Source organism: Sturnira hondurensis, unplaced genomic scaffold, assembly GCF_014824575.4.
Source record: "Sturnira hondurensis isolate 20B ecotype Veracruz unplaced genomic scaffold, ASM1482457v3 Scaffold0019428, whole genome shotgun sequence".
NCBI classification, from domain to species: Eukaryota; Metazoa; Chordata; class Mammalia; order Chiroptera; family Phyllostomidae; genus Sturnira; species Sturnira hondurensis.
Window position 1 is genome coordinate 738179 of NW_028092059.1, and position 72089 is coordinate 810267.

Here is a 72089-nt window from a genome sequence, read left to right on the forward strand (position 1 = left end):
AATAAATACATCTATGCATGCAATGTGAAGGCCACAGTGTATGCCAGCAGTAGTGATAGCACCAAAGAAAATTTACACCTAATTTTATAAAAGCTATTTGTATGTTTAATTTATGTAAACACTACATATTGGTATATTTCTTCCTGCACTGTAGTTTACTGGGAAACTGAAACTTAGGTGCCAAGATACTAGCCAAGAGGATCTGGAAAAAAGTAATCCTTTGGCTAAATTAGAGATAGTTGCAATGTCATTGCAATGAGGTATGATGTGCGCATGATTTTTGCAGAAGTAACACCAGCACAAGGTATTTGCAAATGTGCCAAATTCTCTAAAACTTCTACACAAAGGAAACATTTCAAGTTAGAAATACAAAGCTATGCTTTAAACTAAAAACTGCCTTACAAACAATTACTACCCACTTGCTCAGAATGATACATTACATTTGCTCACACTTTTTATACTTTTTCAGTGACTTATTACAAGATTATTGATCAACATTTTTCTTTCCATTGATACTACTAGAGTTTCATCCTGGCTTTATATGTCAGTCTGGTATAAAATAACTTGAATGTGATCTGGACCCAAAACAGGTGGTAAGAGAATGCAGTAGCTAAGATGTTAGACTGACAAATAAAGGGGGGAGATATAGAGAATCATTGATGACCAGTTTATGCCACTGTTAATACAGCTGTGCAAAATAAAACCCAAATGTGATCAAAACTGCAATTGAAAACCTGAAGACAAATGAAGGGCCAAGAGACAGACAGCTCATTGAGAAAGCTTGGCACCCATGAGTTTAGCCAGAGTACTGTGTAAGGAAAATAGAATGCAGATGGGGAGGAAAGCAGTTGAGAGACATGGTAATAAAAGCAACTGCAAACATCAAATCCATCAGGTGAAATACAAGGAATTCTGGTGGGTATGAGACTGTGTCTGCTGGATTCAGAACTGGTCTTCTCTGAAGCAAGGTTTCTACTATCCACAGCATAAACATGACTTTCCACATGTAGCCACACAGTTCACATTTCAGTGGCATTTGTATTGTCACTGTCTCAGGTAAATTGCAGTTTGCTCCAATAATTTTTACTCTCATCCAGTCATCCAAGTCCAAAGGTCCTTTCATAGTGACTAGGGCACTATCAACTTCCCAAGCAACGGGGCACTTTTGACAAATCATGCATTTACAAATTCTATTGCTATTTCTCACAATTCATAATTTGGGGTGGGGTGAGGGATGGAGTCCCCCCATTCCTAGGACATCTTTGTTTTTGTCTAGCCTTAGACTGGCAAAGTCATATACACTGTATCTACTGTTTTAATGTATAGTCATCCCACTGACTTTCCAGTAGGTTTTCTCCCTTTTGAAATCTTAAAATTTTAAGAGTTGTTTGTGTACACCTAGTACAATTTCCCTATTCTCTAAGAAATTTTGGTTAATCAGACTCAATCTAACTGTCCAGTGTGAGAGAGGTCTCGCTAGAAAGTTTTTATAATATTGATTCACAAATAGTTCTATTTGTCTATACTTCTATTTGTTGGAGGAGTGCACATAGCACCTCTTCTTCATGATAATCTTACATATATGCAAATTTAATAATTATTTCTTTAATTGACCTTCTCTTCTACAGGTTAGATAATCCTGGTTCCTTCTCTCATTTAACTACTATAATGTTCACTATTCTAGCCATTCTCTTCCATATATGCTCCATTCCGCCAAGGCTCCTCTCCAAATGTGGTAGCTAGACACAATATTCTGGCATAGTCCAAGGAATATGAAGAACCAGGGGATTATAATATCCCCAAATAGATTTTTAACCTATGTAGGCTGATATCTTGCTAGCTTTCTAATAGCTAAAGAACAAAACAAAACTACATTGTATTCTCAGCTCATATTAAGTATGTCATCAACTAAAACTTCCAGCTTTTTTTTCTATTCTACGTGATCAATATCTATTATTTTTCACCTTCTGAAGATAACCATGTGGATGAAGGAGGATTATAACTTGATGTTCAAATGTGACCCAAAAGAATATTGCAAAATCAAGATACAGACCCATGCTGAACCTAAAATCTTAATTAATGATGGTCAACTTTTACAAAATAATGCTACATATTATTTATTTGGCTTACTTTCATCCCAGTGGGGCAAAGGCAATCCAGGGGTAGGGGGAGAGGTTGAGTAGCATGTGCACAGTACAGGTGATAGGGATGTAACCAAAAAGTGGCAGGATTTTCAGTTGGATAGAATAAAATCCATACAGATTAGAAGGGAATGTGTGGAAAGATAAACTTTGACAATGTTACGGGAGTGGGTAAAAGCCAGACAGTAGTACTTTGTCTGTATTCAGTCAGCGTTGAAAAGAGTTTAACAATATCTGAGCGAGTTAATGGCATAATATGATAAACAACTAATATTCACTTAGTGGAGAGCAATTATCAAGTAATTTTTGCAGATATCATCCCATTTAATCACAACCCTGCTCTAGAAAGAAAGGTTCAGTGGTGACAGGAAAGATTGAGTCAAAACAGTTACAGGAAGAATTCAGAGGCAGAAGAGTCCATGTGAGCTAATGTGGTTTTCAGTGAAGACATAATGAAGTCTTTAGACAGCATAGTGATGGTAGAATGAAGAAAAGGAAAGCCAAAATGCAACTAAGAATGAAGTAGCTGGATTTGGTAACTGATTAGATACGGGAAACAGTAAAGGAAAGAAATTGATCAAGACCAGGTAAGGTCCAGTTGATCACGTTGGTACAAGCTCTCCAGAAGAAACTGGAATTTGCAATTTGACTGCTCCCTGGCACTAGGAGAACCAACATATTTGCCGGTGCTAGGAGGAAGTTCATTGGATCAGCAGATACTGGTGTGGTTCAGAGGCATTAGCGCTGTTCAGAATTAAGTGTCCTGCTGAAGAAGCCAAGACAAAGTGAAACTGAGAGATCCAACAGGTAGAGACATCGGAGTCACATACCAGGGGTGTGCAACTCTACTCTCTGGTGGCCAGTGACAGTAACAAGGCAAGGTTTAAATACTACAAGACGTAGGATTCTGCGAAGATTCTAAAACATGAATTTTAACACAAGAAGGAAAAGTAAAGGACAGAAATTTAGCAATTATTACCAGAATTTTGAATAAAGTTAAGGCTAACAGAGCAGCAAGAATGGCCAGTTGCCTTAGCCTCAAAGTATTGGATTGTACAGGTCGCAGAATGTCTGCCTAAGTTTGGGGTAGTCTCTGAAATCTGAGTCAAGTTCAAACCTGAAGGGTCTTCCAGTGGCCACAGCTATGAAGACCTTTTGGGTTGCAGACTGATCTTGGCAATAATATTGCTTAGGAGTGTCTTTGAAAATAATAGGTTCAATCAGGATCTATAGTATCTTGGTGCGAAAGTCAAATTGCAAGCTATAAAGGAATGAGTGAAAAAAAAAGGTTGTTGTACATGGAAACAACTAACTGTAATGAAATTGTGCGCTAAAAGAGAAAAAGAAGAGAGAAAGAGAAGATAGAAGATAGAAAAGAAGAAAAAGGAGGAGAAGGAGGAAGTTGAGGAAAGTAGTAAGGTCCAGAAAAAGGTTTCAATTGATATCTCTAACTGATGGAAATAAAAACACCTGCAAACAGAGAGAAGGGGCATATAGAAAGAATAACCATTTAGGAAATTATGAGATCCCAATGTGGAAAAGGAGGGTATAGGGAGACACAGAGTGTGCCTCTGCCAAGGGCACATCTGAAGTTGCATCCTCACAGAAGAGGCCCAGGGCAGTGAGAGCAGTAGACTGAGTCCTAATCCTGTCTGCAATCCACCATGTAAGCCTGGTTCAGTGCCTCTTCTCTCTGAGCCTCTGTTTGCTCTGGAATACAGAAGATGGCCTTGATCCTTCTAGCTTATAACCAATCAGGAACAGGTAGAACCTAGAGACATGGAAGAGGGAGAAGAAGGACAAAGAGAAAGGAAGATGTGAGTAGCCTCCGTGTTCTCAGGGAATCAGCAAGCAGCATGACTCAATGACAGTAATAGTAAGGGTATCACGTGGGCTGCTAGGATAAAATGAACATCAACTGAGGGAATGCCAGAGCACAGAAAGGCCATGAGAGACAGCTCAGCACAGCAGCTAAAACCATTGCTGTCAGGCCAGTTCCAAATTCTGGCTCAGACACTTATAAGGTTCAGGACCTTAGCCAGACTGCTTAATCTCTCTAAACCTGTTTTCTCATCTGTAAATTGAAGATAATGGTTCTCTTATGATTGGCATAAGAAAGTAAGAGGCTAATGAAGGAGTTCGATGAGATAACATATGGATAGTACTAATTCTATTGCAGGGTCTATAGGTGTGCTCTAACAAGCTCAATGCAGTTGAAATAAATAAGAGGACCCAGCTGAGGATAAATAATAGCTGAGGGGAAAATAATAGAAATTCACAGTGGCCACCAGAGTTTCATAACTTGCCCTTGTACTCTTGTCTTGAAGTGAGAGCAGATAATGAAAAGAATCCATAGCATGGTGGAAGCAGAGGAGAAAACTGACGTGTTTCTACAGGGCAAGCAGGTAGGTGCCTAGCTGAAGGACTGACTGATCAACAAGTAAAGAAACAGAAGGGAAGGGCCATTTTACTGGAAGAGCAGGGCAAGTTCACAACTCAAGAGGCCAAAAGTCTAAGGAGTATGAGTCTCTGGTTCAAAAGGGATTGAGTGAGGCAAGAGGTTTGGAGTGTATAGTCAGGGAAAGGAAACACAAAGGGTAAAGAATTGAAGGGAACTGTAAAGAAAACTTTTTTAAAAAGTAAGATGCAAGGAAAATGTCTGGAATGATAAATTTTAAAAACTGTTTCCTGGCCAATTAATTTTAGTGTGTAATGTTTTATACTTTTCAACTGTTTTGCCACCTACCTGTATAATTCATTAGATCAAAATATTGAATAAAGAAAAAGAAAAAGTATAATAAAACACAGGAAGACACAGTAGCAAAGAAGTGGCTCAGAAGATGGCATGGCTCCTTAAGTCCTTCTTTTGAAGAGGAGGAACAGTCAAGTTCCCCGGAAACCTCAAGGCCAAGGGTCCTCACCCAGCACTGGGAATATTTGCCTGCCTTATAAATTTGAAGAGTTATCCACAGGTATTTTTAGATTTGAGGATAACCACATAAATACACCTAGTGAAAACCACCATCTAGATTCATAATAACTTACAGACCACTTACTCAAGTGCTAGGCACTGCTCAACACTATCTTATTTAATCCGCACTATAAAACCTAAGGAGGAAAGGACTGTGATTTTGTACTATTTTTTTGATGACGTGAAGCACAGAGACGTAATGTCACTTCCTGACATCGCTAAGCTGGGCAGAGCCAGAATTGACTCCTCAGCACATACATTTATTTGTCATATTACAGAGAAATTTCAAAATAGAGACAAATTCTCAGAAGATATGTTTTTCATTAGAAAGGAAATGCATGCATCATAATTATTTTTCTCATAATATTTCACTTTATGCAATTCTGCAGCCCATTTTTTCCATGAATAACTTCTGGTATTTGCCTGTAGTTTTAGAATCTTCTCTGGAAAAGTGTGTTTGGGAGTCCAAGGTGGAAAAATTAAAGATGGTAACTTAAAAGTGTTGAATAGAGTTGTATGTACCAAGTCTCAGTTTTCTGAGATGGTGAATGTTGAAAAACTTAGCAGTCAAGTCCTAAAATTGTAATTGTAGCTTGGTAACACTATTAAATATGTGTACTGTGGTCTTTTTGACAATTGTATTAATGCCTTTACAAAGGCTTCAGAAGTTCCATCACAGAAGCATGGATGCTGTTTTGATCTACTTATTACTCTTAAGTGTTCAGAGAACTGTCCCATTTTCTAATTAACACTTTTAAGGATAAAAAGCCATGTATTAAATCAATCTGAATGATGGTTGTTTGTGAATCCCACAAGATAAGGCAATTTGCATGTTCACTTTGTACTTACAAACTAAATCTGCACATCTCCAAAGCAGTCCCCTATAATGTAAACCTTTTGTGAGTATTTGTCACTTGAAAGAATGTTTGGCCTACCAGAGAAGCAGGGCCAATTATCTAAAGGGCTTCATTACCAAACATGATTAAGATACGGTGATACTGGGCTGTTATTACTTATTGTTTGCTATAGAATTTGAGGAAATGACATTTAAAATACCCAGGATTAGAAGTTATTACCTTTTTATGGGGAACTCACGCAACTCCTTTCTCCCAACAGTTCACTGCTTTCAAAGTAGCCAGTTGTCAGTCACTTGGGCTAAAATTCCTTTGATATGAATTAAATAGCTTGCTGATGAAATGCACCTTTCAGCGACCTGTTTGAGTTTCAGCGGAAGCTGTAGCCCACTTCGTGATGAGAATTCCAACATTATTGCTAAATCGCAGTGGTGATTTATTATTGGATTTTCAGTACTGATGAGTCAGCACTGTATGATGTTTACCAAATTAGACTTTCAAGAACAATGGCACTGCTCTTGTTAAATAGAAGCCTTTGTTGCCGATACAGGCTATTATTTCCACATGGTTGTGATGTGGTGTGTTCACACTTGGGGCAGTCATCAGATAGGGTTTCCTTGCTTTTGCAGGATCTGTCTTCATTGGGCTTTACGTGCTCAATCAACTTTGACACCATGTGTAAAAGCCCCAGTCTTCAAAATTCTAAAAAGGATCCTTTATCTTTTCTAAACAGTTCAACCTGTGCTTTTCTTTTGCCAAATAAGTCAAGAAACCAGAAATATCATGTTGGCTAGTGAAAATGGTATCAGATTTTTCTTTTTTCCTAAAGAAAATAGAAACCAATGCCTTATGTCAAGTGACCCCTCATGAATGGCTCTGTAAACAATAAAACCTGAAAAAATGTTATTGACGTAGTAGAGCTCAATTATATGATGCTGGCTTGTTCTGGGGGGGGGAAAGCAGAGGATTTTTTAAATTTTTAATATATTTTATTGATTATGCTATTACAATTGTCCTATTTCCCTTCATTTCCCTCTGCCCTGCACACCCCCCCACCCATATTCCCCCCTTTAGTTCATGTCCATGGGTCATACATATACGTTCTTTCACTTCTACATTTTTATACCATTCTTAACCTCCCCCTGTCTATTTTCTACCTACCATTTATGGTACTTATTTTCAGTACCTTTCCCCCCTTTTCCCCCCACCCACTCTCCTGCTGATAACCCTTCATGTGATCCACGTTTCTGTGATTCTGTTCCTATTCTAGTTGTTTGCTTACTTCATTTTTGTTTTTGTTTTTGTTTTAGGTTCAGTAGTTGAGAGTTGTAAGTTCGTTGTCACTTTAGTGTTCATAGTTTTTATCTTCTTTTTCTTAGACAAGCCCCTTCAACATTTCATATAATAAGGACTTAGTGATGAACTCCTTTATCTTGACCTTTTCTGGGAAGCACTTTATCTGCTCTTCTGTTCTAAATGATAGCTTTGCTGGTTAGAGTAATCTCGGATGTAGGTCTTTGCCTTTCATGACTTCAAATATTTCTTGCCAGCCCCTTCTTGCGTGCAAGGTTTCTTTTGAGAAATCAGTTGATAGCCTTATGGGAAAGCCTTTGTAGGTAACTGTCTCCTTTTCTCTTGCTGCTTCCAGGATTCTCTCCTTATCTTTAATCCTGGCTAGTATAATTATGATGTACTTTGGTGTGTTCCTCCTTGTGGCCACCTTCTTTGGGAATCTCTGAGCTTCCTGGACTTCCTGGAAGTCTATTTCCTTTGCCAGACTGGGGAAGTTCTCCTTCATTATGTTTTCAAATAACTTTTCAATTTCTCACTCTTCCTCTTCTCGTTTTGGCACCCCTGTGATGTGAATGTTGGAATGTTTAAAGTGTCCTGGAGCTTCCTAAGCCTCTCCTCTTTTTTTTTTTTTGAATTCTTATCTCTTTATTCTGTTCTGATTTAATGTTTCGTTCTTCCTTCTGGTCCAAACCATTGATTTGAGTCCCAGTTGCCTTCCAGTCACTGTTGGTTTCCTGTACATTTTCCTTTATTTCACTTAGCATAGCCTTCATTTTTTCCTCTGATTTGTGACTATATTCAACCCATTTTTTCCTCTGATTTGCGACCATATTCAACCAATTCTGTGATTATCTTGATTACCGGTGTTTTGAACTGTGCATCTGATAGATTGGCTATCTCTTTGTCACTTAGTTGTATTTTTTTTCTGGAGCTTTGATCTGTTCTGTCATTTTGGTAATTTTTTTTTTGTCTTGGCACACCTATTATGTAGTAAGGGTCAGAGCCTCAAGTGTTCAACCAGGCAGGGCAACCCATGATGCTGTGTTGTGATGCCGTATGTGGGGGAGAAGGTCCAAGAGAGAACAGTGCTGCTTGCTCTGCCCCCTGCCTGTTTTCAGTCACTTCCCTGGCTACCTACAAACAAATCTGACCCTCTGGTGCTGATTTCAAGGTGGGTGTATATTTTCTAGATCTTGTGGGCCTCTCCAATGAACTCTCCTATGAGGCTGAGAGTTTCTCCTGCTGCCATCTCAAACCCCACAGGTGTTTTTAGTCAGGGCTTTGAGGCTTTATTTTCCCGAACCATAACCCTGGGTTGCGTGGTGTGTCTCATTCCCTAGTTGTTCCTCCTGGCTTATCTGCACGTGAATGTGGGACCGCCTGCTCTGCAATCTGCCAACTCACCGGGTCCACCAGCTGCCACCTCACCTGCCCAGGTCCTCCAGCTGCTGCTTGTAGGAAGTCCTCTCCACCCAGCTGCCAATCTCCACCTGGCTGCCAATCTCCACCTGGCTGCCTATCTCTGCCCCTCCTACTGGTCTGGATGGATGTTTCTTCTTTAACTCCTTGGTTGTTGGACTTCCCTACCGTTTGATTTTCTGTCAGTTCTGGTTGTTTTTTGTTTTTAAATTTGTTGTTGTTCATCTTTTGGTTGTGCGAGGAAGCACAGTGTGTCTACCTACACTTCCATTTTGGCTAGAAGTCTCAGATTTTTTAAAAATATATTCATTCAACAGGTATTTATTGACAATCCACAGCATGACAGGTGCTATTTTACTATTATAGGTACTGCAGGCATAAATGTAAACATGAAATATTTGTCTTCATGGAGCTTGCATTCTAGAAAACATGCATAAAACAAATAACTCAGATATATAAAATAACATCAGCTCATAATTTATATAGGTGCTACATATGTCCACTAAAATTAAAGTGCTTTAAACTCCAGAAAAGATGAGGGACCTAAAGCTTGCTTATTCCAAGACCAATTTTAAGCTTATTTGAACAAGAAGAAGCCTCTTTATAGTATATCTTTAATACAGAAACTGCTTCTTAAAAGCCAATGCCCAGTTTTCATATTGTAGGTTAACCTAATAAAATGAGGACCTTCTGGCCCTGTATATTCTGAATCTATGTTGAAATGGCCCGAGATTGCCTCATTGCTGACTGTTTGGGGCATATTGAGTTGTGATCCAGCCCATAAAAAGACAATCTATTTGAGGCTTTGTTTGTCACAATTATTAGATGATTAACAAAATCATAGATTTTTTCTTTATTGTGTCATGATTATAATGAAATGGAGTGAGCAGATAAAACATACCAGCAACTCAAATCATGAAGCAACAGACTCAGGGTTTGGCTTTTGTTCACACTGCAAAACACATTGCAAACGATGTTCATACATGAGACAGTTTCATGGACATTTAAGGATTTATACAGTCCCCAGGTCATTAGCTATACCTCCACCCTCTGCTCATTCACCCAAGAATACAGATGGGAATATCAGTGAGTGAGAATAAAATTATTATAGAAATAACCTTGAACCCCCTGCTCTAATTTCTCTTTAAGGTCATCAGTTGTAAATGATTGTGAATCACAGCTTACTTATGAAACACTTCCCAAAAAATCACAAGTGTGCGTGCCACGACAGTGCATCTCGAACCACCGAACCAGAGAGACTAAATTCTTTTCAAGTTAGATAATCACATGTGCTCTGAATTTTTAGAAATTCATTATGTAGTTAAATACCGATAAGCAAAGCCAACCAGCATCATAACTTAAGCACTTAATTTGCTTTATTACTATAGTTTTCTCCTACTTGGCTTCCTTTCTCTCTTCCATATGTAAGATTTGATGATAAAGGGGGGTGGGGTAGGTGGGTAGCCCTTCCTGAAGCAGGTACCTCCCTTCCCTACAGTGTGTGTCTTTCAAACCACCACTGACAAGGTGTTGATATGTGGAAGTAGTTACCTCAGGTCGACTGTTCCTGCAGCCAGGCTGGAAGCAGTCACTTCAATGGAAAGCTCTGCAGTCCCCGCCAGCTTCTCTGGTCCACAGATGTCTCAGGATGCAGCCCCTTCCCTTGGTTGCAACATTGGGATTTGCAAAATGATCAGCGCACCAGAGTTGTTACCGACCTTAAGGTGGATTTCAACCAAAGGTAGGAAACTTGTTCGCTTCAGAAAAATATTTCCTAATGTTTGGAACACTCAGAAAAAATTTTAAGAATCTTTTTCTGTGTGATTCAGGTGGGATCGTTTTGTTCTTCCTGTGAATGAATCTTTTGCTTATTTGGGGCTAAATGTGGTTTTACATACAGTAAGTTTAACCATAAATCCTTCTGAAAATACAAACTGAAAGCACACTTTTCTTCTCATTAAATTCCATTATACCAAAAGAAAGATCTAAGTATAACTGTAACAGGATCTAAGCAGAGCTGCAAACCAGAAGTGCAGGGCTGCCTTGTAAACAGTACAACATGAGAATGTTCAGGAAGGTCTGTCTCCATTCTGACTCAATAAGCGATTGCTGTGTGAAGTCAAATCCACACATTAGGTCAGATGCGCAAACCCCAAACAGCATGATTGTGCAGCCTTGTAGCAGTTTTTTAAATTATGTTAATCATTGTGAAACAGGAAGCTTGTTCAATAGGAAATAAAATCATTAAATATGATTTCTACAGAATAATGTGGCTGCTCTTTGATAGGCAGCATTGTTGGAGCTTTCTTTCCATGTGTTCATGAATAAATGAAAAATACATTTTAGAATTTAGGATGTCCATTGGCACTAAGAAAAACCTTGGCTTCAAGGCCAATTTTTAAAATTTGAGAAGGGGAAAGGAAGTCTGAGAGAAGAAAAAAGAAAGGAAAAAGAGGAGAGAGAATAAAGATGTAGAATGGGGAGAAGGCAAAAGCTGAACAAGGAGAGAAAGGAGGCAGGAGGGACAAAGAGTGAGGAGAAGAAGAGAATACAATATGGAAGAAGCTGTCAGCGTCGTTACTTCAACACACTGAATTTTCAGAGTGGATCAGCAAAAAGCTAGAAAGCTCAGGTGTTTCTATAATTGCAATACATTAGGAAAATTTGTGTTATTAAAAAACCCTAAAATTATCATTTCTACCTGCATACGGAAGCACCTGGACAGCATGCAGAACTGCAGTAAAAAAGATGTCAAAATAAGTACATGAAGATGGAAGACAAGATCCTGCTGTCTTGTGTTCCTCCGGTACTGAGTCATGGAATTCACACATACATTTATTGATCTATCTATCTATCTATCTATCTGTCTATCTATTTATTTATTTATTTCCAATCGCGTTTTTTAAAATTTGTTTGTTGTTCAAGTACAGTTTTCTGTCTTTTAGGGTCTATTTGCGGCATGTTTTGATCAAATAATTTTAAGAACATGTGACAATTTTATGTGCAAATTATTTTAAAACACGATAGAGATTTCACATTAATTTTTTCATGGAGAAATAGTTTAAAGCTTAAATACTCAAATTCAGTTAGGAGTCAGCAGTAGCTGAGATAATGATGCAGAACTAGAAAAAGGGCGACCATTTCCATGGGAAGAGCAGCTTAAGATCTTGAGGAAGACGTAAAGCTAAGGAAGATAGGTGGTACTCTCCTACCATGTAGATGTAAAACAGCAAACTGAACAGCCAGCCGTGTTTTAAATCAATGATATTACATGAGCGTTGGTTTCATGAAATTATTTACAAAAGGACATGCCGTATCTGAATGTCAGTAAGAGAAAGCCCACTCATTGCAAGCTTATCTTGTACTGAGCGTTTTTGCTTCCACTGTAAATGTTTTTGTCAATGGAGACAAGATTGGAGCAAGGTTTTCCATCTCCATAATACCAATTTCTACTGACCACACAGTTAGAAACTAAGACTTCTAAGATCATTGCCTAACACATATACATGTTTCTATTTCTATAAGAATAAATTATGTACTCTTTTGAATCTCCATTCATCAGCCTTAAAATGAAGAATATATAGAAAATATATGTATTATGAATTTTTTCCTCTACACTTTATAACAGAATAATCCTTGCCCACATTTAAAGATTTATTTAAAGAGAATTTAAATATAAACAGATTCATATACATGTGCATACATAATGGAAGAAAGGAAAAAGAAGGAAATGTTATTAAATTTATTTTCTAATTTTTTCTGCAAAGCAACACCTCTTACATGTATAATATTTGGGACATTCTTTCTTAAGTGGATAGTCATACTTTTATCAGCGTAGTACACTAAGAGCAAATGATGCTGTGTTTATAATATTCACAGTTTTTTTGGTGTTTCTTCCTGCTTAACCACAAAGTTACTGTAGTAGCAATGTGTTCAGCAGCTGATTCCAACTGCTCGAAGGGAAACACAAAGCTGGGACAAAGGTGGATACTCTTGTTTGAGGAGGACCTGACCCACTTCAAGGTGACAAGAAGGACAGAAGGGAAGTGATTCTTTGCTCCTTTCAACCTGGCTTGTTAATTACCCTTGCACCATGTACCCACTTCTAACGTTTAAAGGCCTGTGAAGATTTTCTGAGGGCTAAGTAATGTCATTACTCTTCCGTTGTGCACTATAGTTATGCATATATACCAGTTTTGCCAAAAATTCCCCATTGTTTCTTCATTAAAAACCTACAAACTGTGAGGGTTAGTTCTGCATCACCACTTCAATTTCCTCATAAAAAAAAGGTCTTATCTCTTTTTAGTTTGTAAACACTAGGCCAATATCTCTCATCTTGTTGTGTAACAAGAAGAAATAAAGGCAACTTAAACGGTAACCTGGCTTTGCCTGCTTATTCTGGCTCTCATCCTGATCTGGACAGCTCAGACCACAGGCATCACTTCCTGGCTCTCTAACATGGCAGAATAAGGCAACTGAATGTTAGAACTAGGTGTTAGTCACCCAGTTCTAGCTCCTCACAAAATCTGCAGAGAGTTAACCAAATAACCCCACTGGTTTATGAGATCACAAGTGCCCTTGCTAGGAAAATTCTGACTGTCCCACTCAGTCTTACTCTCTTTTAAACCTATACACAAAAGATGACTGGCTCATGGACATAGCATCACCCACATGTCAAAGGTCGCTGAGTTCCTAGTTGCTTCTTTGAAGGGTGTCATTAGTACGGTGACATCCTAAGTACTTTGTTATGGACAGTTACCAAAGTCTGGCTACAGTCCATGCCATGTTCTAATCCTGGGATCAAAGACTGACACAAATTATAACTCCATTAGCCTTTTCCATCGTAAGAATGTTAGACAGTTTTGATGAAAATTTTGAGATTCACTGAACTGATGAATGTCAAATAAGTGGGGGAAGTAACAGAGGGATTTACGCATCGATCAGTCATCAATGGAGCTGTGGATCAGATGGCAGCGTGATCATTTGTAGCACAGCTCTCATCTTCCTCTGCTCAAACGCACCAAAGGAAGTGCCCATTTGCTGACTAGAACTTCACAGTTGAGGTCCACTGATGATGCAGTGCAAAGAAGCCTGTCTATTCCTCTGCTCACGAGGAAGCCATGCCAGCCTTCACCTTTAAATAGCTCCATATTTAATTATGCACTATTTGGAAAAAAAGTTCAGTCACAGTTCACTAATACCTTGTCCCCACCTAAGAGAGAAAGAAAAAAATGTAAAAAGATTTAGCAGTCAGTAACTCTAAAACAACAACAACAACAACAACAAAAATCTCAGTACCAGGTTGCAGTGTAAAATGGAGGAGTCATTTATGGGGAAATTATAATACATTAAACTAATAGTAACAAATACGCTACATTTTTAACGGTGATTTCTTTCCATTTCATCATAAAAACCTTAGGAAGTTATGGATTAACTTAAACAAACAAGAAAAAATAAAATTGAACCCAAGGAAGGTACAGTAGCTACTTTCTTCAAAACAAAACAATCTTTTCGTTCCTGCCATTTGTCTGAATTCTTCCTCCGGGCAAGCTGGACAGCTGCACTAGTAGGTTTTTTAGTCATGGGTTGTAAGCCCCACCTGGCTAGATTTGTTTAGCAGACAGCTGGCAGAATTAAATAAAAAGAATGGGACACAAAATGCTTCCCCAAAAGAGCTGAGAGAATACTTTTTGGATGTTTCAGCCTTTTGGAGGTTTATGGTTTTCTACTTTTTTTTTCTCTCCTATATTCACATACTAATATATGTGAATATATCTTGTAAATATTTTCTATCAATTATAACACCATGGCTGAGGTAAAGCTGCAGCATAAATGCAAACATCAAGGAAGTATGTCTTGGATGACTTTTTTTTTAGTTAGAAATACCAATTTGCAGTTTATAAGTCCCCAAGAATGACATCAGTTTTAAATTAGCATTTTTTTTTATTTCTACATTTTCTTTGCTATTTTTAAAGCCAATAAAATAGATTTTGTTCATCTGGAATGTTCTTTCCAGCTTAAAGATAAGAAGGAGTCTAAATTGTGGGAATGGCATCCTTCTGCATCTGTTTCTCTCACAAACCTATCAAATATCTAATTTTTGGCATGACTGCTGGCTCCGACAGGGGGATGACATAAACCAGCTTTGTGGTTACATGTTTCACTTTTAATCTCATAGAAATAAAAATCAGCACTGAAATGTCCCTTTACATGTGACAATTTGGGACTCTTTTCCAAAAGCCCAGGCAGAGGGGCGTTAACCTGGTTAAGTTTAACATATATAGCATATGCAGGAGTCTCCTGCATATTTTTTATGCATTGATTTTTTTTAAGACAGAGGGGAAGGAAGAGAAGCATCAAGCTGTTGCTCCACCCAGTCACGCATTCATTGGTTGGTTCTTATATGTGCCCTGACCAGGGATGGAACCTGCAACTGTGGCCCATTGGAGCAACAATCCACCCAGCAGAACTACCTGGCCTGGGCCAAGTTTTGTGCTTGTTTTTCTTTATTTTTACTGTTGACACTATTGCAGATGTCCCCCATTTCCCTCCGCTTTTTGCCCTCCACCTCCCAGCCCTGCTCCTCCTTCCCTCTGGCGATCGCCACACTGTTGTCAGACCTGCCTTCCGTGGAGCTTTGTTCCCATTAGAAGCACGGACTGCAAACAATTGGAACTATATGACTCAGTGGCAGCAAGTTACCAGAGAACAACAGAACATACTTGCCAGAACCGGGAGATGAAGTAGCTCAGTTAATAACTGCACATCTTGTATTTTCTATTTTTCTATAGATGAGGCAGGACCACTGGAATATTTCTATGGGCTCACTCCTTAGCATAGGGAGAATCCAAGCTTCTCACTAAACACAGTAAATATAGTACGCAAGGCTCAAAAAAACCCAGAGTGGTTTGGACATGATCCTGATTGGAGGGACTCCATGAAAATAGGTTCCAACTGCTTATAAATGAGCAAGGGGGAGGGGGCGTGCTTGTTTTAAAGACAGCATGGCAGAGAAACATTAATGCTGATAGCCCAGCTAGCACCTAGGAGACGACAATGATCTCCCGCAACAGCAAATGGAAAACTGTGTAGCAATTGGAATCTATTTATACAGCCCAAGGAAACGTTCTGTATATTAAGGACCAGGCCAGGAAACAAACTCTTTAATTCATTACCTAATACTTGCTTTCCAGAGCGAAAGCCTGACTTGGCCCCTCTCCACTCAGCCTATAAAATCTCTACATCTCTCCATGCAACGTAGACTTTATGGAGCCAGGCGTGATCTGTTCATTGCAGAGGACTGATTCTCCCTAAGCACTGATATCAACATCATACATTTCAAATACAAGGGAGGCCTGGGCAGCCTAATCCCCGGGGCCCAAGCAAACCGAGTGTAGTCTCTAGAGAGGCTGTTGGCATCAAGCAAAAAGACAGTGTTACTGTATATGCTTTCACATGGTTAGCAAAATGGGTCCTCATCAAAGACTAGGAAAACAGGCATGGTGAGAAGGGAGGAGTGAGGTCACTCTAGGTTTCTGTCTAACCCTTAAAGACAATCCAATCTTGGCTGTCATCGGACAGTGTTCTATTTAGTTTGATAGATACAATTACATCTATCTAGCCAGATAATTACAGTACATCTTCCATGAATCGGTGGCTTAGTGGAATTAGAAGCTATAAAATCCTTTTGTGTGCGCTGCACAGCTTTTTTTCCCTTCTCTAACACAGATTTCCTCTCGCCCTCTTCCCCTGCCCAAGGAAAAGGGAGAGAACTCCCTGTAAATTGTAGATTCTGATTCTGAATTATTTTGTAAATGTTTCATGTGAATCCATCAAGTCTGTCTTAGATCAACTTGCATCTCAGCCAACTTCTTTACTGACAAAAATGATTCTTGTTTACTTATTTCAGTAAGGAGAATCATGATGAATTTTAATAGGATAACCCCCTACTGTTAGAAAAGTCTCCCTCCTTTGGTTTATGGGAGCTTTGAAATTTGTAAATCAGAAATAAGCCTGGATTTTTTTTAAAAAAATTAGATAAAAATAAAAGATCTCTGCAAGTTTCAAGCTCAACCTTAATAGTTGCTCAATAGCCGTATTTGTTTCTGTTTTCATCACCCTGATGAACAGCACACTATTCTGATACTTTGTTAAAAGACCCTTTAATTGCAAATTGACCTTCAGTTTTTAACAGAATTGCCTACCACCAAGCAATATTTTATTTCTGGATGAAAATTAATACCATCCCTTACTATTTTAGCACACATAAGGACTTAATTGGGGATGGTGTAGACTACTTAGTAAAATGAATATTCCTGGGAGAAAAAAAGATTATCTGCTAAATGGTGATTCTACTCATTGAAATCTATGAGAGAGAGCGTTTATTATTTTGGGGAGAGGTAAACAAATTGCTATGGGAATACTGTAGTGCAGATCCCACAGATATTATTCAAGACATATCTCTTATTTAGCAACAGAAAACGTCTTGTATTACTTGTTGGGTCAAATGATACTACATATTCTTGGGAAGATAATTTATGTTTTTAAATTTCTAGAGTTAAATTTATAAGGAGAGATTCCTAATTTCTCCTACCACCTAAATTTCAAGTCACCTAATTTACTAATGTATTAAATGTCTGTTTTGTACACTTAAGGAACCAAAGAAACCTGCAGACTCTGTGTATTTACCCAGCGCTCACTTTCCTAGCGGTGAAATGTAGCCAGCTTCTTTGTGCAATAGAGTGAGACAGCACCTCTATGCTACAACGTGTAGAGGGAGGGGAGACGATGTCTAGCTGTCCAAGGGAACTGATTGAGGGAATTTTATGTCAGCAGAATGCGATTGGCCAAGTTGGAGTTGCTCCAGGACACTGTAAGTGAACACTAAAGGTGGGTATATCGAATAGCATTTCTCCTCAACTGCAGGACAAGCAATTCCATCCCTGACAAGAGTGGTGCTTGTTCCACATATTTGTCTTTACTGTGTGAATACTACTGGTCAAGTGCTGGCTGCCGTCATAGGAAATCGGGTGTGCAGGGAATCTGATAGGGATGGGGAACATTTGATCTACTCACAGGCACCCTATATTCTTCAGCTATCTAAAAATTGAAAGGGGATATTTTTAGAATCTGTTTCAGGATACAATGTATTCATTAATAGGGACTCAGGAAGACTCTGTTCTGCAGTCTCTCTTACATCTAAGTGGGGCCATATGATTGAGTTCTGGCCAATGGATTGTGGTTGAAAATATATTCTTGATTTCCAGCCAGGCCATAAAACTACCCTCTCTCTCCTAGCCTCTCTCTGTCTCTCTCTTTCTCTCTCTCTCTCGATCTCTCTCTCTCTCTCTCTCTCTCTCTCACACACACACACACACACACACACACACACACACACACTCACCTGGATTACTCAGAGATGGTGGATGAAAGGATTTCAAATCCTGGAGTTTCCAGTGCCTGCTTGAAGAAGGGACTGAGCCATGTACAAGGAGAAAAAAAAGCTTTCATTCTGTTAAGATTTGAGAGTCTTTTGTCAGTAATTAGCGACACCTTGACTAATGTAATGTCCATGATACAAATGAAATACCTCTGAATTCCAGGACTGAGAAAGTTGAAAAGTCATTGCATACAGTGAGGATGTGCTAAGATACACATCTCCATTCATTGCTTGTGAGAGTGCAAAATTTCTGCTAGTGGCCTGAATGGGGGAAATAGGCATAATATATTAAGCTGTGAGAATTTTACTTAATTCTTTTGCTTTGACCTAATAGATTCTAGTATCTATCCTTGAAGAAAAATCAAAATTAGTAACCAAGATGTGTGTTCCTCAGAACATTAGTTGTGATAATAAAAACATTACACAACAGTAATATCAACAACAAAGAGATAGTTCCCTATGTCTGGTTACACTATTATTAGGAAATATTACACAGTATATCCAGTGAATATCTTAGTCACCGATTTACCCACTAAGCTAAAGTTTATCAAGCACCTAGATACTGTGCTAGGGCTTGTTCTGGATGCTGGGAACTTAATAATGAACAATGAGAAAAAGTACCCTGCTCTTCTGATACAAGTATTTTTGGCAGGTAAGACACTGTACAATAAACAAATAAATCAAAAAATAAAATAATTGATACTGAAAATAGACTTAGAAAATGCTCCATTGAGAGTTTTTAAGTAAAAAAAAAACAACAAGCATGCAAAAATTCTGTATACACTCTGTACAAACTCACACACGCATGTGCCCACACAGAATCAGAGAGAAAACATCTGGAGAGGAAAATAGCAGAACTCTGACATATGCATATGCAATAGCTCTAATGATGAGGAATCCAAAGGCCATGAAACCTATAAATGAGTTACATTGCTGATATGTACATTTGAAATATTAAGTGCACAGCCCTGGTGTGGAGGGGTCAATTTACATAGAGTGCAAATGTAACTGGACAGCCAACCAGCAGCCACTTCTCAACACTATTTTATTGTTACAAATCAAGTAACACTTTGCCGAGTGATTTAAATTATTTCAAAGAAAACACCATTTCTTTTTAAAAATTTCTTGAAAAGAAAAGAAAGGGTGATGGGTTTGGATAGAAATGAGCGGCTGGCGCCGATAAGTGAAGTGGAAAGAATGTAGCAAGTCGAGGACAGCAATGGAGGGATGGGTCTTCCGGAAGTCGGCCAAGGAGTGGGTTCATCATCTGCCCACTCTGGAGGGAGCACAAAGGAACTCATGGGACTTTTTTCAGTTCATACTGCAGAGGATGCAAAAATCCCCGTCAAGTGAAAAATTGAAGAACCGTGAGTGCTCTGAAGGGGACCCTTAAATTTTTCATTATAATTTGTTCTATTTTCAAGGGTAACTTATACTTGGGATGGATTCATCTGTTAATCTTCCAAGTGCTGAGAACGTCCATCACAAAGGTCAAGTGTCNATGAGCGGCTGGTGCTGATAAGTGAAGTGGAAAGAATGTAGCAAGTCGAGGACAGCAATGGAGGGATGAGTCTTCCGGAAGTCGGCCAAGGAGTGGGTTCATCATCTGCCCACCCTGGGGGGAGCACAAAGGAACTCATGGGACTTTTTTCAGTTCATACTGCAGAGGATGCAAAAATCCCCGTCAAGTGAAAAATTGAAGAACCGTGAGTGCTCTGAAGGGGACCCTTAAATTTTTCATTATAATTTGTTCTATTTTCAAGGGTAACTTATACTTGGGATGGATTCATCTGTTAATCTTCCAAGTGCTGAGAACGTCCATCACAAAGGTCAAGTGTCTGCCTACCTTATGTCTTATTGTCAGCAGTGACCATTCCTGAGCTGAGGAATTAAGGATTATTTTTTTCAGTCTTCATATATTTATGCTTTTTAAAACATTTTCTAAAGAGAGTATGGTTTGTTTTAAAAATTAAATAAAAACAAAAATAAGCCCTGATCAGTTTGAATCCATTGGTTGGGCATCTTCCCATAAAGCAAAAGTTTGCTAGCTCAATGCCCCGTCAGGGCACATGCCTGGGTTGCGAGTTTGATCCCCAGTTGGGCGACATACAAGAGGCAACCAGTTGATGTTTCTTTCTCACATGGATGTTTCTCTCCCTCTCTTTCTTCCTCCCTTCCCCTCTCTCTAAAGATAAATCAATAAAATCTTTTTAAAAAATAAAAATTAACTAAATAAATAATAGATGTAGAAATAAAACCAAGTGTACTTCACTATGATTGTAAATGAGAGTGACTGAGACTCACACATTATAATGGGATAATGCTTCATTGCATCCGTACAGGTAGAATTACCACCAATGGTTCCAACTCATTTGTTACCATAATGATCCCAATAGCTATCACCTAGCAGGCGAACTTAGGAAATGCCTCTCGGATCCCTGCCATGCACCTCAAAGCCACACATCACAAAGACACCAGGAGCCTTAAAAGGTTGACTCCCTCCCCCAAATCTGTTCACATCTATCCATTTATTATTTCTTAGAGCCCCGCACTTTCAAGTGAAGTTTGCAGAGCAGAAAGTATTTTGGAAGCAGCAGATTTCCACAGAGATGGAAAAGACTTCTTGTTTTTGACTAATCTCAACAAGAAAAAAAATCTTCAGACATTATGCACATAGGCAGGAGGGTGTGCAGTCCTAGCCATACCCCACCGGAACTAATTGCTGGCAACACTGGAGAGTTCTGAATCAGAGGGTTGGAAGGAATCTAAGACATCTAGTCCACCACCCTGCCTCGAGGCAATTTTCCAGGCAGATGGGTATTTATCCCATTCGTAAAGCTCTCCAGTGATCCGAGGAAAAAAGACAAAGGTATTTATATCTATGATGTTCCTTACCAAATGCGGAGCATTTGCCACCTGCACCATCTGCAGCAGTTCACAGTGTAGTAAGATGAAAATTTAAACTCATTGATCTCAGGGAAGATAATGAAATAAAATATTACTTCCTTCACACCTTTTGATGGAGAGTTCACAAAGTGGCATCAGTAGTTTAAGGAGAAGAATGAAGCTGAAGCCTTTACTTGGTAATTTACAATCACTGCCATTTTTAGAATGTGGACAAAAAATTCAGTTGTTTGTTGTTGCCCTTAGCATGATTTTGTAGAAGCTAAGACCAAGGTCATAGTTTATTCTCTGGGCAGGTCCCTTAGTTGTATTTTGCTCTATGGTCTTTAACCATAGCTCTCAAATTTTCACCCACAGCCTTCATATTCATACACCAATTTCTTCAGATTTTGAAACTCGAGCTGTTTAAGATTCAGCGGGTTACCTTCCTCGATGCTCTGTATGTATTTACTGTGCTTAGCAATGGAATTACTACTGGCCCATTCGTGTCTTTGCTCTTGGACTGGCCTCAACATAACAAGTCCATATTTGGGTATTTCTCCTTGACATTACTGGTGGGGAGTGAGGCCCCCTCCCCCCAGTCAGGGTTCAGTGCTCCCAGAGGCCTCGATTGGCCCTAAAGTCTGTACAGGAGCATGGTCAGGCCAATGAATGGACAGTAGGTTTGTAAGAAATCCCACTTTGTGGAGGAGCCTACAGACAAACAATGGATAACCCCATCTCCAGCATTCAGTCTTTAGTTCCAGGTGTCACATAAATGGTTCTGCCATCCAACTTTCTCTGGGCTCACTGCCAGAGGCATTGGAGGAAGTGAGCATTCTTAAGGAAAAGTCTTTCTCGAAAGCCATTTCCTACCGCGATAAGTCTGGCAGTCAGAGCTTCCCTTAGAATGAAGACAACCCAAGTGTTATTGAAGGAACCATGATTTAAGATCTGAGTTATACAAGAGTGAATTTTATAGAGTTTATTCTCCCTAGTGCAGAATGTTGATGGAAATGGCCAAACTTAGTTGTGCACTTAGTATGCATAAAATGAGCAAAGTTATGACAAAACTTTTATGCATATCAGTAATCTTTCTTTCCAAAAAAACCAGATAGGGTATTAAGTAGTAAGGAATGAATTACACAAGTGTAACAGACAAAGAATCATTCAGGTATTCTAGAGTTCTAGCCATATCTTGCCACTTGCCACTGGTTTTAAGCAAGTCGAAATGTACTCACATGTGATATAAGACACAGCTCTGCAACACTTCTAAGCTAATTAAAGCCCACCAAGCCCTGGCCTCGTGGGAAATTGGGCGCTCTCTGTAGCAAGGCTACAATGAGCCAGGACAGGCAAGGCAGGGGCTGGGGCTTTGCATGCTCATTGAGCATAGTCAGCCCGAGGCCAGCATGAATATCCAAAATTTCGGATCAAAGCCTGACACGGAGCCGCACCAGGGGGAAGTCATCCTTAGCATCTAGCTGTACCTGGTTGAAATCAAAGAGATGAATAGATAAAATGTTAGAAATAGCCTGGCCCCAGTCCAGTGGTTGGCAGGACCTAAGGAAAGAGGAAGAAGGACCCAGGTGACTATGTGGGAGAACAAGCTGGCCTCTAGTTACCCAGAACAGAATGACAAAGGGGACCAGGACTCGGGAACCAATCCAGGTCATAGCTAGGTTGGAAAATGGGTCACACATGAAGGGCGAGAGGTAGAAAGTCTGAGGCCTTCCTGATTCCTGTAGCCTGTTGGAGAACACCATCTACTGAATCTGTGTACTGTAGTAGCTGGTATCACCAGCATGCCTCAACCATTTCTTAAAGGAACCCTCAGAGCTAGCTGTGGCCACAAAAAAAATGCTTCATGGACGAAGAGCTGTCTGGTTAAATAAACAGCTTGAAGATGTTGCATGCCAACACTCCTCCCCACCTCCCCCACCCCACCCTCACCCCAGCCCTGACCACCCTCTCAGAGAATCCCAATGTGCATGCAGAGATCTGAACTCTCCTAGAGTAGATAAATCATTCTCACACAAAGTTTCCAATGAAACCACCCCCAACAAATATGCCTATATACTTTATTCTTTCGGAGACATTTACAATCTTCTTTCTGACCTACTTTTCTGAGAAGCAGACTCTATTTCTTAGAAATGCACATGCTCTGTAACACAAACAAATGTAAAATATTGTCCTCATGGCCAATTTGCGCTGATGGAAATGAGTAAAACGGAGGTGTCAGAAGCCATTAACAAATCAGCAGTGCTCAAGTTCGGGTCAGTACAAATCCACCAAGACAAGCGTCTGTACAGCTGAAGGTCTCAATTTCTGGCATGACATAGACCACAGATTAGGGACCCACTTGCATTTATAAAAAATATACAAAGTTAGTAAAGGAATGGGAGAAAGTAGAAACAATTTCACATATTCTGTCTCTGTAGAATAAATGTTCCTTTGGGGACAATAAGTTCCTCCCACATTATGTCTAAATAGTAGCACAGTTTTGCCAGGATGGATTTATCACCATAATTATACAATTATAAACTCACCAAGAATTCACTCTCAAAAGTGTCTCTTTTTGCCGGTCACTTCCAAAGGGAGTATATCTCCTTACAGGGACTTGTGTCTTCTCTACTGTTTCTCCATCCTTAAATTAGTAACAACCATGGTTTTATTGCCTCTGTGGAAAAGGGAGACTTAGGTCCTGGGCAGCCAGGTGTATATACAGGGTTGGGTGAAAGTGGGTTTACAGTTATTTGTATGGAAAATAATATAACAATTAGTAAATAACACAAGAATAAACACTGTGCTTCATGTACACACAACCGTAAACATACTTTGCCCCGCTGTGTTTTTGTTGGGATGAAGGCAGAGGGAAGATGACCTCATAGAAAATTCTAGATTGACAAACAAATGAGCAAACACAAAAAAGTGTTGATTCAATAAGGAGCTTCTCAGAGCCCTTACTGTGCTAATGTGCACTGTGATTTCCTAAGAACAGGTCAAGAAGGAGTAAACACATTATAGAGCATTTTCTAAGCTGTATATTTTTCCATGAAACTGAATGCCCACGGAGTATTTGGGGGAGATGCTGCCCTGTCTTATCGAATTTTCTACAGTATACTTGGCCACTGCTACCCCTAAGGGTGACTGTAAAAAATAAATGAGACGATGTGAGTGCTATTTCCTAGCAGAGTCATAAATAAAAAAAGCTTTAAAAAGTGCTCCTTAATAACCTGCAGGTATTGGGGAGGCCCTACTACCTGTTTTGCGAATGGGAATGCTGAGCTTCCCCAGATTTGAGTGAATCCTCTTCAGCCAAACAGCCAAGCCTATGTTTCTGTCTCCAACTCCAGAGGCGTTGCCCTGTGTCACCGCTCCTGGGTCCTGGGCAGCTCTTACCCCCACCCCGACACCATTCCCCGCTACCAGGTCACATCCACCCAGAATTTCACTTTGCGTGAGGCACTCTGAGAAAACCAAGTGGGAGCCTCACATTTGTGAACCCAATTCTTTGGAGGGCTTATGATCAGAAAACATATGCTATCCAATTTTTTCCACACATGCCACTTCTTAGCTAGCCTATCACTGGGGGCCTGTGCAGTGTGGTCTGTTTGAGGGCAATAATCATATCACCATTGTAATGAGTGGCAAATCCTATGTAATTTACACATTAAAAGGAGCCTGAGATGCATGGAAAAACCCAGCCCCCGTTTGTCTAATGAAATTAAAGCTCTTAGCCAAATAGTGGTGCTGAAAAGAGATGTTTGGGAAGGGCTCTCCCGGGCTCTCTCGCCCCTGCCTCTGAAGAAGAGGGTGAGTGTTCTTTATTCATGATGCTGCCTCTACCTAAATCACTCCCACAATAGAACCTCGAAACCAGGGGGCCCTGTCTGGGAGCGTGATTTACACATAGCTGAGGCCAGGCGGGGGCTTACAAAGGCATTATGATTCGTTATTTTCAATAACAATTGAAAGGAAAAAGAAAGCGGCAAAGACGTTCTGTGGCTTGGCGGGCAAAGTGCTAACCTGCGCTGCCTCCTCCTCCAAACTGCATAAACAGAAGTTTTGAGCCATACTTCATACAACAATTATTTTAAGATATTTTTCTTATTACATGGACATTTATTTTCTTATTTTATGGACATTCTCATAAAACAAGTGTGAGTGACACAGCATTTGGAGCAACCGCACTGGGCTTAAGCTCTGGACTGAACCATTGGTCTCAGGATAAGGCAAGAAGCGGTGGCTAGCTCTTTCATTCAGTGGTGGTCCAAGTTCTCACAAATCCCCATGACTTTCAAACTCTCCCTCAAGTCAAGGCACTAGTCATGCTGAAGTGAGGTAAAACAGAACGAACCAAATATAACTGGATTTCAGTCTCAGAGTCAAAAACCTGCTATCATGAAGCTAGTTAGTATACAGGATGTTCTGGTTTGGTCAATGAACGGAAAAAATATGAAAATACAGTGAAATATTTAGGTCTCAGAATACATGTGGCAGTATTAAAATGATAATCTGTGCAGAAGAACAGCCAGAGTATATTGGAAAATGACTGATACCCTTTAACCCTGACTTAAACAACTTCCCCAAGGCAAATGCATTTGAAAAACAGAAGTGCTCACGCAATCATGTTCACACCAGCACCTCTGAACCAGAAACATGAAAGGGTGTGTTGAGAGCATCATTATCCATTTGCATTGCAGTTGATTTGTTACAATAAACAATTGTATGCACTTATATAAGCAGTGCTGATTTCATAATTTTTCAGTATTCTTTTCATAAATTAATGCCAATAACATTTTTCCAGGTTGAAACACTTTCATGGCCTTTCAAAGCCTCCTATCTACAGGCGTCATACCGACAGTACCTATCGAATGAAATAACCCTGCCCTCACCATTCAGGTGCAGGCCGAATGTCACTAATTGCAAGAGGTGTTTTCTAACTACCCATTCCAGAAAGCCAACCACTCCACGCTCAGTGACTCTTTAATATTCATTGCACTTTTGGTACTCTGAAGTTATCCTAAGTTTAATATTTATCATCTGTTTCCTACTGCTTTAACACAAGCTTAATGACATTAGAGACACAAATGATTGTCCTCACCATTGCATAACCAGTGCCTAGGATAGTGTCTGGCACATAGCGGAAGTTCAATAAATATCTGTTGAATGCATGAGTGAATGAATGAATGACTATATGATTGCATGAATTCACACATCCTAGGTTAACTCTATTAAAATACTGATTTAATAAAACAATAATTAAAGTCTGCATTTGTGTAGAGCTCACAAGTAAGTTGCGATGATTTCAACTGTAACTATAGAAGATGCCATGTTCAAAGGTATCTGGTGTTGCAGGGCAGGAGGTGGGGCAGTGGTTCAGTTTTACATTTTAAATCCAGATAAAAGAAACTCTTCCATCAAAGGAGCTTTAAAATTCTATTTTGCACATGATGAAATTTTGCTTTTCACAGAGAGGGAAAAGCCACCATGACCCAGCTCTCAGGGCAGGTGGGCAGAAAACCCAGCCAGAACTTAAATTTGCTGTGACCCTTGGCAGGAAGCAAAACTTCCCATTAAATATATAAAGTTTTGGAACATCTAGTTTTAATCAGTACACTAACAACAAAACATTTCAGTATAAATTGGACATCTTGGGGCAGACTATGGGACAGAGAACGCGGAGCTCATGGGTGAATCTCCAGACCCTAGAAGCATGTGAGAGTATCATCAGGGTCTCAGGAAGGGACATAAATGGGAGACAGATATCAGTGCGTCCACAGTGGTCATTTACATACAACTCCCATTACAGAGAATAAGTTTTAATCATCTTCAAGAAATCGTTTTGTTTTTATAAAATCTTTGTTAAACATTTCCTGGTATTCTGATAGGCAGATACCAGGGCCAAATGAATCTTTAAAAATGGTGTGGCCCTGGCTGCTGTGGCTCAGTGGCTTGGGTGTCAAACCAAAAGGTTCCTGGTTTGATTTCTGGTCAGGGCACATGCCTGGGTTGCAAGTTTGGTCACCAGTCAGGGCGCATAGGAGAGGCAACTGATAGATGTTTCTGTTGCACATCAATGTTTCCCTCTCTCTCTTTCTCCCTCCCTTCCCCTTTCTCTAAAAAATAAATAAATAAAATCTTTTCAAAAAGAGAGAGAAAGAGGTGTTGGAGTTATAATCTTGTGATCCAAAGTATAGAAAGCCAGGGATGCATAATTTTGACTTAAATAGTTTGTGTTGTATGTTACCTATCTTTTTTATTTTCTCAGTAATTTCATTAGGTAGGTAAGAAATATATTGTCCCATATTGTGGTGAAGAAGCAGAAGCACAGAGAAGTTAGATGCCTGTTTTAGTTAGGATACATTAGGCTTATGCTACAGTAATAAATAATACAGAAAGAAATAAGTACAGCTTGCTTCTCCACTACACAAATTGCCCATAGGACGGGTATCTGTCCATGGCAGCTGTTCTTGTTACCACAACTCAACAGTCAACACTAATTTCACTTCATGGCTCTACGACCTCAACACAAGACCAACTTACAGGTTGAGAAAAAGAGATCTGGAGAATTACACAGGAGTGTTTCACACATAATTTTTACGTGTGATTCATTGGTCCAAGCAAGTCACACAATCCTATTTGAATGCAAGGTTGTTGAGAAGTACAACTTTCCATGCTCCCAAGAAAGAGGAACTTGATACGGAATTTGTTTCTGTCCCAGTGCTGAAGGTCAAACAGTAAGTAAAATGAAAGAGCTAAGATTTGGCCCAAATCTGATACAAAGCCTAGTACTAATTTCCTGACTCTCTTGAAGCTGGAAAATAAGGATTATGCTTTTTGTTTGTGTTTCCAAGACCAAGCATATATGTGACATATAGGAAGTACTCAAAGTATTTCCTATAACAGAAGGAAGGAAGGGAGGAAATACAAAAGATATAAGTATCTTCTTTACTTCATGATTCATATAGTCTTTGGTGCATAGTAAAAGACAGATATGACATAGTCATCTATGAAAGAAAGAGGGAGGGAAAGAGAGAGATTAACAAAAGAAATAATGATCTCATGACTCTCATGAGGAGGAAAAAGAGGCAAAGAGGAATCCATTTGGAATGTAAATTTGTGTGTATAATACACCTTGAGTTCTTTGGCAGAGAGTTGATATGTAAAGGCCACAGCAAAATTATTTAATAATAAGACTACTGTATTTCTTCCTCTTCATACAATTTACAGTAGAATCAAAGGGCTATGCTTTTACACAGCCCTTACAGGAAAAGCAAGACATGGACAAGCAGACATAAACTAACTATCTGCCATTGATTGTCATGGATAGCACCAGCTTATTGAGCTAATACTTTATTAGTGTGCTATAGCTTAGATAATGATGGTCTTTTTATTGTTTTTGTGGTAACTCTTTATTTTAAGTATCTTATCATTATGAATTCATTTAGTATTGATCGCAATAGCACTGATCATAAAGAATTAATTTGGCATTACCATGAATGTCATATGCACTTATATGAGTTCAGCTATAATTCAAAATTAATTAATATGATAAAATATTATTGCTTTGCACTTTTGCAATATTTTTAATGTATCTTTGGTGTTTTTTCTTCCCCAGCAGGTAAAATCTAGCAGAAAATCTAGATTTCCTCTGGAGGACAAATTCAGTTTTATTTAATGGTAATTGGGAAATATGTCTTTAAAAATTATTTATGTCTTAAAACATTTGACATTTCAGCCCTACAAGTCAGTTACTAAAGACTAAAGCATAGTGTCCTAGGAAAATGATCACGACTGCTGGGTGTTTCTACTTGCTTGACATGAACTGAGAGTTTACCTTTTCTCAATAGCTTCTGCCTCTCACCAAGGATGATTTGTCCCTGTCAGAGGGAAAAGCCCCCAGCAAAGGAATTCCATTTACTTATAATTATATGGAATTACCAGAAGGTACAATTCAGGACACACTTCTAGCAAGTTGAGATTGTTGAACGTAGATATTAGTGGAAATCTGGTGAGGTTCAAGGTCTAAATCAAATGGTACGTATCTGAAATGCCTGTCTGTGGCCTCAGGTTAAAATCCACCCCACTGCCTTCTGTGGCTGCTGCTGTTGTTCCGAACACCGTTGTGTAGGCTTGCTGGCATGTGTAGGCCTATTAGGTTATCATGCTGCAGGCGGCTGACCTTACACATATCTGTACTAGGGTGTCATTCAAGGATGGCTACAAAAGGCACCAATGTCTTAAAATAATCTCCTCCCATTACCCCCTCTTTGTTGAGAAAATCTTTGAGGTTCCTCATCATCCCCATTAAAAAGGAAATGTCATTTAGATGCAATAGAACAATCCATTTGTCCACCAGGGATTCATCATGAGGCAACCCAACACATAGGATCACTCCGATTGAGTACAGTATCAGTGTCTTGATGGAGAGATGGTCTCAGAGGAACAATCTGGAGCATGGGGGGCTGCACAAGAGGTAGATTGTTGGGGAATGCGACTATAGAAGGCCCTAAAACCTCAGAGACCATAGAAGTTACTGAGGAGAGACAGAGGAGCACATACAATCGAAATGGAGCCTTGAAAACAAATTTTGGCCAAAGACAGTACAAGATTAGCCAAAAGAGCAGGCCAGGGACCAACGAAGGTGGCTTAGCCCAGGTGGAGTCAGCAAAGAGCAGCTGGGCCTTAGAAAACTCAGAGGGTCCTGGCAACAGCCTAAGCCTCCCTGTTCTCAGTGAAGATGCTATCAAAAACGGAATCAGAATACAAAGTAGAAGGTCAGCAGGAAAGTTGATCTTGTGGGGCTACAGGCTTATGTCCCTAATGACTTAGTTAGTATCTAAATAAGCAGGATGTGCCCTGGGCAGAGCCCAGAGCCAGGTGAGCAGACACAGGCAAGGAAGAACCACCTGAATTCACAGCAGAGCTGCCTATGGTGTCCCCAGAAGGAGGAAACCTGTTGCAAAGTGAGCTGAGGATGCCAGATAGAAAGCGATAGTCCCAGAGAGATTTCTGGAATACTACTATTAAAAAAATTAAAAAAAAAAACCTCTTAGGCGTCTGCTCCTAAATCTGCTTTACTAAAAGCACCTTTGGTGATAGTAAAAACTGGTTTTCTCTTGTAGCTTTCAAAGGCACCCTGTGTGGAAACCCGCACTCAGAGTCAAAATCAGTTTCAGAACGTCACTTCAAGCTGCCTACCTTCCTGTGCCCAAGTTCTTCTAACTTCCACCGTGCTTTCTCTTGGGGAAACCAGGACAATAAAAAGAAGCCACACCTTTGACTGGCCAAATCCTTACTTACACATCATGGGGAAATTTAATTAACACCCTTATCTTAGGTAGTAAATACCAGAAGTTTTTAGTTGATATAAACAAAGATTGTTCTATTCCTTCTGTCTGATACCAAAAAGTATATATAAAAGTCTATTCTTATCTTTCTAATTACTGATATTTTCTTTGTGTCAGTTAATAACATACTGCAAATGAAGTAACACAGCTGCTGAACGGAAAATTCTGAAGTCCAGGATTTGCCTGTCCCACCAGATTAGTTAAAGGTTTCAGGAAAAGGGAAGCAAAATCAAACTGAAGTGATTTGGGTCCTTAAATACCTTAAATTAGCATGTCCTTTGAATATCGGTGTCTCAGGGTGTCTTCAGCAGCAACAACACTCCGGTTGCTAATAAACACAAGTTCAGCGCGTCGAAGAGCCTATGCCAGCATATTCATTCACCCTTAAAAATTAGCAGAGGATGTAACCGAGGTAAGAGGGTATTCTTTATTTGTGCTCTGAGAAGCAATAATGGAGATTTACAGTTCTTCGATATGGCCTAGGATTCCCAGAATGCTGACTCACGGAACCACTCGGAGGTTTATTGATGTAGTGCCATATTGGAAATACAGGTCTATTAATAAATAGCTTCGCGAGAGTATAGGAGGCAAAAGGAGGTAGCAAATGACATGAGGGCATGAAAAGCAGGAAGACCGTGTGAAAAAGGCACGTGGCTTGAGAAATGTGACTAGGAGGTGAACTGCAGAGATCAACTTATAAACTTGAACATTCAGGGAAAGCATTCAAGTGGAATCTATGCTAACAGCGCCTTTTTCTGCTGCTTGCAGGTTTTAATAGCCACAAATGTCCCTTAGCATTTTCCTCCCTTAACAGGACAATATCAGAGTGCTGGCATCAGTTTCTTCAAATTATACTGGCAAAAGATAAACAAAGCTCAAGATATAGAAATATATTTTCCACTGGAAAAAAAAAAAGAAAAAACCCACACGCACACTGAAACCAAATCCTCATATTTCTTGGCTCACAGAAGCAGGCTGACTGGTTACCCAAAATGAGCTTACTGCAAAATCACTCTGTTCTCACCACAGGCGCAATTTACCAACTGGGTGCAGCAGACACCGGTTAGCTCCTGAACTTCTCTTCTCCAATTAAGCTGCACAACCTGTTACCATTTTGCCAATGGACTCTATTTACTTAGGATCTGCATAACTTGCCAAGTGCTCACTCTGTGGAATTCCCAGCAAAGAGAAAAGAACAATTGGGGGAAATTTTGTTAACCTCCTTTCTTTTAACTTTCTCTAGCAGAGGGGAAAGCATCAACATGGAGCAGATGTGCTGAGACCAAATGCTCTCTTCCTCATGATTACAGTTGGTTATACCTGTGGATAGGCAAACTAATTCTGCTGCAAATGTGCAAGAGAGGGTAGTACTAACGTACAATGTGTGCTCCTGGAGGATTTGTTCCCACGTAATAGGGTGCTTCGTTTCAAGACCTGGCACATTCGGGAGAAAACTGAAGCAGAACAGCCCTGTGCAGTTGGAATCGTGAGCTACCTCTGTACTGTTTCAAGAGGGTCCCAATTCTCCGCAACGCTGACACAAATATTGTGGGATTTCTTATTTGGACTTGGACAGTAATGATTCTTTCTGCTCAGTGTGCTCAGCAACGCCGCACCCTATTGTTTTCTGCCACTTGAAAATGCCCGAGGATGTCATTATAACTACGGTTATCAATATTAAACCTTTACACATAGTTGACTAAATGAGCTGTTATTATCTTTGTTTCTGAAAATTGTGTACCTTTTTACTTCATTTATCAGTAACTAGGTATAGTCGATTGCAGTCTGGTATTGATCTCAATATCTATACCCATCACAGACTACCCTTCGTCAAGGTCATTGTAAGGTCGGGTTATGATCAATATGAATTGACTGTCTGCAAATAAATTTATGTAGCTGACATAATTGCAAGTAATACCTTTCTCAAATTAAGGTGGACCATTTTATGAAGCACACGTGTTTGAGACATTAATGGTAACATCATCCAACGCTGCATAATGAACCAATCTCGCCACAATTTACAAGTCCTTTTTGTATAACAGAAAGCTGCATAAGCTCCCCAATAGCCATTTCTAAATAACACCTTCAGAGCTTCAAGCTAAGGAGTTCGTTTGGATTCCAATTATGTTTTCCACACAATGGTATTTTCACAGGTAGCCCCTACGTGCATTTTGATTTCCAATCTTTAAGTCTCCTATCCATCGCTGCTATTTCTAAGTTTGACAGAATATGTAGCCATCCTAATCAGAGGACCATGTTTGATAAAACCAACTTTCTTGAGAAGAAACAGTCTTATCAAAATACAGAGTGGATCCCAATGCCATCTTCCTACCAGGGCCCCTTACACTGCAGGGAGACAAACTTGTGATCAGCCTGCTAGCCACTGGATGTCACTGATGCTTACACAAAAGGAGCTTAAGGGGCATTTATCTGACTGTAAAAATCATGACTTCAGTAGAAAGCAGTTTAGCTAGAAACATTTCACTCAGGCAATTTCTAATTTCAGAAAAATAGGCTCATAAAGCTCACAAAGGCGATACCCAACTTCAAGCGTGATTAGTTTCAGTTGTTTGTTTCAGCTTTAACTGGGATATGAATAAACAGCAAGTTTGGGGGGCGTGTGCCACTTTTGGCAGCAGCTGCCATTCTGCTTTTAAAGGGACACTAGTCAATCAGGTTTGTGGCATCTGAAATACTTATCAGCAAGTCCAAAAAACAGTCACTTAAGAAATCTTTTTAATGCTGTGATCATTGTTTTCTTTTTGTTTATTTAACACAATGTCCTACCTTTAACTGTTTTCATGATAACACATTCTTATTAAAAATTAAAAGATAATTGAAGCACTTAAAATGTACTTTTAGTATAAATGATTTGGATTCAGATTTTAAACAAAAAGTGGAAGTTTGTAAAGCATAATTAATGATGACAAGTGGCAGAAAAACATCATCGAGTGTATTATAAAATGGCTTCTCTTTCTAGGACACATCAGGGAAACCAATCAGACCTATCAGTGGATGGTCTACAGTGTTAATATGAAACAATGCAAGAGACTGGAAAGTTCTAACAAAACGAGGATTTATCTTTTGTCTTGAATATAGACACAAAGCAAATGTAGTATGTGAGTGGCGTGGAGAAAAGGCACTATATAAGAGCAAAGAATTATGACAAATGACATCGAAACAGACGTGCCGCCATCCCAGAGCTTGAGCCATTTGAGAAGCTATTTTGAATTAATAACGCATGCCATCGTGATTACATTTGCTTAGCAGAAACATTTTAAGAAATAACAGCCTGCAGAGGAAACTGAAACAATAGCTCTCTGTCTTTATATAACATATAATTGCCATTTTTCTTCAGAGAGAAAAGATTCAAAATCCATAGTAACTAAAGTCTAGGTTCTTATTTTTAGGTGACTATATATTTGCATATTCAACAGAGTAAATTTAGTACTCCCCCCAAAAATATTATATTAGTGAAAGTATAAATTTATGGGGACTAGATCACTCACTGATACCATCATATTGTTAGAGCTAAAGTTGGGGCAGGGGGAGAAAAAGTAAATAAATTCAACCAACTTTTTGCACAAGCAACTCAGTGACGGCTACGGTAGTAATATGATCACCATCACACCTCACTGTCATCCCCCCTGAAAAAAATATATGTGCATTTGGGCAATTTTATCTATTGCTAAGATGAGTAAACAGCAGAACTCTCTATCCAAATAATGGAGGCCAAACAAACGTGTCACAGATTTCTCATAGTTCAGGTAGACAAGAACACCTGGAACCACATCTTTTGGCAATTTAGTGTTTGGCAAAAGGCAGAAAGATAACACTGTAGGAAGTTTCCTCACTCTCTTAAACTATGTTTCCACCTTAAATAAATTAAAGCAAGCAGCAGGAGTAGGTGAGGTGGTCAATGCAATTAAATTCGAAACCTGAATGTATTGAACTTTCTGCAATTATACATGGGTCATCTCTGGACAATATGTTGGCCATCTGGTAGCATCTGTGCCGTCCCTTCTAATAGAGTTCCTGCTGTGGCTCCAGGCCATGGCAGGCAGTGCTAAGCAGGTCACATGTTGTGTCTTTCAGCCATATTTAGGTCACAATTTGGGATGGGAGGAGGCAGCAATGATCTTTTTGCACAAAGGCGATAGAAATGAGTAATCCCTTGTAGGTATCTTGTGCTTTGTTAAATAGATAAGGGTAGATTTTACAGTTTTGTCCCATGCTTCAACCCAAGTTGCACACAAAAAAATAAGAAAATGTCATATGCTAATGGCTAAACATTTTTCTCACACACAAAAAATGGGTCTTTTTTAGCAATGATATAGCTGTTCTCTCTCTCTCTTTTTAACAAAAGGGAGGCAAAGAAAAGGAAATTCAGAATCTTTCATTAGTTTTTAGGTAATAGATGGAATGTAGAATGATCTAGAATTCTGGGTATATTCTAGAAAAGCCTTCTTGAGAGAGGGAGGATTATAGATGCTTGCCTTTTACACAGAAGGAATTGTAAATTATACACACATATTTCATCTTCCTCTGGATAGCTATTGAACACTTACATCCTATTATTTGACACACAAAATCTTAAAACTGACACAGACAATGTGTAAATGTGTCACTCGTGTAAGTAAAGTCACAGCAACATGGAGAAACAGAAGGCTTTTTCCCAAAGTACAATCATTCTAGACATGTGAATAAGAAATAACAAGTCCTATTAAATCTTACTTGTGATGTCAGTATAAAGTTCCCATCTAGCATATTTACTGATTGCTCCCCCAAACAACGACAACATGCACCTTTTTAAAGTGTGAACATTACACGTATTCCCCAAGTTCACTTGATATAGATTTTAAAATGCAATATGGACAAGAGTCAAGTCCGACATAAGCAATTCCAGTTTGACATCAATTAGTGAGTAGCTTTTACTCTTATAGACATATTTATAATGGAAAGGAGTGCATTTAGACTTTAAGGTCCTGCCAACTAATCAATTTGATGAACTAATTGATAATAAATGTTAATTGACAACTAACAGCAGTCAATTAATTGCATTTCAAATGCAGCTCCAGGAAGCTGAGTTGAACATTATTCTACCTCAAGCTACTCAAATAATAGCTCAGCAATGACTTTGCAACAGGCTACAAAGGTCAAAATGGGCTAGCCTTCTCTTTATGAGGGAATCGGAGATCCCAAGGCAGACGTGTATAAAACCAGCAGCAGCTTGTGCCCAAAGCTCCCCTCACTGACCTAATGCTTAGCCTCTGTCTGTGAGACAGTTTGCCAGCTTCAGAAATCTCTCCCGTGCCACTTTCCCTTTAGGTTACAGTATGGAAAACCAATACTGAACTCCAGAGAATCGTGGATTCTGCCAGTTATATGATCTGTCTCTTTGATAGAGCCACGTAACTGAAAACCAAACTTCGATTTGAGGGTGCTTCTTTTTACTTAGGTGCCTTCATGCAGGAAGGATAGGCCAGGGTTTCCAAGTTCCTACAATTACAGAGTCAAAGAAAAAGTAAGATGGACAACTGGTGAATCTGGTTGAATGAAGTCCTAGAAAGTGTCATCTGTTAGAATTTAAACGTTCTTCCTTTTAGTCCACTGAGAGATACCGAAGCCCACCCAACTTGATCTGAAAGCTATGTCTGTAATCTCAAAATCAAACTCGTCTGTGAATGTATTAAGGGTCTCGCTGGCCTTCCAGACTCTAGGGACTTTGCACTTTTTCTTTGATTTGCTTCAGTCGTTCTTTCCTAAATGGTCTCATGAATGAAGCCTTGACTTCATTCGGACCTCTGCCCACGTGTCGCCTCCCCAGAGAGGGCTACCCTGGCCATTCGCATATGCCTTTGTTCACTCTCTATTCTCATATACTGCTTTGTTTTCCTTCACATCTCATATCACTACCTGGCATTGCATATTCTCTTGTTTACTTATCACTAATCTTCTTCACTTAAATGTAAACTCCATGTGGAGGGACTGTTCACTGTATATCCCTCGTGGCTAATCAGTGCTTATTGAGTCCTCTGTAATGTGTACTGGATGAAAGAAACCATCCTGGAGATCATCCCTCCCCGTGAGTTGCTATGATCACATCACTCCTGGCTCAGAGCAAACGTCTAAGAGGGGCAGTGTGTTGAAATGGAAGGAAGCTGAACAGGAGAGAGGCGAACCCAGCACCACCCTTGGCTGCAGAAGCTGTGTCACTGTGGGAAAATAACTCCCCTTACTGGGACTCAGCTTCCTCATTATAAAATGAGGAGCTTTGACAAGATGAGTTTTAAAAATTCCTTCTCACTCTAAGGTTTCTCTGATTTTGTAATTTAATTTGTCCTATTTGGAAGAAAACAATTCTCCATTGTTCTTTTCTGGCTATGCTCTCCTTTGGAAGAAAAATAATAATACAATAGAATCATGTGTGTTTCATAAAAATTGTTACCTCAGAAGGCTTTATGGAGTTAGAAAATGTCACTATAAAGTTAAATAAATGGCAGCCAAGGGAGAAATGAGTAAGGAATACAGGGAGAGACTAGAGATTTTAAATGAAATTTCAAGTGAGACGTGAGATTTGAAGAGACAGCTGGAGCAGAGCAGTTCCTGTGACAGGGATGAGGGGAATTTGGGGTCAAAGTACTGATGGGGGAAATACAGAGGTAAAATGGGCCCAAAATTGGGAAACTTTAAGAAATTTTGGGCTCTAAGCAATACAATGTAATGGAGTGGTTTAATTTTAAGAAAAGGGAAACAACCATAATTCTGAAAGAGATGGCAAAAGAGCCCCCTAAGGGGGTGTGGGGTTGAACTATGGTGTTGACGTGAGTAGTGTGAATGAGAATCCCACACTTTCAGACAACTGTGAGCATTTAGGGGCATCAGAGAATAAATAAATGCCGCTGGAATCCAAGCTTCTGGCTATGATGACATGGATTTTTACATCCTTGTAGCTCCTTCTTGAATCACATCCAAATCAAACTCCCTAAACTCCTAATATGCTGACCAGAAAAACTCACGTTTTTTTTTTTCAAAATTTAATCAAAGGGCTGATACTTATTTGCTTTAGACAGCAGTTGGTTGGGTTCTTCCCAGTTCTTTTATCCGTTATTTTCTACCTGCTTTGCTTTGTGTTTTTGTTTCTGGGCAAAACATTATGAGAGAAGCTGGTACAGTGACCTCAAGTCACTCTTTCATCTTCCTTTTGAATGTTGAAATGATACGCAGATACCCTGGGGTAAGGTGGGAAATCCTATTCCACGCGGGATAGAGCCATAAACTCTCATGGAATGTCATTGTCATGGGCAAATTCGGATGTTATTTCAATAAACTCCTTTGAGCTACATAATCTATGAGTTTATGGAAAGACCCTGAGGTTTATTTGGTGGACTATAAATAATCTATATGCTCTTTCAAACAAGAAATTCAAATGGCAATGCAAAGGCATTAAGCTTTCCCCTCAAGTTACATTAGGAGTGGATCTGTTTGCTGCCAATGTAGCCTCCTGATACGATAGCAGGGGCTGGATCAGTTCCTAATGCAACTCTGTGAGAAAAACAACTGCATCTGGATTTCCCACAGCCTCTGAGTTAGTGGTGGGTGAACTAGGGTTCAGAAGCACACAAATCAGCTGAGGCTATTTCTGGCCACCTCGCCAAAAGAAGCAAGTGAATTTCACTTGTTTCCCCTTCTCCATAAAGAACTCCTCATTACCATCTCAAATTTCCTTTGCTACTGAACACCTTGGGTTTTCGTCCAGCCAGTACTACACCTCCACACCCGGTTCACAGTTTCCCTCAATACCTCCACCTCCTTCCCTCTCTCATCCTCTCTCTTCCTGTCCCCTTTCTACATTCTTTCCTCACACCTCCCTTTAGATTCTAGCAAATTCAACAGTGAATGACAGAACCTGTTAATTTCCTTTCCCACAAGAACGCAATAATTTTTTTATCCTCTTGCGGTATATTTTTGTTATTCTAATACACACTGCATGCCCCCCTCAATATGAGATCCCCTCATTCAAAACCCAGCCCAGATTCAGAGGAGATGCTAACTTGAAGTTCTCTCATGGTGTAAGTTTTCTGAAACAGCAATCTGTTTGTTTATCTTTGTCTTTCCGACTTAGCCTGGCCCATGGTGCTCAGCAGCACAGAGTGACGTAAATGAATGAAAGAACAGGATGGGTGTTTGGGGGTAGGTTGAGTGTAAGAACAATATAAATGCATTTATATATAATTTGGGGGTAACATCAGAATATAAATAATAAAAACTAAAAATTCAAAAAAATCAAGTTAATTATAAGCAAAAAGAAAATATTCAGAGCTAAAAGGCAAGTTGTCTTTAGGGAAGAGGGTGAGAGGGCAAAAACTGACCCAAGTCAGCCCTGTTAGACAATTGGATGCAGCAGCAGAGAAGGCAGAGCTGAAGCACATGCCCAGAACGTCAAGTAAAAGGACACAGAGACTCCCAGTGCGAGGGCAATACAAACACATTAACTTCGAAAATAACAGAATTGCATAACAAAACAAAGACTTAATCCTACTCCCTACCCCAGCCCCAGTAGCTTGTCCTTTTCTGATGAGGATTTCATGTAGTTACTACTAATGCATCCTAATTCACTAGTAGTAAGTTGGCCTGATTTTAAAGTAACTTTCCCCAATAGCATTAGGATAGAATTCCTGGGGAGGAATAGGACATTTGAAAGAGGAAAGCTGACTAAGAGACTACTTTTTTAAAAATCAAGGAGTTAAATGTTGCTAAGTAAAAACTCACCAGACGGAGAGACCCTGTGTCTGGTCTTGTTAGTCCCTCGCCCAGCCACAATAGGGCTCCACTGTGCTCCGGCTTTAGGTGCCTTTTATTCCTCATCCCAAAGGCAATTTATGAACTCTCCTGCCCTAGTTACCTGTTGGGAAAAAAACACAAATATCACTGTTTTTAAGGAACTAATTATAGGGTCAATTTTGAGTAATATTAATCGGGACCTTTCAAATGATAAGAAAAGAGGACACTCAAAACAAATAATAATAAAGTATTTGCATAGTCTAAACGTATTTTTATTACAATGGAAAATTTAGCTACCTTTGCAGTAGAGAAACCCCTTAAAATACCACTTTAACCAGCCCTGGCCAGTGTGGCTCAGATGGTTGGAGTGTCACTCCATAAAGTGAAAGGTCACTGGTTCAACTCCTGATCAAGGCACACCTAGGTTATAGATTTGGTCCCTGGTCAGGGCACATTTGAGAGGCAACAGATAGATGTTCTTCTCCCTTTCTCTCTCTTCCTCCCTTCCCCTCTCGCTAAAATCAATAAGTGTGTCCTTTGGTGAGGATTTTTAAAAAAATCCTATCTTAACCAAGTGATGAAGGTTAACACCACTAGTAATGAGTCATATCAATAGTCAGTACCCCCCAGTACAATGGTCAAAGACATAACACACTTCTGTAGTATTCTTATCAAGAACACATAACCTCAATTTTATTATTGCAAAGCATCAATCAAAATCAAATGGAGAAACATTCTACAAAATCACTGCCTATCAAAGTGTTATAAAAATGTCAACACCAAGAAACACAAGAACAGACAGAGAAATTGTCAAGACTGGAAAAAATTTTGACACAGCAATTAAATGCCGTGTAAGATCCTGGCTTGGATAACAGAACAGAAAAATGACATTAGTGGAAAAACTGGCAATACTCAAACATGGGCTATAAGTTTAGACAAAGGTGCTATACCAATGTTAATTTCCTGGTTTAGATCATTGTACCATGGTTACGTACGTTGTTAACATTGGGGAAAGGTGAATGAAAGGTTTATGTGAACTCTCTTCTAGTTTTTTAACTTTCTAAGAGTCTAAGACCATTTCAAAATAAAAAGGTTTTATAAAGAGTATAAAGTCTAATGCAGGCAATCTTGCATAAATGTTTTAAAGGCAGAAATCTCGTTTAAGAAATGTTCAAGAAAGCACCAGGAAAAAGTGGCAATAACAAAAAAAAGAAAAAAGAAAGCACACGCAGAAAAGAGTCCATAAGACTGAGAATTTTAGAGCCTACTGAATTTGTTAAGGAAAATTTAGGTTTCGGTTGTAGAATGGCACTAAGAAATACTTATTGCCAATCTCCATCTCTGCTGGGAGGAAAAGAAGTATAGACACAGGACGTTGGATCATTCCTTTCTTTTCAGAACTTTATTGAGAAACCCTCCTTCCATGGCAGCTTGAGAAATTACTTTCTGTCAGTAGTTCAGATTTGTATATTCTGTGCTCAGAGCAGAGACTGGCAAACTATGGTGCTCTGTGAATGTCTGTTGATGAAGGAAAGTATAAATATTTTCAGAATGACTTCTAAAATTTTCATTTTTTATTACACCTGTGAATTCCTTGGGACATATTCCCAGGCCAGTTCAATATGCAACACTCCCTAGCCCTAAGTAAATAATACTTTCTTTATTAATTACAGGTTAGGAGATATTTTCCAAAAGTAATATGCCAGAAAACTGAAAACCTTTTTGGTAATATTACAAATTATCCCCATAACCCCATCTATCTGTGAGAAAATCATCCAACAAATCTCCTTTGAAGGACATTCTATACTCTGACCAATACTCTTTAAAACTGTCAAAGTCATCAGAAACAAAGAAAGTCTGAGAAACTAAAGCCAATGGGAAAATCTAAAAAACTCTAACAGCCAAGAAGAACCTAAGAAGACAACCATTAGTAAATGTAATGTGGTACACTTGAAAGGATCCACAGAAAAAGGACATTAGGAAAAACCTGAAGAAATGTGAATAAACTGTGGACTTCAATTAACAACAATGTATTAAGATTATTTCATTAACTACAACAAATATTCCATAGTAGTGTTAGGAGAAATTGGGTCTGGGATAGATGGAAACTTTCTGGGCTATCTTCACAGTTCTTTAGTAAATCAAACCACTCCTTAAAAATGTTTAGTCTTAAAAAAAGCAATGTAAATAAAGCATCTTAAATAATTATTTTATGGAAAAATTTAAAATACATAACAAATTCCTTTTCCTTAAACAGCAGTTTCGAGTACAATTTGACCTTTAAGGCCAGAGCACATGATAAGCATTGGTCTTTATTCTCTGTGATAACACAATCGTTGTTCCTTCCTCTCTGACTCTGAAGCCTGTGTGCATTTCTCCTGCCTGTACCTCCGTTTAGCAAAATCTCCTGTGTTGATACATATAAAGCATTTGGAGCAGTGCCTGAGACATACAAAGTTTATAGTAGCATTCACATCATACAAAGATACTTTCACTCATCCTCTATAATCAGATCATAACCTTTGGATTTTTCTGGTAACAATAATGACTTTGTAATCCATCCGTATTTGCTCACCTATTTCCTGCTGTGACTAGGTATGGACAGTAAGTGGTAGGTCCTGGTTAGGAATTGGGTCTTGAACCATGGAAATGTGAAGTTAGATTATCCAGCAGTGAACTCCACCTCTTTCAGGTCTCATTGCCTCCATCAAACAAGCTTGGTTGCTCACACCAATCCCTCCCTGACACCACCACATACACATAACCATCCATCTCTCTAAACTCTTAGGGACTTGTTTTCATTGTCCTGGTCATTGTAGTGTGCGTGGTCTAAATGGTGGATACTACAGAAAATGGACACTAACTTGCAAAGTACCAAAGTGACCTGACAGGTTGTTTGAGAAGGTGACTGTAATAGTTACTGTCTTTCTAGTCTCTTTCCAGCTTTCAAATGCTTCAGGACTGAAGACTCTTAAGGTGTCAGCGTGGAGGAGGCCGTGGGTGCCAGGTTCAGGTCACTCTCGGGCAACATTGTATTGGGAGAATCTTTGCAGGGTACTTGCAGCAATCCCCTGTCTGACTAGATTCCTGCCAACCGATAATCAGGCAGGCATTCCCTTTTTGGCAAGTGGCCAGAGGAGGGTGCTCTGTTGTTACTCGAAGACCCTCTGGGAGGAGAGGGAGACAGACAAACAGGGAACCTCTGTACTTCCCATCTCCCTTCAAACCTGCAAGTGGAGCCCTTGTGGTGTTTCTCCTTTTTGTCTCCTCCTGTCACTCTCTAGTCTTTGAACAATGGAGGCAACAATGGTCTTGTCTAAATGATTTCACAGGCTATTATTCAGACACTCAACTTTTAACATTTCAATTTTGTCATTCTGTTTCCACACAAAAGGTGCACTTCTACAGTATAATGTTCTCAGAATTATGTCAATGAGCAGTAATGGCTTTTAACATTAAGTTGATCATTAACAACTACATTATCTGAGGCATAATCAGTACTTCAGCCTTTTGTGTGATTATGACACTATAGAATTTGCAACTAATAGGAGGATGCTCTCATAACAACATATAAAAATATTTACATAGTAATAAAAGGTTAGTGAAAATCAAACAGACTGAACCAGTATAATGAATAAAAATGTGAAGTTATTTTATTTACCAAAGGTGAGCTTCTGAAGAAAGAAAAATAGGTAAGTAATATTATAATAACAATTCTTTGTTCATAAGGGTTTTTATATTTTATCTCAATATCAATAAAAGGATCCTTTCAATGAAGCTTTATAAAGAAGAGCATATTCCAAAAAGTTCATATTTTTAAAAACGTCAGTAAAATAGAAAAATGTTTCCATGTTTCAAGTATTACTGTACTTCTCAAACTTCCATGCTATTTGTCACAGAATGTTGATGACTGTTCTTGGGTATTGTTTTAAATGTGTTTCACCCCGGCCCTCTCGCATGAGAAATCATTCAGGGCAGAGTTGTGTGTGTCCATCTACAGTAGAAGGGTCGCAGCCATGCATCATTCCCCCTGGCACTTGAGACACAGGGGAACTATTATGGTGGTGACACCAAGTTCTGCAGGCTGGGCGTGGCCCAATTCTAAATGGACCTTGTATTTTCTATGATTCTGAAGCTTGATCAGATATTTTTAATTGTAAACTGAAGACACTCTTCATCAAAGAATCAAGCTCATATTCCTATAACCCGTAATGGTCAAGCACATGTTGTTCCTCTCTTTTGACAAAGGAATCATCAGTTTTCCAGAAGTCTACCATTTAAGAAATTCCTAAATCCAAAAATAACTTAGTATACAAAGAAGTTCATCGCAATATTATTTATAAAAGTGAATAGCAAACCAACCTAAATAGCCAAACAGAGAGAGACGGTTAGAAAACCAATGGCTACATTTTCACCCATAATAAAACATACCTTAGTCATGTCTTGTGATGTTTGCAAAAACACACACATTTAATAAAAATGCTTACAAATTAGAGAAAATACAAAATTATATTGTGTATGAGTGTGTGTGTGTGTGTGTGTGTGTGCAAAGCATGGTGAATAGAAAATAAGGGAAGAGGTAGGCTAGAAGACCAAAATATACCAAATAAGTAATGTGGTTTTCTTGGGTGTTGTTTTTTCTTCTTCCCTCTTCTCTGTACTTTTCTGTATTTCCAAATTTTCTTCAAAGAGAATACATTGTTTTTACAATTTAAAAAGGTGCATATTTAACTCTGTTGTTTAGTTGTACTTATTAGAAGATACTGAACCAAATGTACACCTCACAAGAACAACATGCAACATCCACGGTTTTCATTGTTCCCAGCACCGAAAGGCAGTCCTTTGACTCGAAAATACTGAAGCTGTGTGGAGTACAAGTGCCATCTGTGTAATTTTATCGGGGCCGCAAATCTTCCTTTCTCTGATTGGCCCCTCCTCACTGATAAACTAATATCATTTCCAGGTGTACCTCCATGGACCCAGACAGCTTCACTCCAGCTCTCTTTGTCTGGCGTTACCTCATTTCAGTTGGCACTTACCTGTTCTGAGCCCGTCTCCCAACATCAGTGTAAGAGTTTTCATAGAAAACGAAAACAGCCTATTTTGAGGGAGGTGGAAGCCTTCATATCCTCATTCAGGAAACCAGGGAAACATCCAAGAAAATGTATGTAGTCTAAGTATAAGGAGAGAACTGGATATGACAAATTGAAGTTCAAGAAGGTATTTGGGCAAGAGGGGATTGATTGTTCAGCACACACTCAGTGCTCCAGTCAGAGAATTCTACTCGCTAACCTTAGTATGTGTCTCAATCATCTGCCTCCCTCCCCGAATACTTCATCTGTTATTTCGTCCTCCTGGAATACTGTCTCTTACCCTGTGTATTCTTATTCAAGCTATTCCTCTACCTTTCTTTCAAATTTAGCCCATTTAAAAATAATACATATGATTCTCTCCCCTCTCCTCTCTGGACCCTTTTAGCCTGTTCCATGTTTGAGTGTCATTGCTCATATTTTGCTTGCTTGTTTGTTTTGTTGTTTAGATTCCTGTTAAAGGTGAGATCATATGATATTTGTCTTTCACTGCCTGGCTTATTTCGCTCAACATAATGCTCTCCAGTTCCATCCATGATGTTGCAAAAGGTAGGAGCTCCTTCTTAATCATAGGGGAAAGGGGGAGGGACTCACATGATTAAGTATAAAGGACACATGGACAATAATTAGGATAGGGGGTGGAAATGGGAGGGAGGTGGGGAGCATTGGGGAGCCAGGGCAGGGAATATAAAACAGAAAACTGTACTTGAATAAGAATTAAATAAAAATAAAAAATAAATAAAAATAATACACATGACCTCAATGTGTGTGTATCTTACTTATAATAATACTGCTTTTGATCACAAAGCACTCCTTTAAAATGTTTCAACTAAAAAATATAACATTTATTATTGTTTGTTATTCCACAATTATATATTGAAAAAATCCTGATAGATAGAATCTGCATTATGCCAACATTGTATTAATAAAATGTGGTTAAGTTCCATTCTCTTGGACATCTTCCTTAAAACTGTGAAGATACAGGAAAATGTTTTGAACTCTAAAAGACAGAAATAATGATTTTAGATTTATGACTACTTCTGAATTTCTAAGCACTTGTTTTAGGAATGCAGATTTAACGCAGTTGCTCTCTTCTGATGTTCAAGCAGTATTTCTTTAAAATACTTAGGGAGGAAAAGCTTAAGTTTATCTTGGACACAAAGAAAACACAAATGTATGAGAAGATACAGGAACAAATCAACCCAGAATCCACAGTTACCCCGCCTAGCATAATACAAGTCACTGAGAAACAACCAGTAGTTTCTTTGAAGAGCAAATCAGTTTCTGTGCAGATAAGTTTGATCACGTTTTATGGTAGGAAAAAAGGATCTGCACAAACAGGAAGTCTTTGATATAAACTTTATAGTCTTCAAGAAACTTTGGTTTCTGACTCCTACAGTGCTGGTCAAGGTTGTCAACAATCCTGTCAAGCCTGTCAAAAGGTGATTATCTACATTCCTGAGTGCCCATTGTTGCAGGAAGACCATGTTTCTTCTGTACTCTGAATCCCACTTCCACTGCATCCTACTTCCTGTCACTCAGCATGTTTGCCTTACCTCACTTCCAAGAAGCAATGCAACGGGAAGGCTATAATATCATGACCTTTTTTCTTTCATGATGCCACTGAACTATGAGTCAGATCCTGCACTGCGTGAGATTCACTACTGAAACAAACAAACAGTGCCCTCAGGTTATCTCCTAAAATGACCTCTGTACTATTCATCTATTGCTACATATCAAAGTACCCCCAAATTTAGCAGCTTTAAACAATAATCAATATTTACTGCATCACAAAATTTTTGTGGGTCAGGGTCAGGAGCAACTTACATGGGTATTCAAGATGCGGTGTTTCATTAGGTTGCATTTCAAAACAAAGACTTGGTTTGCAATCCCCTGAAGGCTTGACTGAGGCTGGGTGATCCCCTTCCCAGGGGGCTCCCTCACGAGGCTGGCAAGTCGGTGCAAGCTCTGGATAAGGGTCCTCAGTTTCTCTCCATGACAGCCTCTCAAGAAAGCAGCTACATTTGGGGCTAGCTTTCCCTAAGTAATGCGATCTTAAAGGACACGGTGGAAGCCACATTGACTTTTATGATCTAGTCTGAGAAGCCACAGGCCATCATTTCCACAGAGCCATACTGGTTACACGGCATCATCCCTCCCAAGTGTGGAGAGGGACCCTTTATTATTATTCTGCATATTATATGCATATTATAATATATTCATATTATCATGCATGATGACACAAGGTAAGTATTACAGGGAGGTCACTGTAATACTTACAGTGAGGTAAGTATCACAGGGAGGTCACTTGGTTGTTCTGTCACTGCTTACGACACCTTCCATCGGTATGTGAAGTTTTTCTTTGATCAATTTGAATCTGGACTGACCTGTAAATGTTCTCACCAACTGAATACAATGAAAATGATGCCACGCCAGTTTCAAGTTAAGAGTCCTTTGAAGAGTCCAGAGGGGTTTTAATCAATTTATTTATAGAGAGATAGAAACATCAATTTATTGTTCCACTTTTCTATGCACTCATTGGTTGCTTCTTGTATGTACCCTGATGGGGCATGGAACCCACAACCTTGGAGTATAAGGACAATGCTGTGATCAACTCAGCTACCCTGCCAGGGTGAGGCTGGAAGTTTCAATTTCCCTCCTATATTCCAGAGCCCTGAGTCCTCATGTAAGTTCAGATACCCTCATTGCCACACAGAAGTATGTCAAGGTATCAAGCATGTATAGAAAAAAGGTCTGTACAACCACAAGAGAAACTGGAAGTGAGAATCACCCATTGAGCCTAGCCAGCTCACACCACTGTGAGACCTTATAGTAAATTTGTGCCATCAGCCACTAAAATTTCAAGATGGCTTGATATGCAATGCCAGAAAGCCTGAACAAAAGTCATGCGAGTTTCTGTTATTCGTTCTTGGTACTTTATGCACAATGTTTATATTACAGTGTAAGTTCTGTGGTGGCAGGGAAGGTGGCAATGGCCTCCTAGCTGGGCTTTCACATTACTTTGCCTGCAACCTTCCATTCTCCAAATAACAGAGTGACTGTTATTATAACATACACCATGGTCTTTCCTGATTCCCAGGTTAATCTACTTGTATTATGTATTAAAAGTACAGTTTATACATCTCTTTTTATATTTTATTGCACTTTACTTTTCATCATAATTTGCATATGACTTTTCATGTTGGTCTTTCTGACAAAATACTGGTCTCTAGTAAGCAAGGTGCACAGATATTTTATCCATTGAGTTAGCTCCAGTTCCAAGCACTATGCCAAGTACATAGTAGCTGTTCAATAAATATTTACTGAATGACTAATTTCTCAAAACATCTTTTATACTTCACTTGATTTTATAATAGAAATGTATTTCTTGATGTTTTTAGTTTGACTCTTTTGGCTATTTCTAGTTACAAAGAAAAAATAAAACCAATTAATATTTTAGTTAACTTTTCATGGGCTTCTAGAAATGGGTCATGAACACAGTTACCTGAAATGTAACATATACTCGTGTATTTCTGTCTTTGGGTTAACTTTGGATTCACTTAAGAAAAGTAGAGATCTGATCTTCAAGATTCTATTTTGCTCATCAATGCAAAATAAAATGTAATTCTTACACTCCCTTTCCCCAGTCCTCATTTTACTTTGTAAATTTACTATAATACTATGTTTTATTTTAAAAATTATATTCTATATTCTCTGTTGTATATTTATACTTATTAACTTATTTAGACTTAAAATAAAAGGTTCTCCAATTTCTTCATTTAGCAACCTTGAAAAGCATAAAGCTTTGGTTAATATAATTAACCAAAAGTCAGAATCACTACCAAAAGCAGGAATCAGACAGCCTGTTAGGTAAAGCATATGTTAAATAAAGTGCAGAAGTAGTTAAACACAGGGACATTTCTCTGTATAAGAGACCAAAGGCCAGAATATTCAATAACAGAAATGTTAGCCGTATATGTACTTATGTAGGAAAGATTATTAACTGTTATCCTCCATAAATATAAGAAATGAATTACAGTAAATATGAATAATTTTACATTGTTTTCCTGAAATCACAGCCATTAAGTAATGGTGATCATTCACTGGAAATATTCATCAGATATGTGTATGACAGAAATACCAAATTCATTTTGCAGTGTCAAGTGGAGGTAAATTCCACAAATGCTTATATTCAAAAACAGTTTCAGAGTCCCTACGTGTTTTTGAATAACACTTTCAACATTCTTTTTCTTTTTTTCTTACATATGCTCCTAAATCTGTGTTTGGAATCCAAATTTTGAATCTAATTAAATGCAGAAGAATGTGCCTACTTTACATCCAATGAAGGCTTAAATTACCCTTAAATTCATAAAGGTTCATGGAAGTTTGGGGTCGGAAGTTTTTTTAAAGTTTATTTAACCCAGTGGTTTTCAAAGTTCAATGCGCATTAGAATCCCCCACAGGGTTTACTGAAACTCCCATCACTGAGTCCCACCCTCTGAGTTTCTGAGTCAGCCGTCTGCCAGGAGGCCTGAGAATTTGCTTCCTTAGCTAGTTCCCAACCCATGCTAATGTGACTGGTCCAGGGACCACATTTTGAGGATCACTGCTCTAACCTACAACTTCAATTTTACAGGTAAAGAAACAAAGGCCCAGAAAACTTGAAAGATGGATCCAATCTTTCTGCCACAGTCAGTGGCAAAATGTCAGGAAACATGGCTTTTCTAATCACAGGCAGATAGTTCCTTTGATTCGACTCTCCCGGTCTGAGGTGTAGTGGGTACCGTATGAGGTATAAATGAATAAGCTACAGACAAAATAAGTCACAGCAGAGGAAAAGGGAAGGCAATGTAAACATCCTCTCTCCCAGTTGGCAAAATTAAAGACATGCAGGACCGCACCAGAAATGGCATGATTCAGGTATTTCTTCGCAGCCACTGCTCCCCTTTTGAAGTTCATTTCCCTCTAAACATCTAAGGACTTCACTTTGCATTCTTACATTGCAACGTCTTTGTTGATAACTTTTCAGTAATTCCATTACAGCAAATCACAGGGTTGTCAAATCTTCAAGGATCAGAAGATCATGAGTTGACAAGTAGCAGATGCACAGAAAGACGTTTTAAATAAGGTGCAGTCATTCCCCATGTGGGGCAAAGTCGAATACCTATGACTCCAAGATAGTAAAAACCAGCCGGGAAGTAACAGTGAATAAAGTTATGCCACTATATTTACCACTTCTCCTACTTTTATTCAGTGAAGAATCAAAGAATTCAGAAGAAAGGACACTGAGATTTTCAAACAAGCTGTTTCTGTTTAAGAACAGAAGTTTCTGTTAAAATTTAGGATAATTGTGATGTCACTGAGCACAGCCAAAGCTGCCGGCAAACAGAACGTTCTCATTGTAATACCACTACTGTGGGCATATTTGAAACACTATAGCTTCTTCAGACTATAATTATAACTGTTGCTTCTGTGGCTTCCAAGATAATAGATGTTGTTCACAAAATTTACACAGCACTGATGTGTCGCATATAAAATATAGACAGTCACATGCAAAATATACCATTATGTATTTTCTCATAGAGAGAAACCTACAGACCATCAAGTTATAACTCTAATGTTTCATTATAAGCAATTGCACTCTGGAACCCAAATTACAAGCAAAATGCTTGTTGTAATTTGATTAATACTATTTAAGAGTTGGGCCACAAGTGTTTGCATCTGTAGAAAAAAATCCTAGTGCCTATGGAACCTTATTACTCTATTGGTAATTGTTTTTATAACCAGTGTACCCAAGGGGGAACTGAGGAGAAAATACATGTTAAGTGAAAAGACAGATCCATAATCATACTCATTGATTCAAGCACTGAGTGAAAGGTTACTATGTATCAGATACAGCTCTTGCCTCAGTGAACTCAGAATCTAGCAAAGAAGTGGGCAAAATTTCATTCCTGTATCAAATACTGAAAGTGATGTAAAGATATTGGTACAACCTAGCAGTGATGTTACTGAACAGAGTGCTTATATGTTCCAAGGTCTGAAAATTAGTAAAATACCACTAATAAATGGCATTAATCTGGGTCTGGAAGATTAAAAAAGAGGTTTCTCTATGGAAAAGGAAATCACCTGGCGAAAATAAAACCTGGACACACGGGTTGAAGTTATATCTCTTTGACAATTAGGCTAAGGGACTGGATCTGGTTTCTGGACAGTGGGAGCCACAGAGAGTGTCTGAGCAACGCTGTTTAAGGCGGAGAAGTTTCTGAGAAAGCTCTTCTGGAAAGCACACCTAAAAAAGGTAAACAAAAAATAAGACATCTTTTTGTAGTGACTGGATGAACTATTTTAATAATAAGAGACTCCCTGGGAATCAATCACGAAGAATCTAAGAGGTTAAGAGATTTGGAATGGATTTTTGCCCGGGAGTATCTGCTACTTCCTGCTGACCTAGCAGCTGGGTTTCAACGAGTCATGCTTTAGTGATGGGATACAAACCTGAGGCCAAGGCAGAAATGGACATCAACACAAGGTAAATGGAGGAAGATCATAAAATGTAGCAAAAAATAACTAAATGAAAATTAAAGATATAATATGAAGCATACAACCAAAAGTCAGTTGTATGATGACTAATAAAGAGATCTCTGACTAGAATAATCAAAAAAGAGGAAAAAAAGAATGCAAAACATACAATGTAAAGAATTAAAGGGGACTTAATTACTTAATTCCTGGTGCAGCACATTCTAAAAAGATAGTAGGAAACATTAACTTTATTAGAGTAAATTTGAGTAAATCAGTGAAATGTACAAATTTCTAGAAAATTTTGTAATCAAAAATATTCATGAAGACATAGAAAACCTAAGTTGCCTTAGAACTCTCTCAAAAAACTGAAAGCATAAATTAAAACTTCTCTCAAGAGAAAACACTTTGTTGAAATAGTTCTTTTGATGCATTCTACCAAGCTCTCAAGGAACAGATTAGTCTACTCATTCAGAGCAGAAAGAAGAAGTCCCCTGTAACATGTTTGATGAGACTAGCATATTCTTTATACCAGAACCACAGAGTCAGCTTGAAACAGAAAATTATGGGCCAACCTCCAGTGACAAATGATATTCACAAATTTAACCCAGGGATTTTGGAAAAGATAACATTACTAACAAATTGAGATTATTCCATAAATGTAAAGTTGATTCAACATTAGGAAATTATTAAGTTACTTCATTACACTAAAAGATTCAAGAAGAAAATTAAAACCAATTTTTGATTTTCATTAGATAGAAAGAAAGTATGCAATATTCAATATAATGCAACAACTGCTTAGGATAAAACTCTTCACATAATTCACAAGCAATATAACTGCCTACCTCTCAAAATCTAAAGACAAATTAATGAAATACATAAACATTTTAATGAAATAAATATAAACAAGTAAAACATAAAGTCAACAGCATCCAATACATCCCAACATAAGAACAGGATGTATAATGTTTTAAATACTACATAAAATAGTACCTAAAAATATAAAGTACCTAAGGAATAAATTAAACAAAATATATAAGATTTTAAGTAGAAAATTATAACACTTTATTGAAGGAAATCAAGACTTCAATGGAAAGATATACTATATTTATGAATAAATGGACTTACTTCCACAAGGATGTTAACTTACAAAATTGGTGTTTGTATTCAATGCAGTTGACACTAAAACCCTAACCAGGAAAGACTTCCACACCCAGTCAAATGTAGTGAATATGCTGTTTGCTTATATTCTGAGTACAACTTAAGACTCTAAAAATTTTATATAAACAAATACAAGAAAACTCTGAAAGGCAGAAAGAACACCAACTGGTCAACTGGAGGCAAAGACCACAGTACCTGAGGGATGACATGGCAATGGGTCCCCTGGTCTTCGTTTTGCTCAAATATTCTGAGTTTGAAACTGAATGAGCCAGCAGACCAGAAATGTAAATGGCCACAGTCCATAAAAACATCCCAAAGCCTGCTCTCTCTAGCCAAAAGACAAAGAAGAGGACATCACAGAAAGACAGAAGACAGAAAACTTTGAGGAATAACAGCTCTGCCCCAGCCAAAAAAACCTAGAAAAATCTGTAACTCCACCCCTCCCCCACCAGCAGAAGCCAAGCTAGCATCACGGACTTCCGCTTTTACCAGGTTGAACTGAGGTACTCAGCATCCTGCTGGGCTGGTGTCAAGGAAGGATAAGCGACCATCAGGAAAGGCCAGAACTTCATCCCCTCACTGTGCTGACAGTGCAGACCACGTGGGGAGGCCAGACTTCCATCCACACTGGGCAGTAACTTGACATCGCTCTGCCCCTGCAGTGGTGCCTGAAGAAATCTAGCGGAAGGTTATTGCCCACTCTGGAAAACAGCTTGGCAGTTTCTTCAGAAACTAAACATGCAATGACCATATAATCTAGCAATTTGCCCTGCTGGGTATTTCTATCAGAGAAATGGAGACCTGTTCACACAAAACCTGCACACAAATGTTTATAATAGCTTTATTTGTAATAGTTCAAAACTGAAAACAACCGAGATGTCCNAAATCTAGCGGAAGGTTATTGCCCACTCTGGAAAACAGCTTGGCAGTTTCTTCAGAAACTAAACATGCAATGACCATATATAATCTAGCAATTTGCCCTGCTGGGTATTTCTATCAGAGAAATGGAGACCTGTTCACACAAAACCTGCACACAAATGTTTATAATAGCTTTATTTGTAATAGTTCAAAACTGAAAACAACCGAGATGTCCTTCAATGGGTGAATGTTAAAGAAACTATGGTACATCTATAATATGAAATAAATCCTACTGAACAATAAAGATAAAATCATGATACTTGGAACAATTTTGATGAATCTCCAGAGAATTATACTAAGTAAGAAATTAAAACCCCAGTCCTGGCTGGTGTAGCTCAGTGGATTGAGCGTGGGCCTGTGAAGCAAGGAATCACAGTTCAATTCCCAGTCAGGGCACATGCCTGGGTTGCAGGCCAGGTCCCCAGTAGGGGACACATGAAAAGCAACCACACATTGATGTTTCTCTCCTACTCTTTCTCCTTCCCATCTCCTCTCTCTAAAAATAAATAAATAAAATATAAAAAAAGAAATTAAAACCCCAAAGTAATAGACTGTAATTCCATTTATATACCACTCTGAAAATGACAAAATAATGGAAATGGAAAACAGATTAGTGGTCAGCGGGGGCCACGAAGAAGGGGACAACGAAAGGGAGGTGAGCATGACCGTGCAGGGGCAACCTGAGTGTCTCTGTGGCCCTGAAGTGTTACGCCTTGACTATTGCAAAGTTAGTTTCTACTAACTGTGAGCACTAACTGAGCTCTTCTTCTGCAAGATGTTACCTTCTGGGAAAACTGATTAAGGGCACATAAGATCTTTATATTATTTCTGCATGTTAATCTACAATTATCTCAAAAACTACAGCCAGATTATTTATGGAAATTAACAGACTGATTCTAAAATGGACACAGAAAACCAAAGAGCCAAGAATAGTCCAAAGGGCAATGATATCACCAAAAATGGTGGAGTGGGAGTATAGGGCTCCATCCCCTCACAAAAGCAACTAATGAGTTGGCAAAAACTGTCAGAATAAGCTTTTGAAGAACTCCAGATTCCAATCAAGAATCTATAACAACCAGGAGATGCCTCGTTTAAAAAAAATTGTGTTGTGATAAGGGAGTTAACTCTGAAAATGGCAGGTATCAGTAATATGGGAACTAAAGAACACTCATACACCGCGATGTATCAGCAAAGCCACTTTAGGAAACAATTCAGAATTGCTAGGTGAAGGTGAAGTTGTGCACACTCAACAACACCACTTGTAGGTATATGTCCTAGGGAAACACTTGCATACATGAACATGAAGAAACACAAGAAAAATTATAACAACACTTTTTTGTAATGACAAGTCATCTAAATGTCCAACAACAGTAGAATAAAAAAATGAATTGAAATGCATTCTTGAACTGGAGTACTATGCAATAATGAAATGCAAACTACAGACTCAAAAATAATATGTTAAATTATCAAGTTGTGTGATGATAATTATGATTTCTTTTATTTTTTAAGTTTTTTATATTATTTATTTTTTAAAATATGCTTTATTGATTATACCATTATAGTTGTTCTTTTTCCCCCCTTCATTCCCCTCCGCCCTGCACACCCCCTCCCTGACCCCTCCCTTTAATTTAGTGTCTCAAGTTCTTTAGATTCTATATTTCCCCTACTATTCTTGCCCTCCCCCTTATCTATTTTCTACCTATTGTCTATGCTATTTTCTGTACCTCCTCCCCCCTTCTCCTCCTCCCACTCCCCTGTTGCTAACCTTCCATGTGTTCTTCATTTCTATGGTTCCACTCCTGATCTAGCTGTCCTCTTGGTTTGCTTTTGTTTTAGGTGTAGTTGTTAATAACTATGAGTTTGCTGTCCTTTCACCATTCATATTTTTTATCTTCTTTTTCTTAGATAAGTCCCTTTAACATTTCATATAATAAGGGCTTGGTGATGATGAACTCCTTGAATTTGACCTTATCTGAGAAGCACTTTATCTGTCCTTCCATTCTAAATGAAAGTTTTGATGGACAGAGCAGTCTTGGATGTAGGTCTTTGGATTTCATAACTTGGAATACTTCCTTCCAGCTCCTTCTTTCCTGTAAGGTCTCTTTTGAGAAATCAGCTGAGAGACTGATGGGAACTCCTTTGTAGGTGACTGTCCCCTTATCCCTTGATGCTTCTAGGATTCTCTCCTTCATTTTGGTCTTGGCTAATGTAATTATGATGTGCCTTGGTGTGTTCCTCCTTGGGTCCAACTTCTTTGAGACTCTCTGAGCTTCCTGGATTTCCTGGAAGTCTATTTCCTTTGCCAGACTGGGGAAGTTCTCCTTTATTATTAGTTCAAATAAGTTTTCCACTCGTGGCTGTTTCTTTTCCCCTCCTGGTACCCCTATAATTCAGAGGTTGGAACGTTTAAAGATGTCCTGGAGGTTCCTAAGCCTCTCCGCATTTTTTTTTTAATTCTCATAACTTCACTTTTTCCTGTTTGGTCATTTCTTCCTTCCTTCTGGTCCACTCCCTTGATTTGAGTCCCAGTTTCCTTTCCATCACTATTGGTTTCCTGTGCATTTCCCTTCATTTCAATTAGTTTAGCCTTCATATGTTCCTCTAATTTGTAGATAAAATCAACCAGTTCTCTGAGCATCCTGATCACCAGTATTTTGAACTGTGCATCTGAGAAGTTCGCTATTTCCTGGTCGTTTAGAGCTATCGACTCTGGGGCTTTGAGTTCTTCTTGAGCCATATTTTGGACTGTTCGTGCCTGTTATGTATGAGGAGCAGAGCCCTAGGTATTCATAAGGGCCGGGCCACTAAGTCGCTGGATTGTGACGCTGTCTGTGGGGGCGGGGCCAAAGGAAAGCAATGGCGGACCCCCTCAGCTTCCTCCAGCCACCACCACAGGCCGCGCGATTCATCCCACTGTGGAGAATGTGCGACCGTGGTCTGTCAGCTGCTGGGTTCACTGCTGGCGCCTGTGCGGTCCGTGTCACTGCTCACTTCCCTGCTGGTTTATCTGCGCTCGCGAATGTGTGACTGCAGCCAGCCCACCACCCCGAGTCCTCACTAGGTCAGCCTGATGCCAGGCTGCCTGGGTGCCTGGGGTCAGGGGATCTTTCTTGCCTGTCTCCGCTCCGCTGCTGGCTCTGCCCCTCTTACCGGTCCAGTTGAAAGGTTCGTTGTTGTTGGACTTCCATGTAGTTCAATTTTTCTGTTCTTTGGCTGCGTCTTTGTTCTCCAAACCTTTGTTGTATTCAAACTTTGTTGTGGGAGAAGGCAGTGTTTCCACCTACGCCTCCATCTTGGCGGAAGTCCTGATTTCTTTTATATATGAAGTTTAAAAGCAGGTAAGATAAAACAACATAAGACACATATTTTATAAATATATACATATATAACTTCTACATAGATTAATATATGCACATATATGGTAAACTTAAAAAACAAGGGAATAACTAATATAATTCAGGGACTGGCTATGTATGAGGCAGAGGTAGGTAGATGCAAATGGCAGCAACTCGTATAACAGGATTTCAAAAGCAAAGGCAGTATCCTATTTCTTAGACTGCATGGTGAGCAGTGAGCATTTTATTATTTGTAAAATGCTACTTATATATGATATACATTATTGTAGTGTGCTATATTTTATCATATAAAGTATTCACAATAATACACAAAACATTTTATTCACAGTAAAATGTAAAAACAAAAAGTCTGAGTAGGAAAATGGATCAAATCTACATTTTAGAAAGATTACTCTGGTGGATATACAGAAGAGACACTGCTACTGTCTAGAAGTGGAGAAATGAGGTTCGAACCTGAGCAACGTCAGTCAAACGCAGCTTTAAAGGAGGAACTTCGTGAACATATGTTGACAGAAGAGATGAGAGAATGTTGATGTGTTTTGTGCATGGCCTATTATTAGGAAGATGATGATGACCAAGGAGAACTTTAGGGAAGCTCTATTTGGACAGTGGGAGGTAGAATAAGAGTAAACAATTAAAAGACAGAAACCCACAGGAGAACAGGGTCCCCAAAGCCAAGTGAGCATTAAGAAGTTAGAGTTTGGACTGAAATCAGTTCAGTAGCTGTAAGGTATGTTTGGAGGTCACCTGCTGGTATGAAATGTACAGGAATACTTTTATGGCCTTGAGGATATAGGGGAGGGTGTGCAATAGCAGCTGTGGGGAATACAGTAGGGAAAAGACAAAAAGACTGCTGAACAGCAGTGAGGGTCCAGCTGAGGTTGGATGGCATGAATTTGTCAGAGAGCCAGCTGGCAGGATTCAAGACCTCCTCCAACAACCTTGGTTATCCTCACTGAAGGGTTATTAAGGTTGCAGACATTATCATGTCTAAAACATGTAGACACACATATGCAGGCACTAGTGCATGGACACACACACTTCAAGCTTGCATTAAATAATTTGACAAAAGTCTGCCAAAACCCATAGACATTACACAGAAGAGAGTTTGTAAATTTCTTTATAGTAGGTAATAATTCTTTTCGTGGATGACTAAGTGTTTCTACCTTACAGGATTCTGGTTTGTCAGATTTTCCAGGAAATTTACAAGAGGAAGTTTAATGGGACAAACTACACTTCACCGCAGTGACTCTGAAGCAGTGACTGATATTCACCCTCTCTCTCTCCATTTCACCCATGTCAGACTCTCCTCCTTTCAATTAGCCTTCCGGCTGGTCCAGGTGACCTGCCTGGTGGTTTAACCCAGCAACTCATTGTTTGTATCTGTTTCCATGTCCTTCTCAAGCCCTAGTTATGGTACTTGTTCTTCACAAGTACAAATTACAGTGGGCAGAAGAGGAACACATAATCCCCAGGGTGTAAGAGCAGCCCTATCTTTTTGCGATGAACATGATCAATTATAATTGGTCAAAGTGATGTGACAGTAGCTGTGCTTTTGACTTTATTGGTCTTACTATGATGCCCCCATTGAAGCATCCTTATCTGAGAACCGGGACCTCAACACCTACAGAGGCCAATGTTGGAGGAACAAGAAGTACAGATTCACCAAGTGGGATACTAGGAGTGACAAGGAAGGAGACCAATCCTATTTTCACCCCTGAATTCCCAGACCCATCTATTTTGCACACTGAGGCAATGGTACCATGTAATGGCCTTTCAGTTGTATAGCACATTCTAAAAGACATTATCCCATTCTTTTAGTGCATCATCTGTAAGCCCCTATGCTATATCTATACCTTCAAGAGCCATTCAGTATATACATGAACAAACCAACTGCCACACCTCTTTTGCTGCAAAGGGGCTTCTTGGTCCAAGGTGATGTAAAGCAGGGTTTCCTGTCGGTAAATCAGGCATTCAGTGAACGGCACCAGTGGTGGGGGCCAATGACCTGCAAGCAGAAAAGGTAAACCCATATCTGGAGCATGAATCGATCCAGTCAAGATGAAACACTATCCCTTCCATAGTAGAACATTACCACAAGTTGCCTGTTGGTCTCCTCAAGGGATATTATTGTACCAGGGTGTGACAATATTCCGTCAGGATGAGAAATTCTGGCTACATGGTCACTCACTGATGTCCTATCGTTCAGTGCTTAATTCCTACCAGGGCTGAGTAGAATGTCAGGAGTTGTTTCCCAAACGGCACATAGTTCTCTGCTGTAGAAGCTCTGGTGTTGTTCCACAGATTCTCGGTGACTTGCCTATTAGAACTTGCTCCACGTGATGTCTTTCTCTTCCACACACATCTCTAGTACCCTGAATCTGTTGTGCCACTAGCCCAAGGAGCATGCCTGCTTGCACTAGAGTTTAAGTCCCACTCAAAGCTAGAATCTTTCTCTGTCACTTAAGAAATGGGTTGTTGTAGTGTTTCCAAGTACAGGATCTCCTGCCTAAAAACCCAAAGAGACCTAACTAATGTTGTGTTTCTCTCTAATTGGTAAAAAGTGCAAGGTGCACTATATTTAAAACTATGATAAAAAAAAAGTACAAGGTGTGGTAGGATACTCATCTATCTTGCCTCTAGGAACACCGAGTTCTATGCACTATCTGCATAATCTATGGAGTCAGTCTCCTAGGGGTCAGTCTCCTCTGCTTGCCATTATGACCTGTTAGTCATCACGGTAATTGAGTCATCTTGCTTCTGAGAGTGTGGTTCAGCTACTTCACTTCTGCTTTTCATGGATTCCATCATCCCCACTGCTACTAGGGAGCTCAGTTGTTTTAAAGCATCTTCTGCCATTAGCCCCAGCCTACAGAGGGCATTCCACCACTGACTTCTTAAGGGCCCTAGTGTCTCCAGCACTATTATCAGCAGATATTTTAAATATATTTTATTGATTATGCTATTACAGTTGTCCCAATATTTCCCCTTCCCCCCCCCCCTTGGCCTGGCACCCCCTTCCCTCCTGCAATCCCTCCACCCTTAGTTCATGCCCATGGGACATGCACATAAGTCCTTTGGCTTCTGCATTTCCTGTACTGTTCTTTGCATACTCCTGTCTGTTTTGTACCTACCAATTTTGCTTCTTAATCCCTGTACCTTTCCCCCCATACTTCCTCTTCCCCCTCCCAGCTGATAATCTTTCAAATGATCTCTAGATCTATGATTCTGTTCCTGTTCTGTTTGTTTGCTTGTTTTGGGTTTCTTTTAGATTCATTTGTTGAGAGTTGCGAATTTGTTGCCATTTTAATGTTCATAGTTTTGACCTTCTTGTTTTTCTTAAATGAATCCCCTTAACATTTCATGTAATGATGGCTTGGTAATGATGAGCTCCTTTAGCTTTAGCTCATCTGGAAACCACTTTATCTTTCCTTCCATTGCTTTTCATCCCTTTAATACTTCTTGCCAGTCCCTTCTAGTGCAAAGTTTCCTTTGATAAATCAGCTAATAGTTATGGCAACTCCTTTGTAAGCAACTCTCTGCTTCCCTTGTGCTGTCCTTTATCTTTAATCTTTGACATTTTAATTATGATGTATCTTGGTGTGGCTCTCTTCAGGTCCAACTTGTTTAGGACTTTCAGTGCTTCCTGGACTTGTATGTCTATTTCCTTCACCAAATTAAAGTTCTCTTTCATCATTTTTCCAAGTAAGTTTTTAATTTCTTCCTCTTTCTCTTCCCCTTCTGGCACCCCTATGATTCAGATGTTGGTACTTTTAAAGTTGTCCCAGAGGTTCCTAAGGCTATCCTCATTTTTTAAATTCATTTTCTTTCCTGCTATTCTGATTGAATGCTTTTTCCTTTCTTGTGTTTCAACTCATTTATTTGATTCTCAGCTTCATCTTCTCCACTGTTGGTTCCCTGTAGATTTTTCTTTCTTTCACTTAGTGTAACCTTCATTTCTTCCTTTTGTTTTTGCTGTACTCAATGGGTTCTTCCAGCATCCTGATTTCCACTGTTTTGTACTCTGCATCTGATAGGTTGATTATCTCCATTTCCTTTAGTTCTTCTTCTGGGGTTTTGTTCTATTCTTTTGGGGGCCACATTTCTTTGTCTTTATAATTCAGCAGCCTCCCCGTGTTTGTTTCTGTATATTTCCCTGCTTTGACTCCTTATCTTAGAAAAGGCACCCATAAATTGTGTGGAGTGGAGACTTAGGTATTCGCCAGGGCAGAGCAACCCACTTTACTGCCTTGTGGCTCTGTGTGGCAGGAGGGCTTGGCGGAGGGACTGTGCTGCTGCCTGGCTTCTGGAGGTTTCTCCAGCACTTACCTTGTTTTTAGTCACTTCACCCACTTTCCGTATGGAACTGGCACCCTTCCAGCTGTTATCCTGGTGGTGAATCCCAGAGTGGATGAGTTTTCATGCATTCTTAGTCTTGCAGTCTCTTTAAAAAGACTCTCCTGAAAATCCAGCAGTTTCCTCCACTGCTCCAACCCCCACTGGTTTTTACAGCCAGAAGTTATGGGGATCTCTATCTTCCAGGCACTGGACCCCTGGTCTGTGCAGTCTGGCCTGGGGTTGGGATCGCTCGCTCCCGAGGTATCCCTCCCAATATTTATCCACCACACGTGAGTGTGAAAACACCTTGTTCTGCCTCAGCCTGAAGTCGCCATCTCTCCACACCACACCATATCTCTGCTTGTCTATACCCATCTCCATGACTCTGCCCCTCCTACCTGTCTGGATGGATGTAGCTTTTTTAACTCTGGTTATTGGAGTTCCATACAGCTCGATTTTCTGAGAATTCTGGCTGTTATTTGTTTTGAGATACAGTTGTAATTCTCTCTATGGTTGCACAAAGAGGCAAGGTCTATCTTCCTCTGCCTCCATCTCGACCAGAAGTCCTCAGTACATACTTCTTATCATTTCCTTGGTAAACTGAATGTCCTCCAAGACCTTGTGAGGAACTTGGCTTGCCAATAGGGTTTTTAGCCTCATGTGGTAGACTCATTGTGGTATGCCTCCTCCTCTGAATCTTGGGAATTCTTTCCTTCATGGTTTTATCTACAGGATTCCATGGAAGTTTTAGAATTCCTGTTTCATTTTTTTTCAGGGCTGTCCAACCCACAGCCCAGGATGAGTATGAATGTAACCCAACACAAAATCATAAATTTACCTAAAACCTTTTCTTTTTGGCTCATGAGTTTTTGTTAGTGTTTGTGTATTTAATGTGTAGTTCAGAGATGCCAAAAGGTTGGACAACCCTGTACCATGGCTTTTACCTGGTTTCACAAACAATCCCAGCAGCACATTACAACTGTTCTTCAGGCCCTTGTCAGAGTGTTAAATCCTATGTCGTGGGAGAACACTTACTCTCCACAAATTCTCCCTTGGCCAGCTTCCTTCAGGGAGGTCTACTTGACCCATTACCCTGATGGTCCATTCCCTAAAAAAAATGAGGAAGAGGACCTGAGAAGGGAAAACATTGTCTTGTAAGGGATCTATCTTGTTTGAGGTCTCTTCACAGTCTTCAAGTAAGGGGACAATCTTCAACTTTCAGTAAAGAGTAAGTTACTTCTGTAGAACCAGAGATTAAGTAATTTGCAGATTCAAGGTTCTCAAGCACATTTACTCAGAAGTCCCTGCCCAAGTCTCAGGATTCTGTTTAGTCTTACCAGGGATTAACTCTGACACAGAAGACTTGCCTGGTCTGAGAATTCATTCTCCTCCAAGATTCAGCCACTTTTACAAATAAGTATAAGATGATCAAGAGTTGTCTGATTCTTAGCTATGCCTCAGAAGATGAGAGCCTCAAATACTTTACAAAGAGACCTTCTGACTAGTTCTTTGTTGATTTATAGATCTGAGCCTGTCATTTTCTCTCTCCATCGAATCAATAGCACTTAGCAATAGCCACCCAGTTCCACAGTTCATACAGTTACCACTGCTTGTTATGGCCTTCCTTCTACCTGTACTGTGTCCCAGTTCATCGCAGATGAAAGTCTCAGCAGTGGCACTGCCCCAGTATAACTGGGACGGATGATCAAGAGTCCCCCTAACAGCAGTGGTGAGGTGCTCATTGCTTGGCATCTAGCCAACAAAGAATCCAACTTCAGAATTTTATCCTCCTATTTACATCCTAAGATTACCTGTCTTAAATTAAGTTCCCTGGAAGCAGAGCTAATAATGGCATTCTTGCTCAGGTTATATATTGAGGCACTACTCTCAAAAGACTGGGACTGATAGGAGAAAGCAGGGGAAGTAACTAACGAAGGATGTGGTCTTGGCCTTGGTCTGTTCCCCTAAAAGTTCTGGAGTAAAAATTGTACAATACTTGGTCACAGCTTGAGGGAAAATAACTATTTTTCTACCCCTGTGAGACAATCATTGCCTACAGCCCATCACAGGAGGGGCAGAGTTGGAGGTGGGTATGTAGCCTTCCTGGGTGAGGCACCTCCTAGTTAAGGGCAATTCTGCAAAAGAGGGGACAGCTATAAATGGTTATTAGTCTACACCCACAGCAGCTGGGAAATGGATACATCACAGCATGCAAGGGATCCAACAGCATGGCGCCATCAGCATCCACTAAACTGCTATTTCTTAAGATACCCTTATTGCTGTGAATTACAGTAATACAGAAGAGCAATTCTATGAAATCAAACCATAAATTCAAAGCCATGCAGTGGTGTGCTGGAGCTGTCCCCTATTAGCCCCAAAGAGGTGATTATTCATATCTTTTACCAACTCCGCATTCAGTGATGTCATGTGGGTGGTTTGAAATTGTCCATGGCTGGCGTATTTACACCACGGAAACTGATAAAAACTACATGCCAGGTCTTTTTTTTTTTTTTTCAGTGGGGGTGGGTGGTGGGTGACCAAGTGGTTAAACATTCACCAGCACACCACTGCAGCAGCGCAAGATAAAAATACTTACTCCTGATTTCAAGTATGAGAAAAGTAAGCTAAAAGAACAAGCAATTAAGTGACAGATTTAGAATTAAAATCTATCTCTATCTGCCTTTATTGTCATGGGGCTTAGTTTAACACACATTTACTGAGTAATGAGCATGTACAAACATGGTTGTCACTAAGACACAATCTCAATCCATAAAGGAAAGGAAATGAGGTTCAATCTTTGGAAAATCAAGAACATGATATGCTGGGAATTTTACTGAATTGTTTCTAGCTATTTTCATATCTTTGGGATATTAATAATGTTTTAAAATTGTTTCCCTTTTAAATCTGTAATATGAAGATTTTAAAAATCTAATCTAAAAGCCTCAGCTTATGAGCGACTTATACGAAAGGATTTTGGAATGCACAATGTTTAATATAAGTGAAAAAATTGTTAATAAAAAATCAATAGGGACAATAACAGTCTTGTTTCAAATGGCTGAGTCAATAGATTCCTTAGTGTGAAGATGAGGGGAACTTCAACATATCCTTCTTAAATTGAGTCAAGGCCACTTTTCCTTGTGGTGTTTCAGCTGAGTGGGAACAACTTCTTCAGGCTCTTATTTTGACAAGTGATTTTTAATGTGATCAGAATTCTTCTGGTCTTGCAGAAATGAGCAGCGTTTCTCACTCCCAGCATTTGCCTCCATAACCTCTTCAGAGCCAGAATTAAGGTTGTTCTGAGCGAAAGTGTTTCAAAATTGAGGCAGCTCCAGCTGCTTGTGGTGTATACATCTTCTCATATACATTCAGGACGAGACCTGGGTCCAGTGCCATTGTCATTTGGAATATTTGGTGGTTTAACACTTCCAAGACCCTCATATTTCATACGTTGTCTTCTGTTCTTCTCTCACCTCCTGGTCTACAACTTGCTCCTTATCTGTCCCAGGAGCTCTGCTTTATTTTTCATCCCAGTTATATCATTTGTTCCTCTTATTACTGTTTATGGCAAAAAAAACGTACATGAGGGTCATAGTGCCATTAGTCTCCGGTGGCATAGATACTTCTGGCTTTAGAAAGCAAGGATATTCTGAGAGGAGAAAAATTAAGGGGTAGCTTTCTATTGCCACAGCAAAAGGTCCAATCACAGCAACAGAGACAGTCCTAACACTGGCAGACATATCAGCCTGAGTGCCTTACTGGTCATGTAAACACACACACATATGCACACCCATGCACACACATACATGGGCAGCATACGATTCTATATATTTCTAAATGAATTTTTAAAAAAGGCAATGGCACTCTTCAAAGGGATTTTTTTCTGGATAAAGTTTTGATAGATTGTTCTCAAGGAAGTCTGTACCTGAGGCACAAAGACACACACAAAATTCACTTGCTCCATGAATTTGCTGAACCGTTTCACATTGTTGAATTCCACCAATTAACACATCTAATGAGACTGTAACAATGACTGACAGACATTTGGAAAGCAAAAGTAAAACCCGACCTGTAAAAGTAAAAGCTGACAGTTCAAATTTGCCCTGCACTTGCTGTCTCTGTTAACAGTTTGTAGCTCATCCAGTTTGTGTTTCAGCTAACTAACCAAGTATCTTTAAAGAGTGAATGAATACCTGTTTCTGTTTCTAATAAAGCGTTTCAGTTTCCCTATTACCCATAGGTATGACAACATAATAAATTATTAAGGACACATTTAGGATAGTTCGAAGGGGAAAGAATGGGGGTTTTCCCCCTAGAACCCATCACAAGTATTTCCACATAAATAATTGTTTCACTGAGGAAATTCTCTAACAGTAAGCAACAGGTGCGATTTCAAAAATAAGTAATTTCTTTCAACATAGCCTAACAGAATTTCTAAGGAAAAAGTATTTGTGCTTACAAGTCACTACAGTTTAAATTGTGTGTATAAACAAATGACTCAAACTTTCATTTTTACCCTAATATCTGCCTTTTAAAAATTATATTGTTCTCTCGTGTGTTTAAGCAACCAAATATCTCATTGACTAGCTGCCCTTTCCTTTTCTTTCTCGAAACTTCATTTCTTAGCATTACTGTAGATGGAGGGGGTTTTTGAAGGAAGGGGGAGAAAAGAAAAAGTTTGTATTCGTTGTTTTAAAATTTGACACTTCAGTGCAAACCTACTTATCCTTTCCTCTTCATGTATTTAAGGTTTGTTTTTAACCATGCTGGTTTTAGTCAGATAGCCAAGATGGTTGTGTTTATAGTAGAAATATTATTAAAGCCTGAGTAAATAAAATAATTGAGATTTACTGATTGCCATTTGAGATTCTGAGCAAGAGCTATAGATTACTTTTAACATAGAGGTTTGTGTGTGGTAATGCTCAATAAATAAAATTTAATTAGCTAAACTAATTACTCATGAATTAAATATATCTAACTTTCAAAGATGCCATATTTACATCAAAAAATCCTAAAATTATACTGACCACCTAAAACATTTATAACCATTCATTATTTTAAAATAAAATATTTTGTTGCTTGCATTTTAGTGAAGTTTATTTTTCACCTATCTCTGATGAGAACACTTAAGGCATACATCCTGAAGATAATGAATAACTTGTAGTGAATCATAGAAATTAAACATGAAACTAGGATAAAAATGGTTTGATTGCAGGCTTTTCTGCTTGTTGTCACGCTGACGGACAAAGCCCTTGGGAATATCAGAAAGATGATCTACCACTCGACCAACATTTAACCGGTTTTCACTACAACGTTCCTAGTCCTTTAAATTCACGCGAGCGGAGGGTGGGAGTGATGCACCGCTTCATCTGAAACATTATTAAGACTTTGCTCATCTGCAGAAGCTGAGCCCTGGGCAGCTGGCACCCTCGCACAGGGAGCTACAAACACCACTGGGCAGCACTGCGAGTCTCCTCAGGCAGCAGATGTCTCCTGGCTGCCGTGCAGGCCCCCAGCTCTACCAAGCCACCTGTACGACATATTTAATGTACTGGCAAGGCTCTTGTTGCCACTTTGGAAAAAAATTTTTAATTTAATTTTTTCTTAACCCCTGTTTGATCCCTGGGATTATGCTATGATATTTGGCCTCATATTGCAAAATTGTTTGTTCAAAAATACAAGGGTGAAAAAAATCAAAGCCCTCCCACTTCTCCACTTCCCCCAACGGCTCCCAAATGATTCAGGAAAATGGAATCACCTTCTGTATCACTACAATTAAATTTTGAATCTTAAAAATCGAATGCTTCCAAAGCCAGCTTTCCTGAACCACTACCAACAAAAGTCAGACAACTATCTGTTAAATTGCTTACCGTTGTGCGTTACTCTGACACTACCAAACTTTAACGTGCTCTACCACAAGTTGACTCTGTGGGTGCAATAGTCTTAGAATGTTATCTGGAAAGCATTCTGACTTTTTCGGCTGCTAAAGTGATACTCACAGTACCATTGTGTCTGTTTAGTTTAAAAATGAGGTTGATAATGATAATGCTTTTCCATAGATGATCTTCTACTTTTTAATGATACCCGTAGTTTCCCCTACATAAATGACTAAATCCTTACAGAATCTCGGTCTTGATTAGCACTCCTGCTAGTAAAATTTCACATACTAAATCAGCACCAGCTGTAGCAAGAAAGAAGGAAAAAGGCAAGTGTAAATGTTCCATATGCCCCACCAAATTGGCATCTGTGTCAGTAACCCCGTTTTTTTAACTATTGTATACATACATTCTCTTGAGTGTTTTGCTCATAGAATACCACTAACAAAATTTCTCTGTTGGCATGTCAAGGAAAGAGCCTGTTGTTGGTATCACTCAACTACAAAAAATACAATTCCTCCCTCTCCTCTGGTGGCCACAAACACCTGAATGTTCCATTTATTAAGTTACTTTAAGTTAGTGAACCTTTATTTTGATATCTGTTCTCTGTGATGTGACGCTGCAGAGCTCTGATACAGCTGCCTTACAGTTGGTGTTTAATCATTAGCAGCACCAGACAATGTCAGAGACAACAGAATTCTTTTGGTCACCTGGAAGGTATCTCAGAGACCAGGCTCAAAACAAAACAAATAACCTGGAAAGTGGTGGCTGTAGAAAGTAGTTGTGATCTCTCTCACAACTCGTCGCCTACGTTCTTTCCAAAGTCTAATGTGCCTCTCCATAGACAGATATAAATGTAGACATAGGTATGGATTAGATACAGACATAGGTGCAGGTGTGGGTATATAGATATCAGAAATAGTCCCAAAGCTATATCTAAGATGCTGCAGTATAGTACTTCAGTTAGCATTCATTAGCATTCAGATAACTGGGAGCTTCTTAATCATCTAAAATCCAAAAATTAATTTTTCAGGAACATAGTCAAACCATGTAATGAATCCTACCATACCCATTAAAAAGCTACAAACATACAAGAGTATACTAAGAAAATGCTCTATAGCTTCCAGCCAAGATGGAGGCATAGGTAGACACACTGTGCCTCCTCAAACAACCAAAATAAGGACAACAACAATTTAGAAACAAAATAACAACCAAAACTGAGAGAAAATTGAACTGTATGGAAGTCTGACAACCAAGGAATTAAAATAGACACATTCATCCAGACCGGTAGGCGGGGCGGAGTCGGGCAGCCGAGTGAAGAGGGATCGAGCCACAGGAAGCAGTGACACCTGGTGCACAAGGAGGCACCAGGCAGACCCTGGGTGCCCAGGCAGTGGCTGGCAGACTCTGGACATGGAGTGGCAATGGGACAGACCGTGCAACCCAGGGTCCTAGTGCTGGGAAATAAAGCCTCAAAACACTGATTGAAAATACCTTTGGGGGTTGAGGCTCAGGGAGAGACTCCCAGCCTCACAGGAGAGTTTTTTGGAGAGACCTACAGGGTCCTAGAATGCACACAAGCCCACCCACATGGTTTCAGCACCAGAAAGGCCCAGTTTGCTTGGGGGAAGTGGTGGAAGGGACTGAGGTGCAAAAGAGAGCAGAGCAAAATGCCATTGTTCCCTCTCTGACCTGACCCCCACATACAGCATTACAACCCAGCAACTTGGGTTGCCCCACCCTGGTGAATACCTAAGGCTCTGTCCCTCATACATAACAGGTGCGAAAATACCAAAACATTATGGTTCCAGTAGAAGAACAGCTCAAAGCCCCAAAGCCAATAATTCTAAGCGACCAAGAGATAGCCAACCTATCAGATGCACAGTTCGAAACACTGGTGATCAGGATGCTCACAGAACTGGTTGATTTAATCACAAATTAGAGGAACAAATGAAGGCTAAATTAAGGAAACAAAGGGAAATGCACAGGGAACTAATAGTGATGGAAAGGAAACTGGGACTCAAATCAATGGAGTAGACCAGAAGGAAGGAAGAAATAAACAATCAAACAGAAAAGAATGAAGAAACGAGAATTCAAAAAAAAAATGTGGAGAGGCTTAGGAACCTCCGGGACATCTTTAAACACTCCAACATCCAAATTATAGGGGTACCAGAAGGGGAAAAGGAACAGCAACAAGTGGAAAACTTATTTGAACAAACCATAAAGGAGAACTTCCCCAATCTAGCAAAGGAAATAGACTTCCAAGAAGTCCAGGAAGCTCAGAGAGTCCCCAAAAAGGTGGACCCAAGGAGGAACACACCAAGGCACATCATAATTACATTAGCCAAGATTAAAATGAGGGAGAGAATCCTAGAAGCAGAAAGAGATAAGGGGACAATCACCTACAAAGGAGTTCCCATTAGACTGTCAGCTGATTTTTGAGACTGTAAGGTCTCAAAAGAGACCTTACAAACAAGAAAGAGCTGGAAAGAAGTATTCCAAGTCATGAAATCCAAAGACCTACATCCAAGATCGCTCTGTCCAGCAGAGTTTTCATTTAGAATGGAAGGGCAGATAAAGCACTTCTCAGATAAGGTCAGGTTCAAGGAGTTCATCATCACCAAGCCCTTATTTTATGAAATGTTAAAGGGACTTATCTAAGAAAAAGAAGATAAAAAACACTTACAGTAATATAACAGCAAATTCACAATTATTAACAACCATGCCTAAAATAAAAACAAACTAAGGAAACAATTAGAACAGAAATAGAACCACAGAAATGGAGATCACATGGAGGGGTAGCAACAGGGGAGTGGGAGGAGAAGAGGCAGGGAAGGTAGAGAGAATACGTAGCATAGATGGTAGGTAGAAAATAGACAGGAGGAGGGCAAGAATAGAATGGGAAATATAAAAGCTAAAGAACTTAAGACACATGGACATGAACTAAAGGGAGTGAATGTGGGTGGAAGAGGGTGTGCAAGGTGGAGAGGAATGAAGGGGGGAAATGGGACAACTGTAATAGCATAATCAATAAAATATATTAAAAAAAGAAAATGCTCTGCAAAAAGGATTAGTGAGCTATGTCCCAGAGGTGGCTGTCTCACAGAGGGGAAAATATGTTCACATTCTTCTCTCATTGGAATATAGTTATCTTGGTAGGCTGGGTTACAACGGAAGAGAGAACTGGCCATTCCTTTCTTTGTAGCACTCATTTATTCTTGCTCATTCTTTCTCACAAGTGTTGTCAACTTTGTGTAGCTCTCATTTACTTACACGTCTGCCTTGATTGATTTGACTATAAACTCTTTGAGGGTTGAAATAGTGTTTATGCAGTCCAATGTCTATCCTATGGGAATACCAGAGTTTAGTGAGACACCTATTGAACATTTGCCCACATCAAAATGGTTGAGAAATATAAAAGTTTTAGTTAAAAGCCAAATTAACTGGATGAACAATGTACTAAGTGGGATCATATGAGCCAGCTAAACAAAGACAAGGAGAAATAGATTAAATTTTTTTTTGTTTTTCTGAAGTTCACCTACTATATAAACTCCCTCTCATCGAGTGTTATCATGGGTCTATTGAGATTTAGTGAAAGTTACTCTTGATAACTCGAAGCCTAAGAATTAAATGGTGAAAGATTTATATGATCCAAAGAGAAACCAGAGTATTTAAGGCTAAGCATTAGGAGACATTTTGGTTGCAAGTTAAAAATCTTTTCATTCTTAAGATCCAGTTTACCTAAATTCTTAGTGACTAATTCAGAGAAGGGCATGTGAGAAAATTTGCAGCTGTAGTATATCTTGCAAAGTGGTATTTCAAAATATGAAAATTCAATCCCTGGCTGGTGTAGCTCAGTGGATTGAGCATGGGTTTGCGAACCACACGATCACTGTTTGATTCCCAGTCAGGGCACATGCCTGGGTTGTGGGCCAGTTCCCAGCGGGGGACTCACGAGAAGCAACCATACATTGATGTTTCTCTCCTTCTCTCCTTCCCTTCCCCTCTAAAGATAAATAAATAAAATCTTTTTAAAAATATGAAAATTCATTTTTTTAAATGTGTAGCTTCTTTACGAGGCTATGGCTTTTCTCCCCAGTCCTGTGAGTGGTCCAACAGAGCAGCTACCTCTTCTCGGGGAGGCTGTGATAGGAATCCCCACACCAGGAAGTGTGGATGCAGGTATGCAATGTTCATATGCAGAAATGCAACTACACTTACCAACTCTGTAGTGACCTCACAGCAGTTATAATGTTTTTGCTGAACTTATTCTTAAAAATTTTAGTCATATTGTAGTTGACAGTAGTGGTAACATTTGTATTTCTACAAACCTAAAAGCTCATGAAAAATAAGCACAGTTCTTTTTTAAGATTTTATTTATCTATCTTTAGAGAGGAAGGGAAGAAGAGAAGGAGAGAAATATCAATGTATGGTTGCCTCTCGTGCATCCCCCGCTGGGAACTGGCCTGCAGCCCAGGCACATGCCCTGACTGGGAATCGAACCGCGATCCTGTGGTTCGCAGGCCCGTGCTCAATCCACTGAGCTACACCAGGCAGGGCAGCACAGTTCTGTTTATTGCTGTGTTCCCACATATCAGCACAGTGGTGCAGAGGATGTATTTTAAAATGATTTGAATACACAAAAAATTTTGGAACAACTAACTTCTTACTTGGTTGACTGCTTAGTTTTAGTATTAGGTCTGTAATTGGCATGTTTATTTTAATGCAGTTGTTGGGATGATAAATTATACCATGATATGGGATTTTCCCAACTGACAGACAAGCATAAAATTAACTTAGGGAATCAATCATTCAATAAGTCCTTTCGAGAATACTAAGTGCATGCAGACCTACTACACGTCACAGCACATAGTCATCAGCCAAAAAGAACAGGGACAACACCTGGTGTGAGCCAGGATCACACCAAGCTGGCACTCTGCTTGCTCTATGCCTGTGTCTGCTGGTTAAGTATTTTGAACATCAGCTTTGGTTTCTGGGTGAAGACAACTTGTGATTGTGATGAAAAGACATCATGTAATAATTATCTTTTAAAAAATGATTTAGTAAATATTATTTGTACAATTTATTGGTATAGAGAACTAACCTGGACTTCTACCTCACACAAGACCCTACAAAAAATTATGGTTGAGTTAGAACTAAATGTAAAACAAAACAAAAACATCAACAACAAAAACTAGAAGAAAATAAAATAGTATGTTTATGACATCTAAAAGAGGATAAGATAGACTTAGAATGACAAGGACAGATGCTATATTTCGATGTAAGAATAAAGAAAACTTGCCTAATTAAAAGTGCAGGCCCATCTTTTGGTTTCCTCCTTTATCCTATGGATGTATGCATTTATCCCTCCATCTATGCCACACTGTCTCGACTACTGCAGCTACACAGTAAGCCTTAATCTCACTTTAACCATTCTAAGACTTGTGCCTTTCCATATGAAATTTTTATTTATTTTATTTTTATTGTATTTTTTCCATGACCATTTATCCACCTTATACCCTCTTCCACCTCCACCCCTCTCTGCCTCCCCACCACAATCACCACCTTGTTCCTGTGCACGAGTCCTTTTTCTTTTCCATTTTTGCTCGATCCTTCTAGACAGTATATGAAAAACAGGGTAGTAATACAATGCCTACAAGGAGTTCCTAAAAATGGCCATGGTAGGAAGCAAAGCTC